Here is a 71,060-nt window from a genome sequence, read left to right as displayed (position 1 = left end):
TCCAATACAAGGGAGTTCGACATTTGCGATCGTACATAGCTTCATATGGTGCCATCTTTATACTTGACTGAAAACTATTATTATATGTGAATTTGACTAACTGTAAATATTTCTCCCAATTGCCTTCAAATTTCAAAATACAACACCAGGGCATATCTTCAAGAATCTGAATCACACGTTCAGATTGATCATCAGCCTGAGGATGAAATACGGTACTAAAATTTAATTGCGTACCCAGAGCTTCTTGTAACTTGTTACAGAATCGGGATGTGAATCATGGATCTCTATTAGAAATAATGGAGACTAGCACTCCATGTAATCTGATAATTTCTGAAACATACAATTCTGCTAATCTGTCTAGAGAGAAATCCATACGTACCGGAATAAAATGTACAGACTTCGTCAAACGATCAACAATTACCCAAATGGTATCTTTCATTTTCAGAGATAGGGCTAGCCCCGATACGAAATCCATTGTAACTCTATCCCATTTCCATTCTGGTATCGTCACTAGTTGTAACATTCTCAAAGGTACCTGATGTTCAACTTTAACTTGCTGACATATCAAACATCTAGATACAAATTCAAAAATATCACGTTTCATTCCTAGCCACCAGTACATCTGTTTCAAATCATTTTACATTTATTACTTCCCTGATGAACAAACATAGTATCATTATGAGTTTCGTGTAAAATTTTCTGTACAAGCTCTGAATTCTTCGGTACATAAACTTTGCTCTGAATAACAAAAAATCATCGGGTCCTATTTGAAATTCTTAATCAGAAGTAGACTCACACTTTACTCGTTTAGCTTACAACTCATTATCATTTTTCTAAGCTTCGTAGATCTGCTGTAGAAACATTGATTTAGCTTTTAACTCAGCTAAGATTGAGCCATCATCAGACAATGATAATCGGGTATTCATTGTTCTTAAGACAAATAGAGACTTTCTACTCAGAGCATCAACAACTACATTTGCCTTCTCCAGATGATAATCAATAACTAAGTCATAATCTTTCAACAATTCAAGCCATCTACGTTGTCTTAGATTTAAATCTTTCTGTGACATCAGATACTTTAAGCTTTTATGATTGGTGAATATATGACACTTTTCACCCAACAAATAGTGTTGCCAAATTTTTAGCGCAAATACAATAGCTGCCAATTCAAAGTCATGTATCAGGTAATTCTTTTCATGTGGTTTTAGCTGTCTGGAAGCATAGGCTATTACTTTACCTTCTTGCATCAAAACACAGCCTAAACCGTTCAATGATGCATCACTATAAATCACAAATTTCTTACCCGATTCAGGCTGAACCAAAACTAGTGCTTCAATCAACAGGGAGTTTAATTGGTTAAAACTTTGCTGACATTTATCAGTCCATTCAAATTTCACATTTTTTATAATAGTCTTGTCATCGGTGTAGCTATAATTGAAAACCCTCTTACATATCTCTGATAGTAACCAACTAATCCCAGAAAACTTCTGACTTTAGATACATTTTTCGGTGGTTTCCAGTTAACAATAGCTGAAATTTTATTAGGATCAACTCTGATGCCTTCAGCTGATACTATATGTCCTAGAAAACCAACTTCTTGAAGCCAAAATTCACATTTTCTAAATTTAGCATACAATTGTTTATCTCGCAAAGTTTGAAAAACAATTCTCAAATGACTAGCATGTTCATTTTCGTATCGAGAATATACCAGAATATCATCAATAAATACCACCACAAATCTATCCAAATATAGTCTAAAAATTCTATTCATCAAATCCATAAATACCGCAGAAGCATTAGCTAAACCAAACGACATCACAAGGAATTCATAATATTCGTACCTGGTTCTGAATGCTATTTTTGGCACATCCGAGTCTTTCACTCGAATTGATAATAACCAGAATGGAGATCAATCTTTGAAAATATTGTGGCACCTTTTAATTGATCAAATAAGTCATCAATACGAGGCAGTGGATACTTATTTTTAATTATGACTTTGTTGAGCTGTCGGTAGTCAATACATAATCTCAAGGATCTATCTTTTTTCTTAACAAACAGAACTGGTGCACCCCAAGGTGAAAAACTAGGTTGAGCAAAACCCTTTGCAGTCAGCTCTTACAACTGTGCTTTCAACTCTTTTAACTCTGTAGGAGCCATTCTATATGGTGCTATCGATATCGGTGTTGTTCTCGGTACAAGATCTATAGTAATTTTGACCTCTCTGACCGGCGGTAATCCGAGTAACTCTTCTAGAAGTACATCAGGATACTCACAGACCACCGGCATTGATTTAATCTTTGACTTAGATACTTTTGTATCCAACACATAAGCAAGATAAGCATCATAACCTTTTCTCACATATTTCTGTGCTGATATAGCTGATATTACATTAGATAACCCGTCAATTTTATCTGATTCAATATAGAGCATTTCACCATTCTAACATTTTAGCACAATATGCTTTTGTTTACAATTTACCACGGAATCATGCTGAGTTAACCAATCCATACCCAGAATCACATCAAATTCATCAAACGGTAATAACATCAAATCAGCCGAGAAACAGTAACTCCATATCATTAACGAACAGTTCTTGCAAAATTTATCAACTACACATATTGGCCTAGGGGGTTCGATACTTTAACAACGAATTCAATGGACTTAATAGGTAAATTTTTACTAGACACTAAATTTGTGCAAATATATGAATGAGTTGAACCGGGATCAATTAAAGAAGATACATCAGTATCAATAAGAGAGAAAGTATAAGTAATAACATCTGGCGTAGAGGCATCTTCACGTGTACGAATAGCATATGCCCTAGCTGGTGCTCATGCTTCAGATCTTACAGTGGAGTCTTTTGTCAACCACGACTACCACTCACATTGCCCTGATTACGAGGTGGTCTACCTCTTATAGCTATATTGCTCAGCCTCGAAGTTTGAATAGTATCTGTTTTGGGTTTCTCCGGGCAGTCTCTAATATAGTGGTCAAAGGAACCACATCTAAAACAAGCTCCACTTTTTGTTCTACACTTATCAAAATGTAGTTTATTACAATGCTTGCACCTGGGTTTGGTATTTCTAACACTACCTATACTTGTTACAGATGTAGCCTGAGATCTTGGACTGGAGCGTCGGGTACCTTTATCTCTATCGGAGTATCCCGTGGAGGTAGTAAAATGATCATAATATTTCTTTGATTTCTTTGATGTCAGCTGGTGTGACTTTCCCGTAAATCTTTTACTTGAAGGTCTGGCTTCAATCTCAGCTTGTCTTTTCTCTTTGCTAAATTCTTCAGCTTTATAAGCTCGATCAACCAGTACAAAAAATTCTTTTAATTCAAGAATCTCGACAAACAATTTTATGTCTTCATTTAAACCCTCTTCAAATTGCTTACACATTGTAGTTTCAGTTGGGATACATTCTTTAGCATATTCGCTCAGTCGAACAAATTCCTGTTCATATTTAGATATTGCCATATGCCCCTGTTTAAGCTCTAAAAATTCTTTACGTTTCTAATCAAGGAATCTCTGGTTGATATATTTCTTTCTGAACTCAATTTGGAAAAATTCCCAAGTAACCATTTCTTTCGGCACAATATAAATTAATGTGTTCCACCACTGGTAAGCTGAATCTCGGAAACATAAAAATCATTAAAAACGAGACAATAATACATGCCTAATTAAGCCAAATAAGTTTGCTAGAACTCAACTTCCATGGCTAGGGTTTTCATGTTTTAATTTTTAGGAAAGATGATGAAAATGATGATATTTTATTAGTTAATTCATTTATCATCTTTTATTCCATCATCTTTCCAATTTAACCCTTTTCTTTATTAAATTTTCCAATAATGAATAACCATCCTTATCTACTAACTCCACTAATTATTCTATTCGCCATATATGACATCCAATTTTGAATTCCATAGCTATTTGGTACCTTTACTAGCTAGAATTCAATTTTTGCATTCTATGCAATTTGGTCCTTTTTATCAAATTAAACATGAAATCAGTAAAATTTTCTTAACAAAATTTTCATACGATATTTCTATCATGCTGCAAACTATAAAATAATATTAAAATAAAATTTCTTTCAGCCTCAGATTTGTGGTCCCGAAACTACTGTTTCGATTTTACTAAAAACGGGTTGTTACAAGAAGAACCTTAGGACTTTGAAGATGATCGGGATTGTAACTTGCCTCTTGATTTGTTAAGGATGGTAAAACAAGATAAAAAATAGATCCTACCTTACAAAGAGTTAGTGGAAATTGTGAGCTTAGGGGATGAGCATGAAAATAAAGAGGTGAAAATTGGAACTTGTATCATTGCAGAAACAAGATGAGACCTCGTTGAGTTACTCCAAAAATTCAAAGATGTCTTTGCATGGTTTTATCAAGACATACCTGGTCTAAGTACTGATGTCGTGGTTCTGGCTTCTTATAAGGGAAGAATGCAAGTCGTTTCAGTAAAAACTTCGAATGATGAGGCCCGACATGCTGTTGAAAATAATAAAAAAGAGGTTAAGAAACAATTTGACGTTGGTTTCCTATAAGTGGTCAAATATTCGGAGTTGGTAGCCAATATAGTCTCCGACCTTAAAAAAGATGGGAAAGTGCAAATGTGTGTCGATTATCAATATTTAAACAAAGCCAGCCCAAATGAAAATTTCCCATTGCCCTACATCAATACCTTAGTGGACAACACAGTAGGTCATTCACTGCTTTATTTCATAAACGGTTTCTCCGAATATAACCAAATAAAGATGCATCATAAGGATGTGGAGAACACCACATCCATAACAATGTGAGGAACATTTTGTTATAAAGTAATTTGAACTGAAAATGAGCATGTAAAAGTCTTGAGGAAACTATTTTTAAAGTTGAAGAAATTCCAACTAAAGTTGAATCCAGAAAAATGCACTTTTGGGGCCACGTTAGGTGAATTGCTAGGATTTGTAGTCGGCGAGAAAAAGATCGAGATTGACTCAGATAAAGTCAAGGCTATACAGGAGTTACCACTGTCGCGTACCCAAAAGGAGGTTCGGGGTTTCTTAGGGAGATTAAATTACATTGCCTGATTCATTTCACGACTAACTGAGAAATGTGACCCCATATTTCGTCTTCTTAAGAAACATGACCCAAGTGTATGGGATGAGGAATGTCAGAACACCTTTGACAATGTCAAACATTACTTGTTCAACACCCCAGTGTCGATGCCACCTAACCTAGATAAACCACTGATATTGTACTTGGCAGCATTTAGAAATTCTATGGGATGTATACTAGGCCAACATGATGAGTTAGGGAAGAAAGAAAGAGCAATCTATTACCCCAGCAAGAAGTTTGCTGAATGTAAGACATGATATTTGCCAATCGAAAAGTTGTGCTGCGCCTTAATCTGGATTACCTGGAGGCTGAGACAATACATGCTGTACCATTTGACTTGGCTCAACTCGAAAATGGGTCCTTTAAAGTACATGATTGTAACACCCCCAACTTGTATCCCTTGCCGAAACCGGGTTACAGAGCATTACTGAAGTTTACAGATTAAACAGATAGAAGTTTCAAACATTTCATATCATCAAAACAAGTCATCAAAGCATCATTTTAATCCAAATTATAAACATACCAAATCCAAATCAATTTGCCTAGTTCATGAGCACTTAAACATAGAATTAAATTCACATGCACCTATCTAGATTTAGTTCAATTTACCATACCATAATATAACTTCAAAAACAAACACATATTTATACGTATAAAACCAACCAAAATTAAACTTATAACCTCATTTACAATCAAACCACAAAATAACTATTATTTAGACACCTTAGGTACATGCCGACACAAAGGATAAACATCACCACATTTGAGTTCGAGATCGTTGTTGGATGCTGAATTGGTGATCAAAAGTTAAGTACCTAACCTGCGCACGGGAAACAAAACTGTACACTGAGTAAAACTCAGTGGTATTTCTATAATCCGAATATTTAAAAATAAAACAATATAGTATGTATAATAAAATGTTAAGCACAATTGAGTATTTAAAAGCCATACAATACTCAACTTTTATCACTTGCTATAGAAATAGCTTTTCACAATTTAACTCACATTTCATTTATACAATTGCTTTATTCATTCCATACTCAATTCACCATTTCATTTTCATTTCTCATACCATACCATTTCAATATCAATTATAGAACTTATTTATTCATTTACCCCTATTAACACGACTCGAACTCGGACTAATACACAGATCCAACCAACACACTAGTTTGGCACCTAGTGCCTCATCGGATAATTCAAAGTAATAATTTGACTCTCAGTGTCTCATCGGCTAAATCGAACTCATCGAATTAATTCGAAGTAGTAAATTGACACCCAGTGTCTCATCGAATCGAAGAAATCTCTAAACTATTCCAATCCTATGGCATGGCATCTATATCTGACTCAGCCCGATACAATTAATAGGGTTTAATTTCACTTTCCAAATACAACCAATATTCAATTATCATATTTGCACATATATATTCATTTCAATTCAAATAATCAATTCAATCCATTCAATCAACTTTTAATTCAATTCAATGTCAAAGTGCCAAATACTCACCTTAACCACTTATCATAAGCATTAAATTACTATACAACAATTAATAACTAGATTCGGATTGTAGAAATACAAACCAGTAATTCCGAGCTATTCGACGTCGACTTTATCTTTCCCCTTTTTAGTAGAGGATTCCGGTACGATGTTAGCTACGGAATTAAAACAATTAAAATTCATCAATGCAACATAATTCAATTTCATATTGCACATTTCAATTTTTTGCTCAATATTTGCCTAATTTTCAATTTAGTCCCTAAACTGAGACTAACTTTATTTCTTTACAATTAATCCTATATTTTCACACAAATTTCACTTTAAACTAAATTTAACTCCCTATTTTTACTTAAATCCCTAAATTTTTAATTTTTCACAATTTATTCCCTATAACTCAAAATTTACAATTTATTTTACAATTTAATCTTTTTTTCATTTCTAGCTTAAAAATCTATCAATTTAATCCCTAATACTGAAATTATTCAACATTAACAACATCTAAAAACTCAATAATTTCTAAAATTTTGAAATGGGTCGGGTAGTATTTAATACCGAGATTTCAAAAACATAAAAATTACAATAAAAAGGAACTAAATTGAGTAACCAACTGAACTTTGAACCCAAGAAGTCCCTAGCCTTGCATTTTTCTTTCTCTTTTTCTTTTTTCTTTCTTTCCTTTCTGTTTTAGTTTAGCTTTGGCTTTCTTTTCTTTCTTTTTTTTATTTGTTTTATTATTATAATATAATATATATACTTATTAATTAAGTAAACATATTTTATTATAATATATATTAAATTTATAAATATCTTACCTTATGTCGCCTCATTAAAGAACAATGGTATAATTGTTTCTTTAGTCTCTTAAATTTTTCCTTAATCTATAATTCAACTTTCACCCTATATGCAATTTAGTCCTTATACCTAATTACTTTTAATTCAAGAAAATTCACTTAACTCAAACCTAATTAACTACACAACGAGCCCAATTTATAGGAACGGAGTCCTGGGGATGCATTTTTTTTAGTTTGGTTCTTTTTAATTAAGTAACTACCGAAACATTAAAATTTCTTCACGAAATTTTAATACCACCTTAATGAAACTCCGTAAATATTTATAAAAATATTTACGGCTCAGTTTATAAAAATAAGGTCCTGGTACCTCATCTTTTAAAACCACTTAAACTTAACAAAACACTTATATAACATAAATTATCAATTCAAAAACTTTTTTAAAAAAATCACATTTGACTCGTAAATATTAAATAATATTTATGAACTTACTCATCGAATTTGGTGGCCCCAAAACTACTGTTTCTGACACCACTAAAAAATGAGCTGTTATAATGATGGAATCGACTGCGTTGACTCGATGGCAAATTTTGCTCTCCAAATTTGATATAATCTATGTAAACCAGAAGGTAGTTAAGGGGAGTGCAATAGTGGATTTCCTAGATAGCAAAGCTTTAGAAATTACAAGCATTTGGATTTCGATTTCTAGAATGAAGATTTGATGTATGTTGCAACCACTGAAGGTGTTCTAAAAGAATATCTCTGGAAACTAAATTTTGATAGCGCCTCAATCGCCATGGGTAACGGAATTGGGACAGTCCTGGTATCTCTAGACAGAGATCATTATCCTTTCACCAGTAAACTTGATTTTGGCAGAATACAAGGCATGCATCATAGGAATCCGTGCAGCTTTAGAACGCAGGATTAAGGTACTAGAGGTATATGGGGACTCTACACTAGTAATCTATCAACTCAAAGGTGAATGAGAGACGAGAGATCTGAAGTTGATTGATTATCAAAAGCTGGTTATCGAGTTAATTAAGGAGTTTGATGACAATATCTTCTGCTACCTCCTACAAGATGAAAATCAAATGGTCGATACCTTGGCTACCTTAGCTTCCATGATCAAAGTAAACAAACAAGAGGATGTAAAACCTATTCGGATAAGCATTCATGAGTCCCCGACCCATTATTACAACATCGAGAAAGAAGAAAATGATGATCATCCTTAGTACCATGACATATGGAAATACGTAAAGAACCGTGAATACCATGAGCAGGCAACTGAGAATGATAAAAGGACGCTAAGAAGGATATCCAACGAGTATGTCCTAGATTGAGAGACCCTGTACAAAAAAAAAGGATCAGGTGCTACTAAAAATGTGTGGACGCTGTTGAGGCCAAGAAAATTTTGGAAAAAGTCCATGAGGGTGTTTGTGGAACACATACTAATGGTTTTACAATAGCTAGACAGATCATCAGATTTAGATATTATTGGTCCACCATGGAAGGGGATTGTATCAATTATGCCAAGAGATGTCATAAATGTCAAATTTACAAAGATAAAATTCATGTGCCTCCCTCACCTCTTCATGAAATGACTTTTCCATGGTATTTCTCTATGTGGGGCATAGATGTCATTGGGCCGATCTTGCCAAAATCTTTCAATGGGCATCAATTCATCTTTGTGGTGATCCATTACTTCACCAAATGGGTAGAAGCCACTTCTTATGCTAATGTCAGAAAGTTGTCAGTTAGAAAATTCTTGAAGAAAGAGATCATATGTTGACATGGAATGCAGAAATGATCATATCTAACAATATATTGAATTTGAACAATAGCACAATATCGAAAGTCTGCAGTCAATTCAAGATCAAACATCACAAATTGTCACCATTGTAACAGCCCATTTCAATGAAATCGGAACAGTGATTTCGGGACCACAAATCTAAAGTCAAAAGAAAATTTATTTTAATATTATTTTATGGTATACAGTATGATAGAAATATTGTAAAAAAAAAATTTTAAGAAATTTTACCGTTTACATGCCTAGCTTGATAAAAAGATGCAAATTGCATAAAGTGAAAAAGTTAAATTCTAGTAGCTAAAGGTATCAAATAGCTATGAGATTTAAAATTGGAGGTCCTTATATAGAAAATAAGCCATTTAAAGGAGTTAATAGAGAAAGGTGATTATTCATCATTGGAATTTAGTAAATTATTAAGATTAATTTTGGAAAGTAAATGATAAAATGATGATAAATAAATAAAACAAAACAAATTTTCATCGTTTTCATCATCTTTCCTAAAATAAAAGATGGAAACCCCAGCCATGGAAGCTTGAAGATAGACAAGCTTATTTTGCTTAATTAGGTGAGTATTCTTGTCCCGTTTTTAATGATTTTTATGTTTTCGAGATCATAATAGCTTAATCTAGCTATCTCAGGGATTAATGAGTATTAGGGTTTTTCCATGGATGATTATAGCTAATTTTTAAGTTTTATGGTAGAAAATGAAAGGTTGTTGTTAGATAAACAACTCTTGTAGAGAGAATTTTGATGAAATTATGATTTAGGGACTAAATTGAAAAGATAAAAATTTTATGGAAAAATTCTGAATTTTGTGAAAAATATGGGTTGCTATTGACATGTATAAAAATCGATTAGGCTTGAAATAAGGATTAAATTGTATAAATTTCATTTTCCAAGCCTAAGGACTAAATCATAATTAATTAAAAGTACAGGGGTAAAATAGTATTTTTCCAAAGATGTATATTGGATTGAATTGAATATTAATTGTATTAAATTGAGTTAAATTCATTCGTATAGATATGGATAGACCTAGTACGAAATTGGATCGAGAAAAAGAAAAAGTATCAGATTAGTAGCTTACAAATCTACGTATACTTGTCGAGGTAAGTTCGTGTAACTAAATTGTATATTTGTATGTTTGAATTGAATATTGTTATGTGTGTGAAATGTGTAATTGCCATGTAAAATACTGATCACATATCCGACAAGTACAGAGTCCCGTTTGAACCTTAGAAATTCGATGGATACAAATGACATGTCATTAAGGGTTCCCAATTGGTTGTTGTCCTGCATGTGTTGCAGATACACCACAACTCTTATGAGTTTCCCATTATTTAGCTCTTATGAGCATCCCGATATTTAGCTCTCACAAGCTTCCTGATATTTGGCTCTCTTGAGCTTTCCAATAAATGGCTCGCAAGAGCTTCCCGCTATACAGCTCACATGAGTTTCCCGTTATATGGCTCGATAGAGCTTCCCATTTACATGCTTGTATAAACATTCCTGAATATGAATTGACGGATTACAATTTTGTACACTTTGTGTATATTTTCTGTGTATCCAACGATATTTTAAATGGTTCAACGGGCACAGTTCTATTTCGAGATTATATGAGAATGACATGAACTGTTACTAGAATTCATGTGAAATACATGGAAATGATCTTAGATGATATATTGAAACATGAAATGGGATGATACACGTACATGAAACTTGCTTGGTGATTATGTTCACCCATGTTTATGAAATATTACATGAGATTCACGTGGCTAACATGTTGAGGATACGTGTATAGGCTTTTGGCCAAATTGGTTTGGATATATTATGAATGCTTACCTTAAATGTGAATAAATGGTAAGTTAAATTCCATGTTATACGAACTTACTCAGCTTAAATGCTTACTCTGTTTTATTTTCCATGTTTTATAGTAATTTAGAGAATTTTTAATGTTTTCTGAAAAATTCTTTGAGTATCCGATTTAGTCTCGACTTGTTTCTAAAATGTATTTTGGGCCTTGAGGAATCACATAAAGGACATTATGCTTGATTACGATTGGTTTCTGATATGAATGCTATATGATATGAAATATCTATTTATTTGTTCTGTAAATTCTGGTAATGCTCTGTAACCCTTTTCCGATGATGGATACGGGTTAGGGGTGTTACAACCATATCGCCCAAAAATGATTGGTGTAGTAGAGGCAGCCAATAAGAACATTAAGAAGATCGTGGGGAAAATGACAAAGACTTATGAAGATTGGCATAAAAAGTTACCATTTTCCCTCTATGCTTATTGAACGTCTATCAGGATCTCCACCGGGGCTACGTCTTTCTCATTAGTTTATGGAATGGAGGCGGTTTTGCCCATTAAAGTCGAGATTCTTTCTATCAAGGTTTTATCAGAGTTAAAGTTGAACTTGATCAGTTAAACTTGATCGAAGAGAAGAGGCTGAAAGCTATCTATCATTGTCAGATGTACCAAAAACGAATGGTACGAGCTTATGACAAAAAGGTCCTCTCCAGAGAATTCCAAGAGAGGGTCCTGGTGTTGAAAATGGATACCGAATTAGGAAGAACCTTATGTGGTGAGGAAAGCCTTTTTTAGAGGACCGTTGATTTAGACCGAGATGGATGGTAGAGATTTGCCCAACCCTGTGATTTCAAATTCAATCAAGAGTTATTTCACCTAAAAAAAAGAAAAAAAATGGGAAGCCAAGGTGAAAACCCGCAAAATGTGTCTTTAGACCAAAGGAGTTTTGAGTTGAAAACCCGAAAAATGTGGCACAAATTTTGACCAAAGAATAGGCATAAAATAGTCATTTCCCCGCAGAGGCAACAATGAGGAGAAATTTTACATCTTAGAGCATCAACGAAGTACTCTAGACCTTCTAGACACATATCAGGCTCAGAATGGTCCTCAAGAAGTTTGTGCGGACAAGCTCATACTGCGATATCTAGGGCACCCAGTCTCATTTTTGCTCGCTTTGTGTTTTAGCAATGTTTCCTATTTTGATTAATCTTTTCATTTAGAGCCTTGCTCCAAATAAATTTCAGTCCTGTCCATTGTTACGACATTGTTTGAGCATCTTTGCATTTAAATAATGATTAATGGACTAACAATATTAAACTAAAAGGATTTCTACATGTTGCTCTAAAAGATCTCTAAAAAGTATAAGGACCTGAAACAAGACCACTAGTAAGAACTAACCAAATTTGAAGGTTGGAAAGATCACGGAACGAATAGTTCAAATTGTGATTACCTCTTCGGGTTTCTTGTCAAAGATACCAGATCTGAACAAGAAGGCATTATAACATATTAGTGATAGAACCTTGACGAACAACGAGCAATGTCAACCTAAGCACTAAAAAGGGGATCATTCTAAAAAATGTCATTCTAAATTCATACAAATATCATTCATATAAATCTAGTTAGGAGCATTTGATTCATTCTGATCATAACATTCTAATCGCTTGGCATAAAATATAGGCCTATAAAATGGATTCTACAAATCATGCTCCTTAGAGAACGGTGTAACAGATCAGTGAAACCATAAATCCTATACCATTGAAGTTATAGTAGGTCGGATTGAACCTACCATAGCGAATCTTATCTCCCTGAAGTTGCAGTGGAGCAAGATGAAGCTACAAATTCTATATCCTTGAAGTTGTAGAGGATTGAATTAAAGCTACAATTCCTATACCCCTAAAGTTGTAGTGGGTCAAAATAAAACTACGAGGACAAATCTTCGGATTAAAGCTACAATTCCTATACCCCTGAAGTTGCATTGGGTCAGAATAAAACTACAAGGGCGAATCTTATCTCCCTAAAGTTGCAGTGGAGCAGGTTGAAGCTACAAATCCTATACCCCTGAAGTCGCAGTGGGTCAAATTGAATCTACCATAGCGAATCTTGTCACCCTAAAGTTGCAATGGAGTAGATTGAAGCTACAAATCTTATACCCCTGAAGTTACAGTGGGTCGGATTGAATCTACCATAAGGAATCTTATCTCCCTAAAGTTACAGTGGAGTAGATTGAAGCTACAAATCCTATACCCCTGAAATTGCTGTGGGTCGGATTGAATCTACCATAGCGAATCTTATCTCCTTGAAATTGCAGTGAAACAGATTGAAGCTACAAATCTTATACCCCTGAAGTTGCAATGGGTTGGATTGATTCTACTATAACGAATATTATCTCCCTAAAGTTGCAGCAGAGCAGATTGAAGCTACAAATCCTATACCCCTGAAGTTGCAGTGGGTCGAATTAAATCTACCATGGTGAATCTTATCTCCCTAAAATTGTAGTGGAGCGGATTGAAACTACAAATCCTATACCTCTGAAGTTTCAGTGGGTCAGATTGAATCTACTATAGCGAATCTTATCTCCCTAAAGTTGCAGTGGAACAGATTGAAGCTACAAACCCTATACCCCTGAAGTTGCGGTGGGTTGGATTGAAACTACAATAACAAATCTTATCTTCTTAAAGTTGCAATGGAGCAACATGAAACTATAACACTAAATCTTGTCTTCCTAAAGTTATAGCGAAGCAGATACAATAAAGTAACCAATGGATTGAAAGAATGAACTACTTGGAAAAGAGGAGCATTAAAAAGTCAATATTCGACAGGACCAGACAAAATTGGTCCACCTTAAAGTCTTTGCTTCATTCCCGTTACATGACAATGAGCAAAGAGGGGAAGTTGTAGAGACCCAATTTCGTCCGACCCAACAAAAAATAAACAAATAAAAATAAATAAAAATTCCATTAATATCAACGTCCATTTTAAAATATAATATCCCAAATACAAAAAAAACCCTAAAAGCCCAATAACCCAAAACTTAAACAAAAATAAAACCTTAATCCCCCTAAGACTTCATCAGCTGTTGTCGCTCCTCTCCACGTCAGCAAGCACGTCGCCTAAGGTCTGCCCCTGCCATCGTTTCACCGAAATGGCAAAGGCGCGGCTCCTCCTCATCGTTGACCACCACCACCACCTGCAAGAGGAAAAAAACACAGAAGCAGAAATATAAAATAAAAAAAGATAAAATACTATAATCAATTCGGCTATAAAAGCCATAACAAACACATGTAATTTTTTCAACAAGCAATCGAATAGGAAAAAAAAAGAAGAAATCGAGAATACAAAAAAAAAAAGGAACAAAGTTTAAAAGAAAAAGGTAGCCTTTTTATTTGTCTTTATTTTGAAGTAAAAAATAAAAAAGAAATAAGCAAAGATTTTTTTTACCTATTAAATGTCATTGCAAGTCCCTTTCCCCCAACTCGAGAAGCCTCAAAAACCCTAGGGTTCCGTTGAGTGCCTCGTCGGAAAAAGGAGAAACCGAAAAGTTTCTTTTCCTTCGGCCGAACATCAGTTACTTTTCTGAGAATTTAAACCCCAAATCTACATTCCACTTGAAAAGGGATCAAAATAGGCTATTTTGGGGAACTCCGGCCACCGGAGGCGGCAGTCTCCTTCGCCAATGACCGATGGCCATGGCGGAGACCCACCATCCCATGGCCGGACATAGGGTGACTTGAGAGAAAAAATAGAATGAAAGAAAAAAAATTTAAATAGGTTTGAAATGAATTTTTTTAATAAATTTTACTTTATATAGGCTACCAAAACGACGCTGTTTTGGACTTGGCTTCAGAAGTTCCAAAACGACGTTGTTTTGATCTTGACCCGACGACCCAATCCGGATCCTCTAGGATCCGCGTATTTTCATGGGAGAGGTCTAATTGTCACCCTAGTCCTTTCGCCTTTGAGCCTTTTGCAATGTGGTACCAATTTTGATTTTTTTCTTTTTAGAAATTATACCATTTAATTTAGATTCGTTTTCAATTTGGTCCTCAGACTGCTGACCTTCTGGGGAGTGACGCATGTATTGGGTTATATTAATTGCCTTCTGAGTCCCTAAACTTTTATATTCCATTTTAATTCAATCCTTTATATTATATTTCCTTATAATTTAGGCGCTAAATTTTGTTATATTTTTAATTTAGTCCTTTATTTTCCTTTTTTCTTATTTATTTCGCAATTCATACTTTAAGTTCTGTTTAAATTTCAATTTAATCCCTCATTTATTTAATTTTGCGTCTTTATTTACTATTTCTTTTATTTTCACACTGAAAATTTATGTTATTTATATTTCCTTCTGTTATGATGCATTTTTGTTTGTTATTATTATTATTTATTATTTATATTAGTATTATAGAAATAGTCATGATATGATTATTGCTATTAGCACTATGAATTGATGTCTTATTACTATTATAATTGTATTAATATTATTTACTAGCATAGCATTTTTATTTTATCTTTTTATTTTATTTATTTATTTATTTATCATTCTAATATCATCATTTCATTTTTTTATCCACTATTATTTTACTTTATTTTGCTAGTCTCCATGCCATGTATCATGTTAAAATATATTTATCCATTTTTAAATTATGCCCAAATGAATTAATTGTATATCACTTTAAATGTTACATTCGTTTTACCTAACGCATAGGAAGTATTTAAAACCGAGGCAATGTTCATTATTTATGGGATTCGAGGAGTCGTGCTCCTAATTTACGGAGTATGGCTTCTTCCTAGAATCGAAGTAATCGAATATCCTATTTAAAAAAAAGATTTAGGTAATGATCGAATGGCGATTATTCTGGTTTTTGAGGGTTCGACGCATCGTATCCTAATTTACAGTGCATGATCTTTTCTTCTCGATTAACTCAAAAAAAGCCTTTTCCATAAAATTTAATTTAGTTACGCGATGTTTTAATCAAATAACATGCAAAGAGGGATCGTACCAAATAAAAAGGATCGGTGGCGACTCCATTCTCGATTTAAAATAAAAATCAATTTCCAAAAAGGTTTCGACATTGAATGTATTGTGCAAATGCTTGCAAGCTACGAATTTCAGTCATCATAAGATCCTGGATTCCCGAATGTTGCACCTGCCATAAACTTGAATGGTCAAAATCACATAGATATATAAGGCTTTAAAATAATTTTCAAGGGGACTTACCTTAACAACAACATCGATCTTATCACCTCTCAATCTTGCTTGATGAACCTAATTTAGATATGAACATATGTTAAGGTATATCCATTCGGTTCTTGTAAGCATTATCCTATTTTCGGAACCCAAGTACCTCACAAAATTGTTAAACTTTATGATAACATTAAAACAACAATGTGCCATATCCTATTGTATGTTGGCAAGCACGAAGCTTATTTAATGAAAATGTTCAGCCTTCAAAGATTTTATATGTTTAAATACATAAACCTATACCCTTCCCAGCATGCTCATATAAAACTTTAAGCCGGGTAAAGAACTGAAAAAGTAATACCCGTGCGATTGATGCAAAACCGAGAGGATTTACATGAAAATTCTAAAAAAATTCACCGATGCTTCGACCAAACTCCTCTAAAACAAGTTGAACAGCATCAAATGTCTTAACATATATAGAAAAGAACATGAAACAAAGAAGCACATTTCTATTAAATTATGACACCCTCCCCTTATAGAATTCTTTAATGAAGTAATTCAATAACTCATACTATACAAAAGATCCTATCCAAAGCCAATTTAATGCGTTCGGGTCATGACCAATGTCAAATTATAAAACAGAGAGAAATATAATCTGCAAACCTTAAAAATTGAAATCATCAACGAGCTCAAAGCATTCCGGCAAAGGATCCTCAGGAAGAAACCTGCAATACAGTTGGTAGGTTACCCTACGCACACAAGTTGCAAAATCAATACAAATATCCATTGAACACAAAAAAAAAAAATCAAGCACACAAATAAACAATCAAAAAACAATAGAATTCACCTCCAATACAAAAAATAACCTTATATCTAGCCTTGATAAATTACCTGCAAATAATCATTTTTTACGTCTGCAATATGGGCCAATTTACCAAAAAAAGCCAATTTTTTTATAAAATTACCGAAATAGGCCGGTTTTTTAATTATTTACCGGAATGGGCCATTTCCCCCGAAATCGTGCCACGTCGGAGCGATGTCAGGGGACGGGGCAGAAGGTCGCGTCCACGTCAGCAAGTCGCGCTGACGTGGACGTTACCTTCTGCCCTGTAGCACGGTACCGGGAACGCGATTTTTGACACTGATTTTGACGACTGGGTTTTATGGCTTTTAGGGTTTAGGGTGTAGGCTTTTTATGAGTTAGGGGTCCGGGAAAATTTTTTTTTGAGTTGACGTTTCTGGTTAAATAGTGGGAAATCGCATCTACTAGGATGCTATTTAAGAAGAAATTGTGAAATAATGGCCTCGTGGACGCGATTTCGCTACAGTGGTCATGTGAGAAATAATTTTTTTTGACGTTTTCTGAGGAAATAGTATAAAATCGCTGATACCAGGATGCTATATGAGAAGAAATTGTGAAATCGCGCCCTCGTGGATGCGATTTCGCTACAGTTGGTCATGTAGGAAATAATTTTTTTTTGACGTTTCTGAGCAAACAGTGTCAAATCGCGCCCTCGTGGACGCGATTTCGCTACAGTAGCAAGTTTGGGCTGAGGCTATAAATTAGGCAGAAATTTTTCTTAGAATGCATAACTCACAGCAGAAACATTTTAGAGAGGCTAAGAAAGTTAGAGTTTCAAAATGAGTGAACATATTAGTGCTGTTATTTACTACGATGGTGAGGTTTGCCACACCGAGAATGGTGTTGTTTTTTTGTCGAAGAATACGGTGCGACTGTCATTTAGCCAAAACATAGATTTGACAGAACTCCGTAAAAGAATTAGGCGTAAAATCTTCGGAACCACACCAATGAAAGTTCAGTCAATGACGTATCGATTTTGTTCTTCTGTTGAGCCGGTGACATATGACTCGTTCGACATAAAAGGTGCTCGTAGATTGGAGGCAATGGTGCAGACTCATCTTGCTAGCGGAGCAACTTATATTGAGTTATATGTACAATTTACGTCACCAAATGATGTATTTCCGTCCAATGTTCGAGATGTACACACGACCCCTGGCCGACACTCGGTTAGCGTGTTACAAAATATGGAACAGCCCATGTTCGGTAGCGGTGTCGAATGCACATCCCCCCAAGACACTCTGTCGGTGGATGGGACATGTACGTCGGTGGCTCGACGATTGACGCTGGAAATACGAGCTGGAGAACCGTATCAAGTTCTACTAGATGGCAATCTACATCCAATTGGGGGCGTTATCAAATGCCCAGAAGAAGGGATGACGTACTACCTACGACAATAACCGGTGAGGGGACGTCGTACGTTGCAGATGATTGTGGGTTAGAAGGTGAGTCCGATGTGGATCCACCTCGAGAGCCCGGGCTGGATGGTGCAGAGGTGGGATTATTTTCTGAACCGGAGCCTATTCCAATAGAAGGTGAAGATGGTGATATGAGTGCAGATGATGATGAAAATCCACGATTCAGAGCATATTCACCTCCAGCCCACATGCATAATGTCGATCTATCAGTAGATGATGTGTTAGAGTTTCCAGATCTACCACACCGGGTGCGCGATCGTACAAGTTCGGGAGTAGATCTTGGTGAACTTGAAGTTGGTAATCAGTTTACCAATAAGGATAGTTTTATTGGTGCTTTGAAACAGCATAGCATAAAAAACGGCGTTAATTACCACATCGTTAAATCAAAATCTGAAAAGTTTGAGGCGAAGTGTGCGGTGCAAGACGGCACATGTTCATGGAAAATCGTCGCCTCGTTAAGGAAGAGGACAGGGTTGTGGGAGATCAAAAAGTATAAAGGTCCACATACATGTGCTGCAGGTACAGTATTGAATGTGTATGAATAATTTTTTGATTTTCCAATGTTGCATTACTTAATGTACTCCCTCCCTATGCAGGTGTTTCAGAAGATCATCCGAAAATGGATTCAGCTATGTTGGCTAGCTTGATACTGCCCACGATAAAAGCAGATCCTCGGATTTCAGTGCCGGTGATAATTGCCAATATCCGTAGCCAAATGGGGTACACGCCCTCTTACCGCAAGGCTTAGATAGCTAAGCAAAAGGCATTGGAGAAGATGCATAGTGGGTGGGACGCCTCTTATAATGAAATATGGCAATGGTGTCAGGTGCTAGAGAGATACGTCCCAGGTGCCATCACAGACCTTCAAACGGATCATGCGTACTACAACGGCCGATTGCTACGTGGGTGCCAAGTGTTCAAACGCCTATTTTGGACCTTTAAGCAATGTCGAGACGCATTTTCGTACTGCAAGCCGTTGGTACAAATTGACGGTACCTTCATGTTCGGTAGGTACACTCATCGGTTACTGGTTGCAATGGCACAGGACGGCGGTGGGAGAACTCTTCCAATTGCATATGCAATAACACCGGGGGAGTCGTCTGATAACTGGGATTTCTTTCTCTCTAGGTTAAGGAGGCATGTGTGCCCCCAACCTGATATCTGTGTTATTTCAGATCGGGGCGCCGGTATACTAGCTGCATTTGATCGAGAGGGAAGCTTGTGGCAGCGTACACACCATAGATATTGCCTGAGACACGTTGCTTCGAACTACTACAGCCAATATCCATCTAAGACGGAACGACGACAAGTGACCAACATGGGTATTTACTATATAACTGTATTATTTCGTTTGTCAAATTGAATTAGTTTTATTCGTAAAAGGGGTATAAAATATTCGCTATGTTTTTATATTGGTAGGGTATGAAATGAATAAAGATTGTTTCCACGAGATGTTGGTAATCTTGCAATCCCAAAACAGAGAAGGGGCGGACTACCTTTGCAACATACGTTTTGAACAGTGGGCACAAGCATACGATAGAGGCCTACGATATGGCCATATGACGTCGAACCTGGCAGAATGCATAAATTCTGTTCTTAAAGGAACGCGCTATCTACCGATAATAGCGGTTGTGCGAGAGACATATTTCCGTTTGGCGGCGCTATTTCCAAAGCGAGCAGCAACTTATGCAGGCCAGATGCAGGGTGGGCATGTATGGTGCAGTAAGGTAGTTCAAGAAATTAATAAGGCGAAGGCGAGGGCAAATATCATGCACGCTGTGTGTCACGATCGAGACAATTTATGGTTTCGCGTGACAGAGTTCGACATACTGCACCAAGGCGTTGTTGGCGGCCAATATCGTGTACACTTGCGAAACAGGACCTGTGACTGTGGGAAGTTCGATGCACTTTGTTATCCATGCGCTCATGTTATTGCAGCCTGTCAGAATCTCCGTCTGGATCCGCTGAGTTATGTGGACGAAGTGTACAAATTAGAAAACATGTACAACGTATGGAGACACATTTTCCCACCGGTCCCAGATGAACGAAAGTGGCCACCCGTATCTGTTGCTCCTTTTAAGCTGTTACCGGATAGAGAATTGCGTCGCAAGCCGAAGGGTCGACCTTTCTCCACTAGAATACAGAACAATATGGATATCCGAGAAACAGCCAGTCAACGGAAGTTGTGCGGATGGTGTAGGAACCCGGGTCATACAAGTTGATCATGCCCTAATCGCAATAGTTGAATGTAATTATAGAAGAAATTGCTTTTTATTCAATTATGTATTGATAATTGTATTAAATTTTGGTAAAATTATCAAATTACTACAATTTCTTAAATGTTAGTACCAGTCAAAACATTTTACGAAATCCAACATTATGTAAAACTACAATTTAATTAGGGTTTTTAATTAAATAGGGTTAGGGTTTTTAATTTAGTTAAATTAGGTTAGGTTAGGGTTTTTAATTTAATTAAATAGGTTAGGGTTTGAGTTTTTAATTAAATTAGGTTAGGTTAGGGTTTTTAATTAAATTAGGTTAGGTTAGGGTTTTTAATTAAATTAGGTTAGGGTTAGGGTTTTTAATTTAGTTAAATTAGGTTAGGTTAGGGTTTTTAATTTAATTAAATAGGTTAGGGTTTGGGTTTTTAATTAAATTAGGTTAGGTTAGGGTTTTTAATTTAATTAAATAGGTTAGGGTTTGGGTTTTTAATTAAATTAGGTTAGGTTAGGGTTTTTAATTAAATTAGGTTAGGTTAGGGTTTTTAATTTAGTTAATTTAGGTTAGGTTAGGGTTTTTAATTTAATTAAATAGGTTAGGATTTGGGTTTTTAATTAAATTAGGTTAGGTTAGGGTTTTTAATTAAATTAGGTTAGGGTTAGGGTTTTTAATTATTTAAATTAAGTTAGATTAGGGTTTTTAATTTAATTAATTAGGTTAGGGTTTGGGTTTTTAATTAAATTAGGTTAGGTTAGTGTTTTTAATTAAATTAGGTTAGGTTAGGGTTTTTAATTAAATTAGGTTAGGGTTAGGGTTTTTAATTTAGTTAAATTAGGTTAGGTTAGGGTTTTTAATTTATTTAAATAGGTTTGGGTTTGGGTTTTTAATTAAATTAGGTTAGGTTAGGGTTTTTAATTTAATTAAATTAAGTTAGGTTAGGGTTTTTAATTTAATTAATTAGGTTAGGGTTTGGGTTTTTAATTAAATTAGGTTAGGGTTTTAATTAAATTAGGTTAGGGTTAGGGTTTTTAATTATTTAAATTAAGTTAGGTTAGGGTTTTTAATTTAATTAATTAGGTTAGGGTTTGGGTTTTTAATTAAATTAGGTTAGGGTTTTTAATTAAATTAGGTTAGTGTTAGGGTTTTTAATTATTTAAATTAAGTTAGGTTAGGGTTTTTAATTTAATTAATTAGGTTTGGGTTTGGGTTTTTAATTAAATTAGGTAAGGGTTTTTAATTAAGTAGGGTTAGGGATTTTAATCAAATAATGTCAAAATAACTCGGAAAAAATTCTATGTGTATTACATCGTCATAAACTTCTAATTCATTACATCAAATGATTAATTTTAATACGGTAATCAATGTCTATGACCGGGGATTCAGTTCCACATGGCGGCCGTCGACGGTTACGCGCTGGATTCCTCCTTTCTCTAGCTTCTAGCGGCGATTGTTGTTCCTCCGGTGGGGATTCTGGTTCTTCCGGTTCGGCATCTGGTTGTCGGACTTGGGACGATGATCCACCTTCAAAGAATAGTGTATGTGGTGGTGTTTGCATCATGAACGACGACGGAGTTTGAAAGCCATGCGTTGCTGGCGATTGGTAAAAAGGAGAGCTCCCCGATGGCCCCCTTGCGACCCCTCCTGCGCCGATGGCCTAGTTATCGGTGGTCCGCTCGGCATTACAGGAAATGGAGCTGATTCGGGCATTTGGCTCCAACCTGCCATAGGATTCGGAAAAGGATACATGTACGGGTTAGGGTACATATAAGGGCTAGGAAACATACCTGGCATCATAGGGAAAGGTTGGGGCATGGGTATCATCTGTTGAATTGCTGCGCCGGGTGACTGCGTTGGTGCTCTCGTTGGGGATGGTGATTGCATGGTCGCTGATGATGAACCGGGTGAATGTCTGGGCCTCGTTGAGGGGCTGCCCTCGTAGTTTTGTCCCCTTGGATTTTGAGGCCCGCGCCTTTCCCTTCCGACACGTATTGGCCGCCGCCTCTCCTCCGGCGTAAGTAAATACGGCTTCCCATGGGCCCTAAACCATGGCATGTATTCTGGAACGTACGCTAACTCGGGAACGATGATTGGTTCCCGAGTAGGTAGATATTCATTCCGATTTTCCCACATTTCTGTGTACACTGACCAGTACAACGGCCAATCCGTACATAATAGCCGAAGGTCGATTTTGTGGTGCTCGTCAAACTCCTCAGGGTCCGCAGGGATCGGTTGTCTACATCCAAACTGTCGTAGGACTCTGTCTGTCTGGCGGGGCTCCACGGTTGCATAGTTGATCAACATCACTTTCACGTGCCAAACATTCGGATTTTGTAAAAACTCTTCCGGGATTACTGCCCGGACTGCCGTATCCTCGTATGGTGTCCATTGAAACTACATGAACATGATAGAAATATTACATATATACATAATACTAAATACTAAATATCAATCCACTAGCGAATGTATGGAAATTTCTATTTGCAATAATACTTACTTCTGCTTCCGAGCGTTGCTCCAATAGAAGCCGTATATCTTCAAGTTCAGTCGGTATTCCACGATAACTTGCCAGATGGTTCCACCTAATTAAATAAATTTTTAGCATTCTTTTATTCTTACAAAATCTACATATCAATTTCAAAATGTAATATAAAATTTACCTCGTTACGAGTGGGAATGTATATGGGTGGTTCACTCGATGACGTAGAAATGGAAAGCGAAACCGTGCCCATGATTGCAGTAGTGACAGGCAACCTCCGATTTTTGCTCTCCTCGGTTTGGTCGCCCCGCACATCTCCCGATATAATGTTGCCAAGACGGTAGACCCCCAACTAAATTCACCGGCTGCTCTAAAATCAACGAGTTTTAGCAGCCACCTTAGATGTACACGGCTCCGTGATGTGTCGGCCATGAGATAGCCTCCAATTATTTGAAGAATGTATGATCGAGCATATCGGATTCTTTCAATCTTGGTTGAATTTTCATTTAGACCGGGGAAGGTGGCACGTAACCAGCCCATCTCCACCTTACCTCCATCCATTTTATCTGGAACGGCGCCCAAAAGCTCGTAGCACACCACCTCCCAATTGCTAGATTGGACAGACCCGGTCACTGGGTGCCCATCCACCGGCAATCCCAAATGCAGATGGACATCTTCTAGAGTGATAGTGCACTCTCAACATGGAAGATGAAATATGTGCGTCTCAGGTCTCCACCTTTCGATCAACGCACTGATCAGTTTCGACTCCAACTTGCATCCCCGGCCTACCGTCGCCACGTGCCAAAATCCCGCTTCCCGCAGGTAGTTCTCTACTAACGGTGATGGAGCATGCATATTCCGAATATTGCATTCCCATACCCGATCTTCAGCCTTTTATAACAAAAAATATATTAATAAATATCTAAAAATACATAAATAAAAATATCTTAAAAAAATTTAAAATATAAATTTAATACTGACCATGTTCATTTGCTCCACCGATATGTGATTCCTATCAAGACGAATCAATGATCCGGGCATTGTTGAAAATATTAAAAATTTTAAAATTATTTTAAAAAAAATAAAAAATTTTAAAATTTTCTTTAAAAAATGAAATTTAATGGAAAAAGAAATTTAATATGGATTTGGAGATTTTTTGAAGGAAATTGAGAGGATTTTGGAAGGAATTTGAGAATTTGAGAGTTTGAGAGAATTCTGGAAGGAAATTGAGAGAAATTTTGAAGGGAATTGAGAGAATTTTTGAAAGGAATTTGTTTGTGAAAATAAAAGGGGTGGGGGGTTTATATAGTAAAAAAAACAATTTTACCGTTGGGGGGGCAACGGTCAATTTTTTGACCGTTGGGCACTATTCACGCTTGCGTCCACATCGCCCCGACGTGGCGCGATTTCGGGGGAAATGGCCCATTCCTGTAAAATAATTAAAAAACTGGCCTATTTCGGTAATTTTATAAAAAATTTGGCTTTTTTTGGTAAATTAGCCTACAATATGCATGTTTAAATGTTTAAATGTTTAAATGTTTGGAAATCAACTAGTAGAAATCGTAAAATTCCAGGTTGCTTACCTGCAAAATAAAAGCAAAATGACAAATTAATATAATTCCAAAATAAGCAACAAGCCAGTTGCGAAATTTTTATAGATTAAGAAACATATAAGGAAAATTCAATGGGAAACAAGAAATAAATCTTGAAATAAATCAAAATTTTTCTAAATCTTGATTTTTTTTAATCTAGAAAAAATAACATTATCGGATTAATGAAAACTCGAGGGAAACAAAAAGAAAAAACCCTGATAAAATCAAAAAAAAATTATTTCTACAAATTCTTTAGTTCATCTAAAAAAAAGTTGGCAGAGTAATAGTTAGGGGAAAACAAGGTCCAGAAAAAAAAACAAATTTATTTTTTAAATCTTCACATTTCTTTGTTAATCTGAGAAAAAGTCATACCCAAATTACCCAAATTAAGCCAAATTCGAGGAAACAAAAAATCCTCCAAAAAAAAGCAAATATTTTGAAGAGGGATGAAGATGAAGAACGAATAATATGAAAATTTTAACATACCTTTAATCACTATGAACAATCTGAAGCGAGTGAGCTTATGCAAATCGTTGATTTCAACCCAGGTTTCAATTTGGGGAAATAATTGGGGAAAGTAAGGGGACATTTTGGACTAGCCATGGTTTCATTTTCATTCCATCTTGAATGGAATCGAATGGAATCGCAATTCTTAACCCACGTGACAGAATGGCTATTACGAGCCTTTCAGTAATACAATCGGTTTCCATTACGAGCCGATTCGCCAACACCCCAACCAAACAAAGTAATAAGTTGGGCCTGCCAAATAGACAAATAAAAGTTATGGGATTACACCCAACCAAACATGATGTGAGGTGTTAGGGTTGTAAGAATAAAAAATTTACGACCTTTTCGTTGAACCAACAAGGACCCTAACTAATTTTGTAGTTAATTTTCAGATGCATGCGGAAAAATAAGCAAAAATAAACTTCAATCTTGCTTTAATGCTTTCAGTATTGCAATTTAAAAGTAAACACGAGATCAATGTAACACACCTAACCCTTATCCATCGCCAGAACAGGGTTATAGAGTATTTCTAAAATAAACAGATTAAATATAAACATTTCATATTATTATTTAACATTCATGTTGGATATTATTCATAAAGTCCCTTATGAGAGCCCTCGAGGCTCAAATTTCACTTTAGAATCGAATCGGGACTAAATAAAAAACTTAGAGAATTTTTCGCGAAATTTTAAAAATTTTCCAAGGTGCAAGGGACACATGCCTGTGTGGTCAGACCGTGTGAGTGGCACACCCATGTCTTAGGCCGTGTGGTATTTGAAGTAGGGCACACGGCCGTGTCCCTAGCCTGTGTAACTCTCAGACTTGCAATACATTTAAATGCATGGGTCACATGGCCAAGCCACACGCCCGTGTGTCAGGCAGTGTGATCAATTCTGAGCATTCTGTTTTAAAATTTTAAGATACAGGGGACACACGGCTGAGACACATGCCCGTGTGGACAAAATAGGGCTATTTCCAAGCCTTATTCTTCACCCAATTTCACATTCCACCTGTATAAACATTTAAACATATTCAAGAGCCAATTCAAGATATTTAAACCTAGCCAAATTCAAGTCTTATGCATGACATATTAATACCTATGATCAAATGTCCAACTTACCAAGATAGCCTAATATTTATAAACATGTTTTACCAAATACACTGTCATAAACTAATATCCAATATACTTATATGATTTTCCTCATTCACCCCTTTAAACATACTCATCAAGCATATTAAGACTATTTACATAACAAAATATATCATTTAATAGCCATTCCAATGGTTAATTTCAACCAACATTAAATTTCCATCAATGGTAACATTTAACTTATACATGTCATTATTACCAGAATCAGTTTAGTATTTAAATATATACCGAAAAGTCTGGGAGATAGTGTGATGTAGCTCCGACCAGCTTCCAACCTTTACAAGCCTCCGAGTACTATAAAATAGAGGAAATAAGACAGAGTAAGCACCTAATGATTAGTAAGTTCGTATAACGGGAAATTAACTTACCATTTATTTACTTATATAATAAACATGCATAATACATCCAAAATAATTTGACAATTAGCCTAACACATATAACCTCAACAAACATGTTAGTCATGTATTTCATGTGAATAACAAGAACAAGGATGAGCTCATCAGGTATCGAGTTTCTAAGTATTTCATGCATATACAGATAATAGTTTCATTTTGATTTCACATGTTCTCATGTCAGAATTTCACCCGTTGAATCATTTGAAATCTCAATGGATACTTGGGTAGTACACCTGAAGTGTACAATACTATAAATCTGTCAATTCATATCCAGGAGTGCTTTTATGAGCACTTAAACATAAAGCTCTCTCTCAAACACTATAACGGGAAGCTCATTGAGTCTTGTAACGAGAAGCTTATCCGGGCAATATAACGAGAAGCTCACAAAGAGCCTATAACGGGTAGCTCCAAAGTGCAATTAATGGGTAGCTACGAAGAGCAATTAACGGGAATCACCGGATAGCCATATAACGGGAAGTTCAAGCGAGCACTAACAGGAAGCTCACAAAGAGCCTTTAATGAGGCAACTCATGAAGAGCCATATAACGGGAAGCTCATAAGAGTTGCGGTGTGCCCACAACATATGTAGGGTCATAACCGATCGAGATGCTCCGAAGAGCATTTAACGGGAAGCTCGTAAGAAGACTATAACGGAAAGCTTGAGAGGGCTTGTAACGGGACACTCTTTCGAGCTATGGTACGTTCACAACATATGCAAGAGCCTACCATTTCGGAAAACAGAACCCTGTATCCATCAAATTTCATTATCCAAACTGGACTTATTTATTTATCAGGGATTTTCAGTTATGAGATCAATTACAAACACATATATGACATTTACACAATTTACATATTCAACACTCAATATAAGCATATAAATATACACAATTAAGTTACATGAACTTACCTCGACAATTGTTCGTGACTTGTAAACTTCTAATCCGATACTTTTTTTTTCACGATCTAACTCCGTTTTTGATCTATCCGGATCTATACGAGTAAATTTAACATCAATTTAATACAATTTACATTCAATTCAATCCAAGTCATAACTTAGGCAAAATTATTGTTTTACCCCTATACTTTTAATTAATGACGATTTCGCCCCTAAGCTTTGAAAATGAAATTCATGCAATTTAAATCCTTATCCCAATCCTAGATATTTTCATATATACCAATAAAAGCCCAAGAATTCGATGAAATTTTAGAATTTTCCATGAATTCAACAACTTTTCAATTTAATCCCTAAATCATGATTTCATCCAAAATCCTTTAATAAAATACCTTTAAATATCCATCAACATCTCAATTTCATCATCTAATAACTAAAATCATATAAAATTATCAATGGTATCTTCCAAAACTTTCAATAAAATAAAAAAACTAAAAAAATGGTTAGTTAGATCTAATTATAAAAGTTCCAAAACATAAAAAATTCAAGGCAAGAGCAAGAATTAAACTTACATGAAGCAAATATTGAAAAACCAGCTTAAACCCTCTTCAATGGTTGTTTTAGAACTGAAAAATGATGATGAAAATGTCTAGAATTTGAATTTCCCTTTTATTTCACTTAAATTTGGCAATATTTACAATTTTGCCCTTATTTCACATCAATTCCTTGATTTTTCTATGCTTATGCCGCCTCAACCACCCCATATGGGTTCAATTACCCTTTTATTCCTCATTTATTTACTATTTAGGCTATTTAATCATTATTTCTTTAATTAGCAAGTTTTGCCTATTTTTTAATTTAGTCATTTTTAAATAATTAACTACCAAAACATTAAAATTTTCTAACGAAACTTTAATACTACCTTTATGACACCCCGTAAATATTTATAAAAATATTTACGGCTTGGTTTATAAGACCGAGATCTCGATACCTCTTTTCTAAATCACTTAACCTAATAAAGTCTTATAAAACACAAATTACTAATTCAAAAATATTTTAAAAACCACATTTGGCTCGTAAATATTAAATAATAAAAATTTAAGAGCTTATTTGTCGGATTTGGTGGTCTCGAACCACTATTTCTGACATCACTGAAAATCGGGCTATTACAATTAAAGTATCAAAGCAGAAAACAACATTAACAAAAATCAGTAGAAAAGGAGCATGCATCACTAAAAACAAAATCATATTTGTTTCACATTGCAAGGCAGTGAACATGAGAGGCAATAAACAAGCAAGTAGAAGCAGGAAACTAAAGCTATCTTCTCACAATTAATTACACAATGTAAAAGCCAAAAGGGGTTGAAGATGAGACTGAAGAGAATAAAATTGCAGATTGACAATGTAGGTTAACTTACCTGAACCAGATAACAAAATATGCGAAGACCCTCGGGATCCTTACTACTCTGAACATGAACGAGGGAACCCATCTTTGAAGTAGTGAAAGAGATATGCTCATTCCCCATCACAACCTTGAGCTCGAGCTCCTGCCCTCCAGCATGGTCAGGCTCCGCCCAGTTGTTATCATCTTCCTTCATTATCCACCAAAACCAACAGATTTTAATTAAATCAGAAACCATAAACTGAATTTTTTTTGAAAAACTTAAACCCCAATTGAGCATTACAAGCAGAAATTACTATTAATCACACAAGTAACCAATCATCAACTAAAAGAATTAAATCTTTTAACCTTTCATAGAGGAAGTAAATGCCGTTAAGTTTTGATTTATAAGTTATCAAGAAGCAGCAAACCTAGCTGAAAAAAAAGAGGAAGCAATTTGAAAAGCTTAAAGTAATATAGAAAGGAAAAATGGTTACAAAAATTGCAGGCATAATATACCCTAAACCTTGATTTAAACAGAATATTAAGCAAACAATAGAAACAATCCAACAGTCCAATGCAAAATAAAAGGACTAATTTTTTTTTGTGCATCTATAAAACCTAGGCAAAATTTAAGTCCAGAAAGAAAACTAAAAAAAAAGGCAAAGGCAACACAAAGGAAAAGAAAATGGTTAAAAGAAGAAAGAAAGAGATCGGAAAATATGGACATCACATATATAATATATAATATATAATAAAGGTAATTATATGTTATAAATATGTGTAAATACTCTAGTAATTAAGTTCTAATCAAATTCTAATTAATGATGGGCTAATTAGGAATTAGGACTAATAAGCCAAAGTTATAAATATTAGGGTTATGGTCCCCAAATTACACACAATATATTTTTTTCTAATATCTCATCCTTAGAAAAGAGAGAGAAAATATTCTCTGAATTTCTTATGTGCTAATTTAAAAAATTAAATCCCCAAGATCCGAAAAAACTTTAATGAATTCATGGATTCAGGTACGCTTCTGCATCTAGTTTTGTTCTTGATGATTTGACATGACAAATCCTAATTTACAGTTCTAATTTTATATTAGATATTATTTATGGTTCTAACAAGTGGTATCGAAGCCTCGTCATGTTGAATCATTGAGAATGAATTGATTTTCTATTATTTTGGATTGATTCATTTTTCAAATTTTATAAATATGATATTTCAATTATATAATGTTGAATCTTTGAAATTCTAGATAATTTTTTTTAGGTTTTGATTAATTATGATTCAATCTTTTTAGGATTTTTTTTTAATTTGATTTTCATTCAATGTTGAATTTTTCGATTAATATAAATTTATCATGGCTTTTCACTTTCGGTCAGAAAACCTAAACTATATAGGTGTTGGTTTTAAAGGGAAAATCTACTAAATTTTTTTTTTGAATCTTGAAGGAATCAGGGTAAGTTTTAATGGAATTGAAGCCTGATAATTGAATCAGTATTACTTTGGGGTTTTTTTAATGCAATACGCGTGTATATATATATGAAGGTTTTGCTTGTGTTATATATTCTTTGTAATAAAACAAATGAAAATCATATTTGGTTTTGAAGTGCATTGAATGCAGGCTATTTTTTTAGTCGATTATTATATATTTTAAAGAAATCGCATGCATGTATATTTTGAGTATTATTCTTCAATTGCAATAATATGTGTTCAACTATTAGAATCAATTTTTTAATTTTGATTATCTATGGTAATATCTTTGAAATCTATGTTTCGAGTATTAGGAATAATAGATTTGGGTTTTGTTATATTGTTATATGGTGGCTATGAAATTTCATAAGTAGTTGCGCATATGAAGGCTTTTATACAATTTGGGATTCTTTTTATATTTGGTGGTTATGGATTTTTTTTAAAAGTATTTGTGCGTATAAAGAAGTTTTATGATAATGTCTTTAGTCATGAATATAAATTTGAGTTTACATGAAATATGTAAGGCCAGTCAGTATTATTTTCTATTATTATAATTGTGTATATATATTATATGCATATCAATGATTTTGAGGATTAATGTATGATTATAGTTTGTGTGAATATGTGTTTATAACCATTATTCAATAAGATATTTTTTACAGTTTAATTGGTGCAATTAAGTTTTGATGGATATAGTTGAAGTTGTTATTATTATTATTATTATTATTATTATTATTATTATTATTATTTTGCTATGGTTATATATTCAATTTTATGGGTGCTTTGGTGCAATTTCATGTCACCTATATACATATTTAAATAATTTAGTTTTAAGTTTGATTCTATAATATTAGGTTTTGGCATCTTATGGTTCCAAATATTTAGTTAAATTATGTTGATATGGTCTACAATATGAACTATGGGATATGCCAACTATTATGATTTTGTTTTTGAGATTTATTGGCTTAAAAATATTTTTCAAGCATTCATGTGAATATATGTTTAATCATAAATACAACTTTGGATTTACATGGTAAATTCAAGGTAAGTTTTCTATTTGATTTTGAATACATGTATATGTGTGAATTATTTTGGTGTTTTTGTCCATGCCAAAATTATGAATACATGTGCTTGTTAATTATTTGGCTCTGACCCACTACATATTCTGTTTGGTTTTGATATATATGATTTTGGAACAAAAAAAAACCAGTCAAAGAGTAAGGTTTTCGGTTTTTTATTGCATTATTAAGACAATCTTATTTTGGGTTATTTCGAAATCTATAAAGCAATAAAAATAATAGTTTTGACATTTGAATATTGGGTAAATTTTAAATTTGAATATTGGTATGTTTATATATATTTTAAAATAACTTAATTGAAGCAATAAGTCACCAAAGTGATTTTTTTTTGTATAAATTATTTTGTTTTAAAATATAAAAGGTTGTGTGCATGTGACTTAAGTTATGTTAATATTGATCGGCCCAAATGAAGGTTTATAATATTACATGTGCAACTATGGTAATAAACATGTGACAATTATTCGGTTTTACATGTGAGCAATAAATTGGCCCAAAGGAAGATTTATGGTTCGACATGTTCTTATTGTTAATGTTTGATTATTACAGTAATATATCACTTACAAGTTGATATTTTTTCCAAAGATAAAATATTAATGGAATGTTCGATATCTTGAGATGATGTTTACCTTTATTCAAATTATTTTAGTTTAAATTTGAAGTCTTATGTGAGGTTGACTATGGTTTATGATTTATTCAACTATTATTGTATTTGCCAACATCATTGTATGTTGTTTTGGGATAAATATATATACATATATATATTATATTTTAATTTGATTGAAAGATGAAATTAAGAGAAATATTTTGAAACAAATAAATTTAGATTTTGGCTTTAAGTTTTAATTAAGTAAGTCTAATATTTTAAATAGATTAGTTGAAACAAAATGTCGCCAAAGTGACTTCTTTTGTGTAGATTAGTTTATTTAAAATATCAAGATGATTATATGTTTTTGTGATTCATGCATTTATTAATTTACCCAAAGGTAAGTTAATATTTGGCAGAATTTCAACGACATTTGTGGTGATAAATGTGTGACAATTATAATGTACTTTATGTGAGCAATATGTTAGTCCAAAGATTAATTCATTGTTAGACATAATTTATTGTTAATGTTTAATTGCTACAACAAGAGTACCGCTTACTGTTAATATTACTATCCAAAGACTTCATATTAATGTTGTGTTTGGTATCTTAAGATGGGATTAGTCATTATCCTGAATTTATTGTTTACTTATGAATACTGATGTGAGCTTATTTTTATTTATTTTTTGTTCTATATTAAGCTAATTCATCTTCTATTGCCACAATATCTGCTAATATAAATTCTATACCTATACTTAATGGGACTAATTTCAATGAATGGAAAAGACACTTATAGGGCTTGGTTGTATGAACATAGACATTGCACTAAGGGAAGAACAACCCGCACCTCTCACTGCGGAAAACACCCCTTATGTTAAAAGGGATTTTGAGAGGTGGGATCGTTCAAATTGCACGAGTCTAATGATCATGAAGCATAACATTTTAGAAGCCTTTAGGGGCATAGAATCTGAAAAGATTACTCAGGCCAAAATTTTCTTGACGAAATTGAGAAACGTTTTGCTAAAAACGATAAGGTTGAAATGACATCATTTCTGACTTCTTTGATGTTTATAAAGTATAAAGGTCAAGGAATATTTTTGAGATGAGAATTGCAACGTTTTGAGGATATTGAGCTTGGAGGGAGAAATAAGGTTAGAGACATTGCTTTTAAGGAGGAATTGAATTCTAACTCAATTCCTACTATCACTTTAAATTACATTTAGGTTCTCATACCTATCATTGATTAAGAAGTGAATCCAGAACTTCAATAAGATAATGTTGAGCAACTCCCTATTCAAGATGAGGTAATTGTTCCAGAAGAACAAACTCAACAACCTCAAGAACGAATGTCATTAAAAAGGTCCACTAGAGAAAGGGTTATAATGGCTTTAGTGGAATATATTTACCTTAAGCTGCATCAGATGAATATTAAGTTAATGGTTTCTCAATGGTAACATTGATCGTACATTTATATGGTGCAACTAGAAAATTTTGTGTCAGATGATGCAAAGTTAATGATTTGCAAAATAAATAACTTCATCTATGGGCTTAAGCATACTTCTCGTCAATAGTATTACAAATTTTACCAAATGATTATCTCATTTGGTTTAGAGATTAATTTTGTCGATAATTGTATATATCATAAGTTTAGTGGGAGTAAGATTCTATATTTGGTTTTATATGTTAATGACATACTGCTTGTCAATAATAAGTATAGTCTCAATCAATACCCTAAGAATGATTTTGAGATTCCAAAAATGCATAATATTTTTTTACATTTTAGCAGTGGGAAGTCTAATGTATATTCAGGTTTGTATACATTGGAATATTGTGTACAATGTTGGGATGTTAGGCAAATATTTTAAGCAACCTGGTTTGGACCATTGGATAACATCCAAGAGGGTTATAAGGTATTTTCAGGGGTTTTTTTACAAAATTATTATAATAAAAAATAAAAAATAACCAAAATATTATAACTTTTTTTTATTTACCAAAATATTATAATTTTTTTTATTTACCAAAATATACCAAAAACAAAAAACATAAAACATAAAAAAAACCTGACAACAGCCTGATCAGGCCAATCACATTGGCGGCACCAAAGGTGCCAAAGAGATTGGCAGCACCAATGGTGCCAAAGGACTAAAATGTAACTATTTGCAGTTTCAAGGACCTGACATGCAAATTTACCGTTTTTAATTTTGAAAGTGAATTACCGGGGCGCACTAAAATTGAAATGTGGCTAATTGCCTTCTAAGCCCTCCTTATTTATTATTTTCTTTTTATTCCCCTTCAACTCACTTTTTTATTTAATAAACAAGCCCTCAACCTATTTTTGTAGTTAAATAAGCTCTTAATCTATGATTTTTACTCATAAAAGCCCTTTATTTTATTATTAAAGTAAATATATTTTACCTAAAGTAAAGCTATTTAAAAAAGTATAAACTAATTCGCATTTTATGTATTATTTTGGTAATTTGATGAGAATAGTTTATTTAAAAATTTTACTAAATTTGATGAGAATAGTTTATAATTATAATTTATTTTTTCTATTTGGGTTATATTTATGGGTGATCAGCTTTATTATTACTTCTGGTTTTTCAATAAGGCATGTCTGGTATTTCTATTATTATTTTTAATTAAATCTAATATTAGTTAAGTGATAATTAAGATACTTAGAATTCTAATTAAGTAATAACTCTATTTTAATTTAATAAACTATTCTCATTTAACAACTCTATTTTAATTTAATAAACTATTCTGTAAACTATTTTACAGCAGCAGCAGCAATTCACTTTCAAATTTTAAAATGATAATTTGCACGTCAGGTCCTTGAAACTGCAGATAGTTACATTTTAGTCCTTTGGTACCATTGGTGCCGCCAATCACTTTGGCACCTTTGGTGCCGCCAATGTGATTGGCCTGATCAGGGTGCTTTTTGCAGGTTTTTTTTTCTGTTTTTTGTTTTTTTTGTATATTTTGGTAAATAAAAAAATTATAATATTTTGGTAAATAAAAAAAAGTTATAATATTTTGGTTATTTTTTATTTTTTATAATAATTTTGTAAAAAACCCTATTTTCAGAGAACAAAAAATTACATGCTCACATATCCGAGGTCTAATCAATTAGAGATCATCAAGTATACAGACTCCGATTTTGATGGAATATGGATACAAGCTTTTGTCACTAAGGTGCAAATTGTGAAAACAAATTGCAGTCTTTTATTCCAATAGCAACAGGAGCACATCAAAGTCAAAACACATGGACTTTAAGTTCTTGGTTATTAAAGTAAAAGTTCAGAGTGGTTAGGTGCCTATAAAGCATGTTAGGACAAACTCCATGATTACGGATCTGCTTACTAAGGGACTACACCCAAGATTTTTCCTGAGCACGTTGCTCATATGGTTGTAATATCATTTAAGGATATTTGGTTTTAGTGGGAGTTTGTACTTTTAAATGCTTTTATGTTATAGACACATTTTCAGTTATTTCAGTTTACAGATATTAAGTTTATTTTTTGCAGAAATAAAATTTATTTAGTTTAATCACACTCTGGTTTTAGTAAGGTTTGATCTCACTAAGATTTGAGGAGGACAAATTGGAAATAGACATGTTTAGATCATATTGCATGTAATTTCCATGCTATACATCTATACTTGATCTATGTCATTTGGTTGTGTTAATATACGTGATCATGGTTGGATTTAGTTACGATATATGTAACGAAAGTCGCCTTGGTTCTATGTTAACATAATTAATGGACGAGATTGTTCGGAGTACCTTTTGAATATGATAGTAAAATTTTGAGCTCATAAAGATATATAATGACATGTAATTGTAGAGTAATTAGTGTGTATATATATATATATGGTCCAAGTGGGAGATTGTTAGAAAATATTGACATCACATATATAATAAGGGTAATTACATATTATTTATTACCATGATAGGTTAACCTAAATTAAAAGTGATCTAATTTGGTTAAAGTTTTATTAAGTTTTAATTATTAAATAAAATATGTGTAAATACTCTAATAATTAAATTTTAATTTTATATTAGATATTATTTACAGTTCTAACCATCCTTACTTTCGGCGATGATGCGGCGGCATTCCTTGAGAACCGCAGGGATGAGGAAGACCTCCTTGCGGATCATAGTGTCGTTTTTGTAGTTGGAATTGTTAGCATAACAGAGCTTACCGTCTGGCTTGAATTCCAAATCAAAAACTCGTGGCCGAATTTTCCTTTGTGCCCCACGTAGTAACGGAGGTAAAGCTCTCGGCCGTCCTCGGCCGCCATTGTTTCCCACAGATTCTCGACCAAACAGTAGAGTAACGAACTCCTATCGAAGGGAAAATGGATGGGTATTGCCAAATTTACAGGTCTTGGGCATGGGCATGAATGATCCGACCCACCCAGTTCACAGGACGATCTGTGGTGAATCAGGGGTATGGGCAAGAGTGGGTTTATTCATGGCCTCACTCAAAATTGAAGCCCGTGGAGAAAGAAAGAGAAATTGGACAATAAGGATAAGCCTTGACCCAGCAGCAACTGAGAAGTATGGTTCTAGACTAGTCTACCTGTTCTTTACTCTGTTTTTCCATCCAATTTATGGTAAGCTCCTGCTGACTGCTGACTCAACAACTATACAATTAACCTGACCTGGTATTCTGTCTTTTCAGCCACCATCTCTCCCATCAACACCCTCCTCAATTTGCATATGAAACAGATGTGAGTTCACCACTGGCTTTCCCAAATCAGAGGCATGAAATTTGAACGAAATACATCACCTGGTCTGCATGCACAAGTACTGCCCAATAAAAAGCTCCCCTTTTCAGCCAAAACCTGTGGGCAGTTGAAGACATAAGTCTTGTCGGCTTTGACATTGGCTAAAGTCCAAACTGATCCTGAGATTTGCGCACCAATTGTACTAAACAAATTCATGAAGTAAAAATATACTGTTTTTTAGTAGAAACATGGAGTAAAGTCCATTGGAGTGTGAGTTATGGTGCAAGTTATACCAGGTAGAGAAGGGTCTATGTTGTATTCAACAAACAAAAATGACCTGAGACCACCGACTTGCTTGCGGCTCTTCACTCCTAGGCCAATTTTTTCCAGTTGAACTAGTAGAGAAGAAACCGAGGGTTAGTGACGTAATTTCAACATCATCTTCATATTCAAACAAGGTAGACGCAGCAGCATAGAATTGATACAAATTCAATGTTAACTACATCAGTATATCATACCAGCATAAGTTAAAAAATATATAAATATTTTAATTCTTCCACTAGTTTCCACATGAACAAATGCCTCATGTCTGACGTTTAGAAATATGGTGGTATACTAAAAACATCTTCGAGCTCCATAATTGCGTGTGTGTGTGTCACAGCCCCCAAATGTATAGCAACTTTGTTTTCGGTACCCATTCAGGTTTAACATCATAGCGTTTTCGCGTGGGTCCCGCGTTCACCTTTGTCCTTTTCACGCCCTCATGCTTAAAGTTCTTCTGTGGCTTCTCTTGCTATTTTCTTCTTTCCTGCGCATTTATGAACAACACGCAACATATAATGTTTAAGATCACAGCTCCATATCAATATACATTGCAACTGTACATAACCTGATAGTTACGTCTAGCATATAAATAGGAAGAACAGGCTGCTACAACTGATCATTCGCTATTTACTAGCAAAGATATATCAAGTATGGAAGGAGAGGGAGAATGCTCGGATAACCCATTTACTAGTGTAATGACACTTACCAAGATGAGGGTACCTCATGTGCCTCAACGCTATGTTCTTCCTCCATCGCAACGTCCGACCCTTGCACTTGACCTCACCACAACCCTTCCCATTGTAGACCTTTCCACCTTACACCATGCTTCTCAAAGATCTCTAACACTTGATACGATACAAGGCGCCTGTAAGGAACTTGGGTTCTTTCAGGTATCATTCAGGGTTAACAAGTTTAGTTTACTGTAGCCCCAAGTCTACATTAGTGTAACTGTATTTTTTTCAGCATATATAAGATAGATGTTATGAATGTTATTTTGTGTGTTTATCGGTTTAGCATTCCAACTGAATCACACAATATGTATGTGGGTGTATGAGTTTAAATTGAAAAGTTACAGTTATACCATATATACCATATATGTTCTACTTGACACCCCAGACAACAAAGCACAACATCAATATGGGGGATGCTTGCTTACTGAAAAAGCTTCAATACAATTTAATATTACATATAATAGCAAGACATCATAATTCATGCATGCTTATATAATATTGTCCACATAAAAGCACGCACATTTTTTTTTCAGGTGGTTAACCATGGCATCCCTCTCCCCGTCATCCATGACGCCCTTGCTGCTGCAACAGAGTTTTTCAACTTGTCTCTCGAGGAGAAAATGACTCTATTATCAGATAATGTGCATAACCCTGTAAGGTATGGTACCAGTTTGAATCATGCAAGCGATAAAGTTCACTATTGGAGAGACTTCATCAAGCATTACTCCCACCCTATTTCTGATTGGATCCATCTATGGCCTTCAAATCCTCCAAGTTACAAGTAAGCAAGCCATCATTATCTTGGATCTCTTAAATTATTTGTTAGAAGTAATTACCTTCCATCTTAAGGGCAAAATTGGAAACAACACAAGAGGAGCAATTCTGATTGGTACTTCATAAGCATAAGTCTTAAATGTGGCTAAAATTGGCATCTTCTAGGTCTAAGAACTATAATGCATGCCTTCCAAATCTTCCAGAAGGAAGAAACAACAAAAGAGGAAATAGAAAAGACAAATTATAGCTTCTCCTTTTGTCTTTTTTTCTTTTCTGTTGAAGCAACACATGGTTTCCGTTTTTTATGCATTTCCAATCATTCTCAAACTATTGTGATGCATTGACTTTAAACTATTTTTTCCATAAGGGATAAAATGGGAAACTACGCAAAGGCAGTACAAGTGCTACACAAGCAACTGATGGAAGCCATCTTAGAAACTTTAGGATTGAACTTTGGCAACTTACAGAAGGAAATTGAAGAAGGCAATCAACTAATGGCCATCAATTGCTATCCAGCTTGTCCTGAACCAGACCTCACATTAGGTATGCCACCACACTCAGATTACGGAACGCTAACTGTCCTGCTTCAGAGTGGCCCAGGGCTACAGCTACTGGACAACAAGAAGAAATGGCTCTCTGTTCCATTTGTTGAAGGCGCCTTACTAGTCCAATTGGGAGATCAAATAGAAGTGATGAGCAATGGACAGTACAAGAGTGTTGTTCATCAAGTGACTCTTAGCGCGGAGAACAAGCGGCTGTCCATAGCAAGTCTTCACAGTCTACCTATAAACAAGAAAATAGGACCAGCACCAGAGCTTGTGGATGAGCAACATCCTGTCTCCTACAACGAGTTCAGTTTCAGAGATTTTCTTGATTACATCTCAAGCAACGACATTGCAGACAAAAGATTCATTGATTCAATTAAGAAGTCTGTATGAAGGAAAAGCAACAGAGTTTGTGCTCATACATTAGATTTTTTAAAAGGCAAAACGCTACAAATGCTTTTAGCTTTAATCAAATATGTTATCGGGTATTTATGCATATGGTTAGGAGAACATAATACTATTAAGAATAAACTAGCAAAGTGTTTGTGTCCCCACCTCCCTCAACTTGAGTAGCAGAAATCTTTATCTCAAAGCAATAAATTATCCAGGTTTTTGCATCAATATTGGAGTCAGCAGCCACACAGGAGCCATTCAACGAACAAATATTTTATATAAAGTACTCGAATAGGTTTGTTCTTCCATTCCAAGCACAATAGTAGAAAGGTAAGAATGATTCTGCTCTTTTTTGGTATTTGTGTTGCCTCCTGAATTCTAAACACTTGGTAAGTAATAACACGACTCAATTGCAACCTTCAAAGCTTTGCTTGGTAGGAAGGATAGAAACTGAGTATGGATGCAAAAACTTTGAATCTAATGGTTAGATCCCATAACTTCTTTCATCGGATTAAACACTTTTTCTGTTCTTACCCTTCTCTACACTTTTTTCACCAAGCAAAAGCCCAAGGCATTCTAGCAAAGCTGTCCAGATATAAATGTAATTAATAATTTAGTGCTTAGCATATCAAATCATCTCATTTACACTTGGATTTATTTCACAGCATTTTTAGCAATCATTGTTCAATAATCTATCCTAATCTATAATTGGAGTTCAATTGCCACTCTTATCTTAGTCCCAAATTTAAAAAAAAAAAAACCTACTATTTCTATCTCCAATTTTCATCATATTCAGTTTTTTTTTCTCCATTGGTTGGAATCCAATCAGCTCGTTTACTTACTAAATTACTTTCTGAATCCATCTCCACTATTCCTTTTCCACAAACTCCTAATTAAGGAGATAATCGCATAATGTGAAGCACAAACGAGCCTAAAACAAACACTAGGGAGATTGGATTTTTCTCATGTATAATCCAAATTTTACCACAACTTAACAAATTAATCTGAACCACTTACAAAACATGTTGAATCAATAATAAAAAATTGAGGTCTAAAATTCAAATCACTTACTCATACATCAAACGCGCTCAAAATCACCCCCATTTTTCCCCCTTATGATTCCGGCGAAGCTCTCTGTTTACTCCGTTTCCTCCTTTGTCCGTACAGTCGGAGGAAAACATTTTTTTTAACAGCTGTTTTCTAAGCTCATACGTTTTTTTTATTTTTAAATTAAAATTATTATTTTACGTTCCATGGATTTCATAACACGATGACACGTGTTATCGGTCAAGTACTTGAGGTCGTGTGTATACACGTTAGTCATCGAAAATAGCTGGTTTAGATTTGGTGTGGGGCCCACCGCAGAATTTCGCTCATAAATAAAGCGCCACGTGTCGAATGGTGATGTGGCATGATCCACGTTGAGGAAAATGAGGAGATCAATATTTGATGTTTTTTCCAGATAAATTTCACGTAATTATGAAAAACTAACTTACAAATAACATGACGTAATATTTACGTGTCATTGCCGTCAGCTTCCTTTCTGAAATTTGCTACCGTGGCTCCAAACTTTTACAATTTTGCATCTACCTCCTTTTTTCAAACGAGGGGACCAATGCCAATAATAAAAAATATTAAATTATTCCCTTTGTTTTTTTTAAGTATAGTCTACAAAGTTGTCTCACTTTATTCATCAATAAAATATAAAATTATTTATATAGTGATGAATTAGAAAATTTGATTTATTTAAATGAACTGAAATTTTGTTAATTGAATTAGCCAAACAAAAAAAAATAAACTAAAATAATTTCGATTAATTCAGCCAATTTTCGATTAATCAAATAAAATTACACCAAAATCCAAAATATTTTATAGAGACATAACATTTCAGGCTGATAAAGAAAAATATATACAAATTTACATAAAATTATGTTACACTCAAAGCACCATTTTGTTGTTATCCTAAGGCTCAGTTTGGATGAGCGGCATGTTTACCTGTGACTAGTGTAAAAATAACGGTAGTGGTGCGATTAGATACTGTAGCGTGAAACAAAAAATAAATTAAACGCACTGCACCGCACCCAATCATCCATTCAAACCCCACCTAATTGAGGGACAAAAAATAATAGATTGACCCTTTTTCATAGTGTCATTAGTATATACAAATTAATAACGTTGTTAACAACCATTATTAAGATAATCACATGATTTTTTTTGGTTGATTTCTCATAGTAAAAATTCATTTCATTACTTTAAAACCAAATGTTATTAATTTTGACCTGTAGATGTGCTAAGTTAAGTCTAATTAAATCAAAAGGATTAAATCCAAAATTTCTATATAATAGAGGGACTAAAACCTCAATTAGACCAATATTTTTTACATTAACATTAACCAACCCAACTTGGCACATCATATGCTAACTTCAGCTGCATCATGACTTACTCGCTCATAAATTCCACTTGTAAGTATGGTAGAAGTGTTAGTATAGTGCATCAGGACTTACTTTCTATGTCAAGTGGTAGTATTCTTATTCACCAATATCATATAAATGTTTGGGTTTCAACCTTATTAAAGTCAAAATGTTAAAATATTCTGACAAATTTCGAGAATTTATTGAGGCTCCCTACGAAGTAGGGAGACAAAATCTGAGATAAACAGGCACATAAATACCTTGGGCACAAAACAAGACCCGAGAAGAAGATAATACCTTCGTGATTCAAGACCAGCTCCCTTCAATTGAATTATTTTTAGTAAAAAAATAAAATAAGATGGGACTATTACATTAAAGCATAACTTAGCATCATTGATTGAAAAAACTCTTAAAAAATGATTCATTCCTCATTAGCAACCTTCAAATTCTTTAAACCTTGTAATAAAAATGGATTCGTTTAACCAGAAAATGCCCTTCACAGTTTTTTAGTTGCTTCCACTGTAAAAAAAATAAGGAGATAAAGGTTTTTGGTTACCTGGTTTCTCAAGTCCAGTTAGCATAGAAGATGATGAATCAATGTTTTATAGAGCTGGCCTGAGTGACACAGGGAAATTAGCATGAGCAAATAAATTTGCCTCAGAAAATAGAGCAAAATTGCAATGATTGAAACTAAAAGGAAAAACTTTTTTACACGATTCCTACCCATTTAAATTAGAGGATACTACGTATTTAAGCATGCTTGAAACCACGTCCTACGATCATGATCATTTATTAGCTCATCCATGCAGGAGATCCAGTGCAATTCAGACAAAGCACAAAAAAGTGAAAAACAAAGCCTTAAATGGGAAACATGCAACGAAAGAAATCCCACATTCATCCCAAATTCAGACAGTCCTTTTAAGTTGATAGAGGGTTTCACTTCTGGTAAAAGTGCGTAATGGACGAGTATTTATACATATAGTATGTGAAGAGGAAGAAATGCCAGCTTGTTTACTAGTCAGGGCTAATATTGTTGTGTTTCCATGTCACCAATTCAACGTAATGAATCTAAAAAGTCTAGTATCGGACAGCTTTGAAACGACAAAGATGTTGGATGTTTTCAACTGTAATATGAAGCTGTCAATTTGCAGTGTGTGATCAAAGCCACACGGTTGGGAAAAGAAAAACAAGAGATTTGGGTAACACGGTAATCAAAGGAAATCACATGGCTAGCTGGGAGAAGGAAAGGTGATGAAGATTAAAGGAAGAGCACATGGTTCATGCGTCTGCCCACCCCTGGTTTTATGTCCCACTTGTTCTTTAAGGTGTCTTAATGGCTGACGTTAGTCCATAAAAAGGTGATGGTGGGAGGAATTCTCATTCATGTTCCAACTTTAAATATTTGATTAATCATCATAATGTTACATCATCATACTGCTAAACCTTGACCAACCCTCACGTTTCTACACATGATGTTTATGTCATCAAATTCAGATGCAAGCTTGAAATATACTCCCCACACAACCAACTTGACCCTGCCTGGGATGTTTTAAGAAGCCCAAAATTCATGCCCTAACATCAACATTTTGGTCCAAGGCCTCCCCCGAATAAAACCTTGCAACTCTGACCTAGACCTCTAACAAATTTATAGGCCCGGGTCTAGTCCGGATTATAGATGCTAAACTCGGGCTCGACCAGTATTAAATTTTTTTTATTTTTATATAATTTTTTTTAAAAATATAATACATAAAAAATATTAAAAACATTAAAATAAATATTTATATTTAAATAATACTAAGATAGGTGCAACTTAACAAGCAAATGCATCTAAAATAGTAGTAAAATTAACAATACAACAATAGTTATACAATATTCAAATAATAACAATAAAATAGTAGCAATATAATAATGAAATGGCAACAAAACAGTGGGGAAACAACAGTAAAATAATAATTTTTTTAGCAAAAAAACTTACCCGAGGCCCGACTCTTTTTCTAAACAAGCCTTATTTTTTTCCCAAACTCATTTTTCGAACCTATATTTTTGTTTAAATCCTCTCACTTTTCAAGCAGGTCTTTACGCTGGACCGAGTGCTTAACCCATAAACAGTACCTACTTCTACCGCCTTTATATCACATGTACCAAGATATGAATAACACTAGAAAAAAGAACATGTATAGCAAGAATTAGAACATATCCGGTTGGACTGCCAGTCTGCATGCAGAAACAATTTTAGTGAGCAACAAGATGGAAAACCAGTTGATAGGAACCAATTACAAGATAGAGGTAAGTTTTTGTCTATGATACATAAGCACCATCGGGTGACTTTGTTAGTAAACAGTGTTATACTTTGACTTCTAAATGCCAACATTTGCAGTAAGCATTCTCATTTTGTTATCAACAAATACACAGAGTCTAAAAATATCTAGTATATCTGTTAGTCATGTCAAAAGCATAAACTCTTACTTATTAATATATGATGATGCAAATAAAAGTTTTTCAATGTACAATCAATGACATCATACATGAATAGGAAAAGATATTCGATAAAAATCACATAAAAATCTCGAGAACATAGGATATGTATCATTTACATTTGAATTCTAATTTTAAGTTTATATGTTCTTCGGTACTAGAATCTCTAATAAGCAGAAGTTTAAACAGATCATGACTACTTTTTTGAGAAGTCAAGATTAAGTTATGGAAGATAAAATGCAGTTTTCACCATCGAATTGACATACACCTTTATTTTTATTTTCACTATGAGTCATCACTTTAAATCAAAACGCTGCCGTTTAGGGCAAAACACTCTTTTTCCGACCTATCCATCACTGTGGCCCCAATTTAAATGTACCACGTAACTTAATTGCATATTGAACAAAAAGTTCGTTATTTTAAACCACAAATAATAACACGGCGCCCCCCCCCAAAAAAAAAGAAAAAAAAGGGGGGAAAAATGGCGGAGGAAGAGGAAGTGAAGATGGAAGTGGAGGCGGTGCAATCTGTTTATGGTGATGATTGCGTCATCATTGAATCGTATCCGCCGTACCTTCACCTCCACATCAAGCCTCGCACTTGCGATGTTTCTTCCCTGCAGGTAATAATCGATGAATAACAACATAATGGTTCGTAAACTTAGGGATTTAATTTCCGATTTCTTCATTATTTAATTTAAATACAAAGAAAGGATCAATTTTATGAGATAGATATTGGATTTAATTCAATCCTTTTCTTTATCATTCCTTTGCAGTTTGTGGAAGCAGTTATTGGAATTCGAGCTAACTCCCAGGTATTTTTAGAACTAGGAATATGATTAACTATATTAGAGAAATTTTGATTTGAAGTTATATTTGCCGGATTCTTGTTACTGACTTTCTGTTTTGATGGCAGTATCCTAAGGAGCCTCCTCTTGTTTATCTTATAGATTCCAAGGGTCTTGATGAACAAAGGCAAACACTTCTTTTAAGTAACATAAGAGACAAAGCCTGTGAGCTCCCTTCTTGTTTTATGCTTGTAGCACTTTGTGAGGTAACCACAGTATTGTAATGTGGATTTTTAATTTTAATTTTATTGTTGTTTTCAAAATGTCTGAGAAATTCGAATGAGGTATATTGGTGACTAGAGCATGGGAAAATTTTAGTTGGTATATATCAAAACTTCATAAACCTTTTAATTATGACTTATTTTTTTATAGCTATAATGATTTTCTAGTTTTGTACTTCGTATCAAGCTTCCGAGTGGTACAAGTCTTAACCTGATTATGCACTTCTGCCTTCTGTAGAATAGTTATAGGAACATCTAGACTGGTGAAATGGATAATTGTGGTTTTGTGACTTTTTCTAACTTGGAAATTTAAATGGCTATCTTTATAGTTTATTGGGTTGTGGAATTTTTGCCAAAATTTGATTCAAAACATATTTCTAGGAAGCGGTTGAGAGGCTTTCCGCAATGAACCACCCTGATGGCGATTGTCCATTGTGTTTATATCCTTTGGTGTCAGAAGATGACCAGACAGAAAGGTTGCCTTTTATGAAGTTGATGTCTTGTTTTCATTGTTTTCATAGGTAGAGTACACTTTCTACTTCTATAATTTTTACTCATTTCTAACATTATGTTTAGGTTCGTGTTCCTGCTTTATTTTCATTGTTCTTTTATGTTTTCATGTTTATTTTCCTATATTCCAGTGAGTGCATTATTAGATGGTGGAATTGGCTTCAAATTGAGATCAAGACTAATGCTAAGAATGTCTCTAGTGCAACTTTACATTTAAGGAACAGAGGAGATAGACAAGGTATGTTTAAGTCACTGTGCAAATTAGAAAACCATCTTCGATCTAAATTTTCTGCATGTTTTTGAGTGTTGTACAAGTTCCATTTGTTGAAGAATTGTGAACATGCAGTGGCAGATCTGTATATACTGTTATCATATTTGGATCGTTTGCTCAACAGCAAAACATGCCTAAATACTTAAAATTAAAATGGATCAGGATATTATCTCCACTATGGTTGAACGAAATTACTTTGCTCAAGGAAAAAAGATAGTCTGGTGATTAAATTCAAAAGATTTATGTTTGTTAGGATAATTTCCAACTTCTCTTGCAACGACCGTGTTATTTCGTTTCTATGTTTTGATTTTCAGAAATGATTTTCCCTTCCTATATGAATGTAAGACAGGTTTATAGCAAATAATGTGTTAAAAATGGTATCTTTCTTACTTATTTACTTATTCAGAGATAAAATGAAATGCAGTTACTATGTGAATTTGTTAGGGCACTAAGTTGTACATTTGTATTGTGGTGAGGTGCAAATGAACACTAACCATGATTGCGGTAAATATACTGCTAAAGGTTCCATGTTATTTATCACACTTTTTGGTTCTAATCTAAGATCTTTCATTATTAATTTTCTTTATGATTTGCTTGAACTCCTATTTTTAGATAGGAATGGAGCTGTAGAAGAAAGCATGGGGAATTGCCCTGTTTGTCGTAAAGTTTTCCATGCCAAGGATTTTGAACATGTGCTTGACCTGGTTGGCTCTCATTCTTCTCAACTGGTATGTCATCTGATCTTTAATAGATTCTGTGAAAGCTTACATCCATCTTGTATTGTCCGTGATACTTGATCCAGTGGAAATTCATGCATGTGCTTGATTTTATACTTCCTTATTTAATCAATTAATTTTAATTTTATTGGAAGTTTAATGAATCTGACATCTCATTTTGCTTGGGTTTCAGAATGCGGAGAAAACCGAAATTAAAGTTGATGAAATTCTTCTTCATTCAGACTTAGAGAATATGAGGCAGAAATTCGAGGCTATATCAAAGCTACAGCAAGAAAACTGTGGGTTGATTGGATTAAAGTCAGAGCAAGTGGTGTTGCCTAGCATAAATCCTCAGAATACAGTCGCATCGTCTGAGCAGACATCGGCCAAGGAAACAACTGGGCAATCACAAAATGGTGCAGCAGCAAATTCTAGTAGTTCGTCGACTAGGCCTACCACCAGGAGGCAAAGACCACAAAATTCTCGAAAACATGTAAAACAATGGGTTAGAAAAGACATTGGTGGTGGTGCAGATTAAAGCCGATTTTCGTCCAAGAGTTGATAAAAGACTTGCGCGTTTGTTCATGTTTGTATGAAGTAACAATTTTAGCACGAGGCGAAGAAAGAGAGTAAGAAATTAGACAAATGCAAACAAGAGTTATTGAGTCCAAGTCAAGGTTGTACTTTTTGAGACGGTGCAACCCACAAAGCTTAAACCGTGTTTGAAAAAGGTGTAATCTGGGTCAGGTCTAAGTCCAGTGGATTATTTATGTGGTTGACCCACTCTCTATTAAGAGCTTAGGGTCATAATTGATTTAACTAAATTGATTCGGTTCGTTATTTTTAATTAAAAATCTATATCTATTTCATCATAGGAGTAAAATAATTACTATAGAGGAGTTGTATTATGTACGAGAAATAGGTAAATTCATCTCAATCAAATAGTAATTGGTAATTTTTGTTAAAATTTTATCTATTTATATTTCTCAAAGCTGGTGTGGTTGGCGAAATAATTAGACATTTACACATGACATGTCACATGTATATCATGCTAAACCAATTTGCTCTTTATTTAACATATATGGATTAATTTACCTATTTTTTGAGTAAATGAAATAAAATACAATCTGACTCAAAGTCTTCCACAATACTTTCACCTAACAGCTTATAAAATCAAAGTGATTGTTATGCTGAGTTGATGAATCGATTTTTTTCTTTATAAAAAAACTGACATAAAAGCAGTTCAACAATGCTGAAAAACATCATTTTTTTTATGGTGGCAACTCAGCCAAAATTGATATTAAAAAAATCTCTTTTATTTCTAAATTTCCAAATTACATTTCATCCCCAATCTTCACGAACATTATATGTTTAAATCCTTTAAAATATATAATGTGGGCTCAAAAACATCAATCTAGTCCTTCAAATTAAGCTGCAAAAGTAACTAATGACTTTGAGAAAGTAGGAAAGGCAGAAGCATCTAGGATATGAGAGCAACATCAAGTTCATACTTACAACCGTGACTACCGCTCACTTCCAATCAAAAAATTAGCAGATTTCAGTAATCATCATCGCTTTTTTTTTTTAAAAAAAAATTGATATATAATTATAATAATAAGCAAACCAAAAGGTTAAAGCAATACAAGGTTTTGTACTTTTGTTTGATCCACGTGTTTTTTGGTGGTAATAAACTCTCTGTTAACTTTCTTACCACTGCTGCTTTTCTTTTTCAACAATATCAGGCCGCACACACGGGGTTGATTCATTTTTTCACATTTATACCCGAAAAGTTAGGGTTAAAAAACAAACATAATACAGGTGTTTTCCCCCATATTTAGAAAAATAAGATGATTCCAGAGAAAGAAAAAAACGTTTGCTGGTGACGTTTTCAGTTGACATGTCAAACTACAGAATGTATTTTCTTTTAAAATATTAGATGTTAATGATTTTATCCTTGAGTCTCGGTTCGATTCCTCTTTTACTCATATTTGTATTTTTTATTTTACGTTTTTTTTAAATTTTTCATTAATAAATATATTATTTCTAAGTTCTTTTAAATTCATCTTTTTAATTAATAATTATTTTATTTATATAAATTAAATAATAAATATGTAATTATATTTTTTATATTAATCATTATGTTAAATATACTTTATTTTTAACTAATTTGTTTGATATATTCTTTTATGTATATATTTTTATATATTAAATATTTATTTTTTTCCACTTATATTTTGAGTATGGTGATTTCTAATATTATAAATCAAATAATTATTTCAAATATATATTATAAAAATCAAAATTAATTTTTATTATATATACAAATAAAAGAGTTATTAATTAAAAAACTTGAAAACAATATATTTATTAACTAAAAATATTAATTTAAAATTTTAAAAAACTAAAACAACATGAAATAAAAAAATAGAAATATGAGTAAGAGAATAGACTCAAGAACAGCACCACTAATATTCAATCATCTAACCAAAGGAGCTGATGTATTGAAAGAAAAATACATTACGTAGGAAGTGTTTTCCGACATGTCAACTGAAAACGCTTCCTTCTGTTTCTCTCTCCAAAATAAGTGTATTTTCTTAAATTTAAGAAATATGTTTTAAAACCTACATTATTTTCTAGTCTAGACCAATTGTTTTCCATTATTATTTTTAACTAAAGCATTCATATAAATCTAAAAAAGTATGGAACAAAAGTTAGAAGGAAATTTGTTCATATTTAGTTATAGATGAAAGCATGGATGAAAAATAATAGTAAATTAAAGCGAAAAGTAAACCATTGCTTCATTGACTTAATTTTTGGTTTTGAACACAAAGAAGCTAGCAATGCAAAATTTGTTCATATTTGGTTTTGACTTAATAGCAATGCACTTCTACTATTCCCACTAGGCTGGAAATGGCAACATTCATGTGAAAAACCCGTATTCGATTTTCTTAATTTCATTATTTTTAATATATATATATTTCTAATCTCTCTTAATTTCGATTTTGAGTAAATTAGTTTTTTTTTAAATCAGAGCAGTTGATTGAGTTTTAGCTCAATTGGCATGGGCATTATTGCCAATGTAGGAGGACATAGGTTCGAATGCGCTGAAACGCATTATCCTCCTATTTATGGGTCAGGGAGGGACTAAAGGTAGTTCTAGACATCGTGTCAAAAAGAAAAGATATGACCAGAACCTATAATAAGATTCAATTTGATCTTCATTTACCAGAGACGTCTTTTTATTTTTATTTTTTTAATCTTTTACTTGTATACTTGCATTGGCTCATGCATGTGTCACGAACTGCGAACCAAAGTGTCGAAACCATTTTTATTTGAAAACGAATCAGGATCTACTTTTAAAAATGAAAATGGGAGTCGCCACCGATCCTTATTGAGATGTGATTGGCTCACCTTAAAAATAATTTTGGTCTGCGAAATTTGAAAAAAACAAGTTCGGGAGTTGGTTACGCATGAGGAAGGGTTAACACCCTCGCGACGCCCAAAAGTGGTACCGAATCGATTATTTAGCGTCTTAGTGTCGAAAATTTGAAAAGATTTTAAAATACAATCCTTTTTACTTGAATAAATTGAATTAAATAATAAGACACTCTTATTTCAAAGAAATAAAATGTCACACCCAATAGGTTAGGGCGCAACATTTTTAATCTTTAAAATTAAGTGTATTTTTTTAACTTTTAAAACTCATGCATTTAAATTTGAGAAGGATATTCAGTTATTTGGGTCAAGTGGGAAATCCAAACCCAGTAAGTTAGTGTTCAATTTCCCAAAATTTCTAAATACCGAATATTGCCTTTATTGTTCCTTTTAGAGAAAAAAAATCTTCATCTCAAGAAAACAACATGTCATATCCAATGCGTTAGGACACAGCGTATCGAATTCCTGAGAATGTGTTTTGATTAAAGAATATCCTCGATTATTTAGACTCAACGAGGAAAATTGGAACCCAATACGTTAGGGCTCAATCCTCTCGAAGATCCCAAATACCGAGTATTACGTTATTTTAAAAATTTACGAAATAAGATGATTTTAATACTTTAATGAAACATAATTTTAAAAAAATATAGTGTGATTGAACGGCAATGTACCACGCAAAAGAATAATTCGAAAATAAAATATACATTAATGAATATTGAATAATCAATAAATAAATACAAACAAACATAGCAACAATAATCTCAATTATATGTTATGCAAATCAATATCAACATTCAAAAATCAAATGAATTAATAACCAATTTTAAAAGATGCACTAAAATATATGAAAAAACGAGGAGAAGTTATAATCAATAAATTATGCGTGCAAAAGTTTTAAAATAACAATATATATATATATAAAAGTATGAAATGTGTTCAAACTGAAGTAAAAAAAAAAGAAAAAAAATATATTATATAAAATAAATCATACATAATGAATTTTAAAATTAATGTATAATAAATCTAAAATGATAATATAACAAACTTATAATACAAATAGAAATACATAATAATATTAAATATATGACAATTATGCAAAATTTAAAGTAAAAATATAAAAAACTTAGAATCATAATGCATATATAATAAAGTAATGTATGTATAAAAAAATAACAAACGAATATACCAAAATATAGTACTAAATATAATAATAACAATAATAAGAATAAGTATAATAACGCTAATGATAATAATAATAAGATTAATAATAATAAGGACTAATTTGAAAATGAAACGAAATCCTAGGGGAGAATTTGAAACAACTATGAAAACGACCGAATTGAAAACAGTTTAACACCAGAGGGACTATCTCGACAATTAGAGGCGCAAATCCCCTCTGGCATTTGGGTCCAATCTACAAAAACGGCATCGTTCAATCATGGATCTAATTGGAATCGAAATAAAATATACTGTATAAATTAAAAACAAAGAAAAAACTGAATTGAAATGACAAAGATATGTGGAAGGACTTATTTCGAAATTAGACCATTGAAAGTAAAAAACACGCGGATCCTGAGAAAATGGGTCGGGTCACGCGCGGGTAGCCCTACACGGCGTCGTTTTGGAACTGAGGGCCTTAACCCAAAACGGCGCCGTTCTCCTTTAATACTTAAATCCAAATTTTTCTTAAAAAAAAAACATTTCTATTTCATTTCATTTTTTTTAAAACGAACAGAAGGGGGGCAATCTCTGTTAGGTTTTTCGCCTTTAACCCCTGAGTGCCACTGCTCTTTTGCCCCAGCCGCCGCAGCCATGTCGCCACTGAAGCTCCACCGCAGATGGCGGTCTGAGGAGATCGGACCCACGGTAAGTACCTCCTTTCTTTTTATTATTTTTAAAATACGAAATAGAGATAAAAATGAAGAAAAAAAAAGAAAACTCGAAGTGAGAAAAAAAACAAACCACCTTCAAAAATCTATTTGATTCCCTCTTTTGTATTTTCAATGGTTTTTTTATACAATATTCGTAACCCTACAATCGGTTTACAATCGGCTTTTTATACCGAAAAAATTAATTATAATAAATAAAAATCCTATATCTTGCTTGTTGTGTTGTGGTTCGTGGTTTGATTTTGTTGCAGGTAGGTACTGGATTAGAGTACGTGGGTTGTGCGAGGGCGACGTGCGCGACATGCAGGGCTGCTGTGCGTTGGTGCGTGGAGACGGTTGCTGCGGCGCTGAGGCAGGGAAGAAGGCTGCTGCTAGGGTTCTTTCTGCTTCTGTTTTGTATTTTGGGCTTAGTAGGTATAATTGGGCCACATACATGTAAAGATGGATTGTTCCTTGTTTTATTTTTTTTATATCTATTTATTTGGGCCCGGGCCTAAAATTGGGTATTACACAAAGCTTATGACGAATGCACACAAATCATCTCGTGGAGGTCAACTGATCAAATGGGGTTTATTTAATCCACTTGAGCTGGCATAATTCGTGGAACACATGAAAAAAATCATTTACTTGAAGCCTTAGTAGCCCAGTGAAACACTCCAGTAAAATTAGAGTTACCAGAGTAATTATTGTAAATCCTAAGGCATAAAGATGTATAGAGCTTAAATTTCTTAGGACTCTAATTTTGTAGATAGACACTAAATTCAGTTGGTGATGTAATTTAATTTGTACCGATGGATCTGAGAGAGCTCAACTATAAATAGAGGACATCCTTTCATTTGTAATCATCTCATTGTACTTCACATATTCTTGAGTTAAAGAATATATTTGAAGGCATTTACTCAAATACCTTATGTGCATTGCTTTTTTATGGTTTTTCAGTTCTTTCGTTGCTCTTTCGCTTTGAGTTGCTTCTGTTATATTTCGGTGCTTTAGAGAATTTTCGTCAGAATTCTCATGTTTCAAGAGTTAGGCTGACTTAGATGAATTTGAAGCAAAAAAAAACACAAAAAAACGCACGATTTATTAAACTAAAGTTCTAGCTCCATGAAATATGCAAGGAGGAATTGCTAATTGATTGATGTGATAATTAATATTTTTCCCGGTCTAATTAATTTATCCAAAACTTTGATCATTTACAAAGTCACATGACTACGTGATATGTTCTTAGGGTGCTACACTCTGTTTTTGAATTTAGGGGATAAATTTTGGCAACATAAAAAAAATTCCTCCTTAATAGTTTAGGAGAATAGTTTAGGAGAAATTATTTTATGAACTCTGAACCCTAAACACTGACACTAAACTCTAAACTCCAAACCTTAAACATTAAACATTGATCTCAAATCCTAAGCTTTGAACCACGAACCCTAAATCCCGAACCTTGAACCATGAACTCAAACCTAAACCATAAACCCAAACCTTAAACCTCAAATCCTAAACACTAAATCCCAAACTTTGAACCTTGAACTCGAACCCCAAGTTCAAGGTTTAGGGTTCGGTTACGGGGTTCAAACTTTAGTGTTTAAGAGTTATGGTTTGGGATTCATGGTTTGGGGTTGATGTTTAAGGTTTAATGTTCAATGTTTGATTTTGGGGTTTAAAGTTTAGTGTTTATGGTTTGAGGTTTGAGTTTTATGGTTTGGGGTTCAAGGTTAAAAATTACCAAAATTATGTGTTAATGACATGGAAAAAATTATTGAAATGTTATTAAATAATCAAAAGGAGACCATGGATGATGCGGTGGGAAGAATCCATAAAATAATTTCTCATAGTTTAGAATTTTAAAAAATAATGTAATTTTTTGAGACGTATAAAACAAAATTGTCTCTCCTTTTTCCCATTGGAAACTTTAACGAAAAAAAAATATTAGAAGCAATGACGAAATAATATATATTGAGAGATCAAAATAAAAAAAATAGTGAGGGATCTTGATATTAAGTTCTGAAGGGTGTAAATTAAAAATTTTAGGGGTTTAATTGACTTAATGAGAAATTCTAAAAACTTTGAGAGATTTAATTAATTTTTTTATAAATAGTATAGATATAATGAAGATGAAACATGATGATGAAGGTTAGAAATAGTTTCTTCCTTATTCTTTTCCTTGGTCAAAAGATACCATCAATATTTATTAAAATATAACGGTTAATAATTCAATCATTGTAGTTATTAGTATTTTTGTCCAAGTTTTTTTACTTTTAAATATATTTATTAAGTTTATAATGATTTATTTTTAAAATTTATATTATTATGTAAATATATTATATCAAATATTATAAATATTTATTTTTAAATTTTTTATATATCGATAAAATATAAAATTATTCTGCAGCTTTAAAACTTGTGGCCAACATTTATCCCTTAATGAGTTTACAGAATGTGAAGGATTAGTTACTGAACTTGTTTCGATAAAATACCTTGAGAAATAAAAAAATTATTTTATATATTATTTTCAAATTATAAGAAAATACATAGAGAATTTAAATTATATTTAAAAAACACCTAATTAAATTAAATTAAATTATTTTAATGTCATGAAAATTGAGGAACTTGGCAACATCATATCTTTTAGACAAATCATACGAATTGGGGTCCAATTATGTTATTTTAATGGACCATCTAGTCAAACTTTTAATTAATCTATTTACTCAATATAATTATTTATTAATTTCAAACTTTTATATTTTCAACAATAAAAAATTATTTAAACATAAAAGCTGTAGTGCACAAAATAACTTTCTAGACCCCCCACACACATATATATATATATATATATATAACGGTCCAGAAAGTTAATATATCATTTGGTATTTAAGTTTGATCTTAAAGTTTAATTTGGTACCTACATTAAACAATATTATGTTGTCTAATAAATATTTAACACGTATGTTTTAGTTAAAAAAAACATAGATACTTAATCGGGACAATAACAAATAAATCAAGTACCATACTGAATATTGAAACTAAACTCATATACTTAATTGAGAAAAAAACTTCAAGCATCAATTTGAAAAAAAAAATTCAGGTACTATATTAAACATCGAAGCCAAATCTAGATATCAGCTTAAACATTAAAATCAAACTCAAATACTAAATATAATAATATTAACTTGAAAAACAAACAAAATACTAACAAAGTCTGCTAATGAAACATTGGCAAAATAAAGGTCCAGGGTTCGAACATGTTTGTTATGGATGAACTTTTGTTTTGTGTTGTGTTTTTTAATGGTTAGATTTTACTCTATAGTTTCTTCAACTTATATATTTTTTATTCTATTATACTTCTGTTGTATCTTATTTATAATAGTTAAAATTTCGAGTTTTGGGTCTCTCATTTTGTAAATTATTTGTATATTTTCAATTTAGATTTTATTCTAAACTTTTTAGCAATTTTCATGTCCATTTTATAGTTTATGTTTCGGGTTTGTGATTGTCTCTCATTAATGTAGTCTCAAATATTTGAACGTACATTCTCTCCTTACGAATACTAGATGCCTTATTGTTACACCCAACAAATTTCTATAAATTTTTTAAAAATTTTGATATATTGTAGTTTATTATAATTATTGGAAAAGGAAATGGAAAAAGTAGATTTTTCTTCCTCTGATTTTTTGGCATTATAGCTCATAATGACCCAATGATTCAAGCCCTAACAAAAATCAAGCAAAGTGAACATTTAATGCACAAAATATTCAAGTTTGGGGGAAAAGGGTTGTTGTCAAGAGCTTGAAAATAGGGCAAATTTGGACTGGATTTTTGTCCCCTCGGCTTGCTTATGATGGAGACGAGGGAGGGTGGTCCCCTAGATTCAACCCTAACACATTGTTGGTTAACAACATAAGATATCAGCATCCACCCACCCAAAAATCCTTTGTCCACATCAATTATTTCGTTTTCGATTTAAGTCTTAAATGTGAATTTGAATCTATCTTAGATTACTTTGTAAATATATATATATATATTTCAACTTAATTTTGATGTATTAAAAAACTAAACAATGTCATTAAAATTTTCCTTTTTTTTTATTATGTCGTAGGGACAAAGACAGAGAGTAAGCAGTGATCGTAGCCTTCAAAAATAGTCAATTGAATTCGATCATCAATTAATATACTGGTAAAATTACACTTTGATACATTAAAAAATTTAGGCATAATTTCAAAGTTAACCCTCAATGTTTACATCTCTTGTCAATTTCGCCCTTCTTTTTTTGAACTAAATCTGATCTTCGTCCTTCCAAAAAGAGTTAAATAGATTTTTTAATAGAAATGCAGATTAAATTTTTTTTAATGATATTCGTGTGGTAACCTGCATGATAGCCCACCAAAGGCAAAGGGAGGGGGGCAAGTTGGGGCCTTATCCCCCTAAAATGGAAAATTATTGCTTAGTCCTCCTCGAAATTTATAAAATCTTAAGTTAATATATGGTAAAATTATAGTTGCTCCCCAAAAAGCTATAATTTTTATTTTGTCCTTCTGAAAACTGTAAAGATATAAGCCAATATAATGTGAATTGTAGCTCTCATAAAAATATATAATTTAATCTCGGCCCCCTTAATTTTTTTTTTGTTTCACCCCTGCAGTGCAGTCTAGAGGTGTTCATGGGCCGGGCGGCCCGGCCCGGCCCGACGGCCCGCCCGAAATATGGGAGGGTTTGGGTAAAAATATAGGCCCGAAATATGGGCTTGGGCAAAAAAACGAGGCCCGATTAAAAAACGGGCCGGGCATCGGGCACCACTTTTTTGGCCCGGGCCCGGCCCGGCCCAGCCCGAATAATAAATATTTTTTTAATTTTAAAATACTTTTAAAATACTTTTTTTAAATTTTTTTAATTTTAAAATTTTTTAAAATATTTTTAAAATACTTTTTTAATTTTTTTAATTTTAAAATACTGTTTTTAATTTTTATTTTAATTTTAAAAATAATTTTTTGGTATTTATTTAAAAAATGGGCCGGGCCGGGCCCAGGCCTAGGACTCGGGCCAAAATTTTTTTTGGGCCCGGCCCGGCTCGGCCCATGAACACCTCTAGTGCAGTCCACGTATACTCATGCTGACATGGAATTATTTATCTTATATGCCATGTCAACAAATAATTTAAAAATTATAAAAATATTCAAAAATAAGAAAGTTCAAAGAAATTGAAAAAGTTCCTAAAAATTCAAAAAAAAATAACAAGAGTGCATGTGGATTGCCATGCAGTCTACCATGATTAAAAATTTAACGTTTTAATCAGAATTTCCATTAAAAAACAACAATTCGACTCTTTTTGAAAGGTAAGTGGTCAAATTTGACTCTTTCTTAAAAGGTCAAGGATCAAATTTATCTAAAAAGGCCCAAATTAACAAAATATATAAAAATTGAGGGCTAAATTTGATGTTATGGCAAAAAGTTATGATTCATTTCTAGCCCCTCTTAAGGAATTTTCTGGCAGCTCCCCTGACTAGTTTGGTCTAATCCACTCACACAATAGTTGACATTTAAAGCTCAAACTAATGGCGAAGCTAACGAAAGAAATTGAATGATAAAATATTGATACCATGAGGACTAATTAAGAAATTAAGCCATAACTTAAGATCTTGTAATGCAATTAACCCTACTTATAAAATAAAATCTAACACTCAAGCTAAGAGCAATGCACCAAAAAAGATCAATTTCCATAATTTTAGTGCACCAAAGATGGCTTCTTCAAAATTAGTTTCTCAAAACACACACTTTTGCCTAAGGAATTATTAAGATATTTCAATCACCAAGTAATGTATATACACGTGTCATCTCTCTATTGATTATCCTAATCCAATGTGTTGCTCTTAGACCGAACATACTTAGTTGAATCGAAATTTAGTTGGATCCTTAACTAAATTTTTTTCAGACATATTATTGCCTTGTTTAGATTTTAGAACTTTCGAGAAAAGTTTTTTAAAATTAAATGTGATACCAATTTCCCATTTTAACTAAAATTTCAAACTACTTTTAGGTGATTAAATCTTTTACCATTGCAGTCACAATTGTAATTCTAAACAACATTATTTAAATCGAATCAGATTGGTCGAACGGACTGATTGGATCTTAAATCGATTGGGATATCGATTCGGAGAGAAAGATTAGACCGATTGACTTGCGAACCGTTCAAAACTGGTAGAATCGAACTAAAAACCAGATTGAATTGGCTTTCTCTCTTTTTTTTTATAAATATAAAATTTTTAATTAAACTAGATGAATTGGTTGGACCTATCAAATCGAAAATCGATGGTCTGACTAGTTTGACCACAATCTAATTTTGAAAGCCTTAATTATAAATAGAATTTTTATTTGATACACTAACCATTTGTAGTTCTATATATGGTAAAAGTACCATGGAGGCCCGTTTATTAGGAATTGATTTGCATTTTGCCTCCTCTACTTAAAAAATAGATAAATTAGTTCATGAACATTATATCAAAGAGCAAACTAATCTTTTTGTTAAAAATTCTATCCATTTCTACTGTTAAAAATCAATTCATATACATCAACATGAGGTACATGTGGAGTCTCACTATCTAGATATTCCTTCAGTCACGTCTATTTTAACTGTATGAATGGATGAATTTTTTAACAAAAATGACTAATTTACTCTTTGATCTAACATATAGGGATTGATTTACCCATTTTGTAGTAGATGGAATAAAATATAATCTGACTCCAAGTACAATGGCATTCACGGTACCTTTACCTTCTATATTCACTACTATAAACAAAATTATATGAAATCAGAATAAATATGAAACAAAAACCCATAAACAATTTACATACAAAGTAACTATATTGAATTTAGTCAATCGAGTCTTAGCTTAATTAGCATTGACATTATTACTGGTGCAGGAAGATGTGGGTTTAAGTGCACTGAAGCACATTATCCTCCTATTTAAAGGTTGGGGAGGGGCTATAGGTAGTTCTAGACATTATATCATAAAGAGCAAATATGATAAAAACATATAATGAAATTAATGTTAATATATATATTGAATTTAATTGGTAGCTTATAAGCTAATAGGCATTGGTGGTTGAATATTTTAAGAGGAAATAAATTTCCATCAAGCAATCAAAATCGAGATATATTTAGTATTCCAATTCGAATAAGTATTACCTGATTAACAAATAGGAAAAATATTTTACTTATGAAATAAGTCACTTGTTTTAGAATTTTAATGTAATTAATCTTATTATAGTTAAAATGTCATAGATGTCCTTGTATTACGAGTTAAATTTACATTTTATTCCTCTATTTAAAAAATAGGTAAATTAATTTTTGTACATTTGATCAAAGACTAAACCGGTATTTCTATTAAAAATTCTATTCATTTTCGCTGTTAAAAAACGGTTCCTGTACATCAACATAAGATACACGTGACACGTCACATGCTACTGTCTGGTTATTCCGTCAACCATACTAGTTTTTAACAATACAAATAGATGAAATTTTTAACAAAAATAATTAATTTATTTTTTAATCTAATATAGAGAAACTGATTTACCTACTTTTACCACCTTATTACATGTGTCTTGCCCTTGTCCATTGTAATTTCATGTAATAAGTATATATCTGAGCATTCTGGTACCCAGTCATCTAAATTTTATTGTACTGTGTTCTTTCGTGTAATAATAATGACCTAATCTGAATTTCTAAAGTTCATATATACGTGAGAACGCCATTAATATGTGGATAACGTGCACCGCGTTTAATTGTAACAATGTTCAGATCTAAAAATTATTTTAATCAACCATCCGATCATATTATTTATGGTTTTTTCTAATTATTTAATAGTATTTCAATACCCTAAACCTTAAATTTCAAACTAGAACTCAAAATTCTAAATCTTACTTAAACTTGAACCCGAACTCGAATCTCAAGGGTTCAATATAAAAAAGAATTGCTAAAATTATGTGCCAATAATATAGAAAAAATTGTTGAAATATTATTAAATAATTAAAAAGAGGCCATAAATGATATGATAGAAAAGATCCACAAAATAATGTTATTTTGTATAACTAGAATGTATGTAACCATCCTAACAACAAATACGTCCTTCTCAAATTGTTACTTTATTTTAGCTATAAAATATTTAGTTATTTCGTGTAGGACAACTTGACGTAATCTAGATTTGGTGGTTTCATTTTTTTTTATTGTTTGAGATTTTCAAATATATTGAATTTAATTATGGAATTTAATCGAGTCTAGTGATAGTTAAAAATTTTGCTTAAAAGAAGTGGGAATCAAATATATAAAATTTAGGAGGAACAAAGTGAAATATTGCAATTCTACTTATTAAATCATTTCTTCAATAATAATAAATTTATATTTAATTTCGTGCATCACTTGAACCGATCAAATACTAATTTTCGGTTCAATAAACCGATCCGGTCTTGTTTGATGAAATGAGATGGAGGGTCCCAAATTCAATCCGATGGTTCACCTTCAATCAAGGATACTTTGACTCTCGGCCGAAATCAAGTTCTCACAACACGACAAATCCCACTTTCCGACTGTATTGTTCCCTGACCAGACACGAATGGGTTCGGCTCCCCTCCCTCAGCTCGGCTTCATCGGCTTAGGTTAAAAGAAAAGAAAAAAGCCGCATCAAAGATCTCTTTGTAGCCACGAGCATTGCCGAGACAAAACGAGGTACCAAAACATACATCTTTCATAAATCATGATATTTGTTGCTTTACGATATTTGATTCGAAAAAACATGACAAAAAAATGGTACAGTGTTTTTTTCTTCTTCTTTTTAACATATTAATCTCATGTTTCAAAAATGCATGTGCCTCTTATCACACGTTTCAATTCTCTAAATCCTACCTTATTTATTTTACATTATATCTGCTTTCAACTGTGTTTTTCTTTCCTCTTTAGTTTAATCTTGTGTTAGTTATCATATAAATCATCCCAAATATCACTGTTGTCAACCTTAAGTTAGGGTATATATATGTAACAATTTGAACACATGGTGAAGTTGAAATTTTCCTCTTAAGGGGAGTTCATGGTTGTGCTACGAAATGTGCAATTCAATTTATTGTGAATTTTGGAACATGTCGCATCTTTAATTGTGCTTATGACCAAACATTTTGCGTGTCCAATTAGTTCAAAGTTAGAATATAATTTAAGCTTAGTGATAATTCGGTAAGTTTATTAACTAAAATGAGCACATAACTTAGATGATTCGTATATTTATTTAGTAAGCGTGTGTGATAGTTAGTTTGAAATTGCTAGGCATATTTTGACTCATTTATTTTCTTATATCTTAGAAAAGATTTTGAGTGATAACTTGATAAATTATGTGTGATGAAGATATTCGATCAAGTACTGATATTTGTCAAGAGTCTTAATATGATCTATTTACCATATTTAAAGAGTATTTCATGCATTGTCAAGCACATAATTGGGAGAAATGCAAAGGATTTTATTTTATCATATTAGTGGGAGAATCGCAAGTCTAACACTATTTATATATTGAAAACTCGATTATCGATTTATGTACGAGTTGAGCTTAAATCACATATTATATTGTTAATTCAGTGTGGGTTACTCTTTAAGTAAGGCACTATAGATATAGAAAAAGGTTTTGAACTACGTAACTAGTTATCGTTTCATTGTCTTTCTTTATAGTTTCGATTGTATTTTTAATTACAACTCACAATACAAATGGCATCTTACTTGTGCAAAAAAACTTTCCATCATATACAACCAAAGTTTAAATTATTTAGTACTAAATTTAAAAAAAAAAAGTTTTTCTAGGTTTAGTTCATACTTTCATTTATGATAAAGGATTTATATATGATAAACTCAATTCTATAAATCGTTGGTAAATCTAACGATGACACATCATTAAAATTTCATTAAGAGTACAACAATATAGTGTGGCATTCATATTATTTTATCTTTTTATTGGTTAAAATATGTCATCAATCCCTATACTTCTATAGAATTTAAAATTTAACCTTTATATTTCAAAACTAAAAAAAAAATAATCATTTTAACTTTTCAATCCTAGTCCAGTTATTATCGTTATTGGTAGTATTTTTTAAAATTTGTCAACTTAAAATGTTTATTTCATATAACATGTCACATGAGGGAAACTTAATCAACATGTCAAATTGATAAATTTTGACAAAAATAAACTTACGATTTTAATGGATGGGCTGAGATTTTTAAGTCCAAATAATTGGAGGACTTAATTTCTAACTTTTTAAGTACGGGGACTAACAACATAATTTAACCCTCTTTCTTTTTTCTCGTTTTTTTCAAGTGGATATTAATTAAACACTTGTAGGTGACAAAACCATATATATATATATATATATATTACAAAGTCTTAGGTCCAAAGTGACGTAAAGGCTTAATTTATTAACAAGTAACATATTTAATGCGATGACATATGGCAATTGTGTTATTTACCTCCATTTTTCATTTTATAAATAAAATATAATTTTAAAATTACAATACATTATGTGAATAATATCAATAATTTATAAAATTAATACAATTTTAACAATTAAAAAAATCATTTTTAATGGATCAAAATTTAATTTTATAAAATTTTAAAATAATATTATTTCAAATATGTATTATTAATAGATTTAAAATAATTAATTTTAGTATTAGTTAAAATTAAAACCAAATTTTAAATAATAATAATTAAAACCAAATCTTATTTGACGCATATTATCATCATTAAGGATTATTTTTTAAAAATCAACAGTTATATATAAATTATGAATCACAAGCATTGTATTCACTTATTTAAATGAATAATTTTTTTAAACTATTTTTAAAATTAAAATGATAATTTAAAAAAAATAAATAAGAATAACCAATGGGATAGAGATTTATATATTTCGCGAATGGGTAAATTTCTTTTGAAATCCATCCATGTTTTGTTAAATTATTTAAAGGTGCTCGATATTCTTAAATCAAAATTTAAACCTTTTAAAAATTAAGAAACTTCTTTACTAAAATTACAAAATTAAACCCATCATTATTTATTTATTTAAAATCACCTTTCAATCAAAAATCAAAATTAATTTTATTATAATATTAGCAGAAAGTTTCATATATACTACAATTTAAGAAAAATAAACAATACCCATTATATCATAAAGGATTTCTCACAATAAATTTCCCACTTTGAATTGGTAGCTGCAAAGTGTCATGCAGCCTGTCTGTCTTGGAAACACCATTTCTTTTATGATGCTTTAAATGCTTTCTTCATAAAACCTCCAAACAATCTTACAAATATAACATTTAATATATAAAGTTTCTAGTAGAGTTAAAAACCTCTGATTCTTTTCGATTTAATTATTTTTACAATATAGTCACTCTTGTTAAAATTTTCGTAACGGAAAATTCAGTCAGCAGTCCACGTAATTAAGGATGTGCAAATTTTGGGTAAAACCGATTTAATTGACCAAATCGAATTAATTCGGTTAATCGGTCAGGAATCGATTAATAATTTTTTGGAAGTTCGGTTAACGGTTAATTAACCAAAAATTTATATTTTTTATATGCATTTTACATATGTTAAATTCGGTTAATTTGATTAATTTTTTATATGTTTTAATTTTGTTTTAACTAAAAAATAAAAAAAAAACATATAAATAGATTAACAGTTAAGGGTTTTATATGTTAATTTTTTTTTGAAAAAATTTTAGTTCAATTAACAGTTAAGGGTTTAAAAAGTTCAGTTAATTCAATTAATGTTAGTTCAGGTCGGTTAACCGATTGAACACTCCTACACATAATGTTTAAATTGATGGAAAGCTTCAAAGGTGTGTGAGAAAAAAACATTAAGTGATTGTTGATTGTGTTTTCTTCAGTGGAAAGAGAAATTTTTAACACAATTATTTTAATTAGAATGACTAAATTGAGAACAAAAATTTTAGAGTGACCAAAATAAGACAAATTCTATTTTAGAGTGATTATGGATATAGTTTACCCTAGAGCTAATTGCATCAAATATTCTCAAACTATGACCCTCGTTCTAAGGTTTTTTACCTATATATTATAAAATTAAAAAAATTACTAAAATGACATGTTTAAAAAATTATGTACCAAAATGGTACATTCAAACTGGTGGAGAGTGGTGCAATTTGGCTAGACAAAGTGGTGTTGCCTATTACATTGCCTTCACCAGTTTTTTTTTTTAATTTTTGTTTTTCAGTCAAATTTGTCAGAATACTAGGGTGGTGCCGCCTATGCACCACCCTCCACCAGTTTGAATGTACCATTTTGGTACATAAGTTTTTAAACATGCCATTTAAGTAATTTTTATTTTATTTTATAATATATAGGTAAAAAACCCTCATTCTAGATTAATCCTTAAATTTTAAAACATTCTAATTACATCCTCAAACTATCGATGTTATATTAATAAGGTCTTTCCATTACTTAAATCATTAATTTAACCGTTAAATGAGATGTCAAATCTTATGTGGCATAATTTAAAATGAAAAATTTAAAGAAAAACGAATATTGTAAAAATACTGGTTTTGAGGTTTTCGAAACTTTTATTGGAAAACTATCGTTTACTTTATTTTTGGCTTTTCATTTTAAAATATATGCGGCAATATTTTACTTTTATTTAAAAGTTTGATTTTAAATTATATCACTTAAGACTTTACGCATAATTCAATAGTTAAATTAACGGTTTCAATAATGAAAGGACTTGATTGATATGTAATTAAAATATTTTGAGGTTTGAAAACCAATTATTATAAGGGTCATAGTTTGGGGTGTCGGATGCAATTAATTACTTTTATATATTAATTTATCAAAATTTGGTTATGGCATTTTACAAAAAAAAAATTAATTTTTATATATAAATTATTAAAATATTAATTATGAGATCAATAATTTAATAGCAAAGACAATATTACCTAATTCAACTAATTTTAACAAATTAAAGCCAAATGTTCACTATCCTAATTTATTGTAAAATACCAATATAAAAAGGGGATGACTTTATAAAAATGTCTAATTTTTGGAACTTGTGGTTGTGGAAATCTCAATTTTATAAATGCAATATACCAATAATTTATGTTTTTATAACCACCATTAAACCAATTTTTTTATCATTTTAATTATAATTATTTTTAACAATCTCATTATAAGTTCGGATAACATCTGCTTTTTTTGATATTTCAAAGAAGGAGGCATTCAAACTCACGTCCTCCTGCATCAAGTTAAGAGTGTATTTAGTATTACATCTAAGAAACACTTTTGGAACAAAAACATTCCTAAACAAACTACTTTTTGAGAGAAAAAGTACTTCTCTTAAGTTATAAATTGACCCAAAAGTACTTTTCTCATAACTTAAAAATTTCAAGTTTTCCCCTGAAATAGCATTACTAAACTAAGCCTAACACTCAATCCACTTACTTAAATATGTATTATATGCTACTTATGAAATAAGTTTTGGCCAAAATAAATTTAAAAATATAAATAAATAAATACTGTTCCTGAAACGACAGTTTATTGTCGAATTTTATATATACCCTTTTTCATAATTACAACTTTACCCAATCTATTATTATTATTATTATTACTAATTTATATTTTACTTATAAATTTTACTAACAAATGTTTTAAATTAATATTATTTATAGTATAAATTTTGAAGTAAATTTAATAATTAATAGTTTCTTATCATTTCTGTCAATTGAATCTTAACTCATTGGTATTGTTATCGATATAAGAGAATGTAGGTTTGAATGCGCTGAAGCACTCTTATTTATAAACAATTTTAGGCTTTGTGTCCAACACGAGAATATATCTTTCAGAAGATGGGCAAGTGTGTAGATATTTATTGCTTATTATATATTTTTTAAAAATAAAGTAGATGATATGAGCATAAATGTGTTCCCATGTGTCTGCTATAAGCTATCGATGGGCAATATTGGTAGCTTAAAAAATAAATTTCATATTAAATAATTAAAATAATATTTGTGGTATCCAAATGAAGGGAAATTAGAAGCCCACGTAGTAGTATGTGTTAATTGCAGAGATATACTAAAAGATAAATAAAAAGTGCACCCTTGTCCCTCTAAGCAAATGCACTTTTAGCTGTGTCTATTTAATGTTTTCTTTTTCTCTCTTAAAATATTTAGCAATATATTGAATTCAAAATAAATTTATTATATTCATGAGGGCGAAGTCAGAAAATTTTTGTGGGGTTGAATTAGGTAATTTATAAGAATAAATCAAAATTTTATCATTTTAAGAGGGTTAAATTGTAAAATTTGCATTTTAGGCGCTTCTGATATTAGTGCCAACAAGTGTTGGGTATAGTGTAAAGCACATTGCGTCCTCTCAAAGAAAAAAGTAAGTTCAAACCTTGGAGACGCCATTGTTGAGAGAGTAGCCATAGAACCCCGAAAGGATTAGTATTCATTGACCGTAAAACTGACATTAATGATATCTTAAATATAAAAAAGGGGATAATAAATTATTTGACCCTTCAGCTTTGTTAAAAAATAAACCATTTTAATACTCCATTTGATTTTTTGCCTCTTTAAGTTTTTGGACTTACGCTATTTGTCAAATCACCCAAAAATAGATGGAAAAGTTAACTTCTGTTAACTTTGCTGACGTGACATACATGTGGACTATCACGTGGATGTCACATAAACAATTAATTAACTTTTTTAAAAAAATGAAAGAAATATAAAAAAATTATTTAAAAAAAGTATAAAAATATTTATAAAAGATTAATTAATTTCTAATGTGGCATACATGTGGACTGCCACATTAGCAAACTTAATAGATATTAACTTTGGGGGCGAAGCCAGAACAATTTTTTAGGGGGCAAATGAAATTTTAATTTTTTATATTCTATATCTTTATATTTTTTAAAGGATTAAATCAAATTTTTATAATTTTAAGGGGGCTAAAGTATAATTTTACCTTTACTAATTTAAAATATTAAAAAAATTTAAAGGGCCTAAATGGATCTTTTTCATTTTAGGGGGTCGGGCCTCTGCCAACCCCCCTAGATTCGCTTCTGATTAACTTTTTCATCTATTTTAGAGTGATTTGATAAACAATACAAATTCAAAGGCTAAAAAAGATAAAAATAAAAATAAAAATATGAAAAAACTTTTTTTTATATAAAATTAAAATTATACCTAACTAATATAAAATATCCAACTAAATAAATCAAAATGCACGTAAACAACTCCATTAAAAACAAATTATGTATTGAAATGTCATATGTTTTTTATTTACCAACACAAATGAATATTATTTATTAATAAAATACTCAAATAATAATATATATTTTTTAATATAAATGTCCAAAACTATTCATAGTCTTTCTCTAACCCTTAAAATGCTTCAACGCACTTGAACTCACGTCCTCCTGCATAAGCAACAGTATCGATACCAATCGAATTAGGACTCTAAAAAGTATGCATGAGAATCACACAGGATAATGGTGTTGGAGTAAATTAATTGTAGGTCCACAATATTTCACCCCAACTTGTTGCCTACAAATTGAGATTGTTTTCACGTTTTATCATATGCAAATACCTGAAATAGGAGGATTAATTTGGTGGTAATATTTTTGGCACCATGCCTTGCCTTGTTTTAATTAAGTTCGTTATTAATAATAAATAGGACTTGACCTCACCACATAGCCAATGAAAGGGATTCTATTGCACTGGACCCACCTATTTTCAATTACCTGTGTGGACAAATTACTACGCATATGCAACAGTTCTTTTAGGGTTAATGTAATTTTTAATGTCAAAACTGAGCTTTGTAATTAATATTTCGTATTTTGTATGCTCATTAAAGGGTATATGTTGACTATGTTGACTCATTTAATTTATGAACTTGATAATTCTTTTAATTTGGTCCTTAAATTTGTTAGCCTATATTATTTTGAAATTTAGTATTTATTTTTTCAATTTAATCCATGAACTCAGATTCTTTTAAGATATGATGATTTGACATTTTAAAATTATTTCACATTACCGCCTAAAAATTTTAAAAAATTTAGAGTGTCATGTCATTATATCTCAATGGAATCCAAGTTTAGGAGTCAAATTGAGAAAAGCTGTCAAGTTTTATGACTAATGTGGACAAAAAAAAAGCTTGGGGACCAAGTTAAGAAAAAATTGTTAAGTTTAGCGAATAAATGTTGCTTCACCCCTTGCACGGGTGAAGGGAGGGGATAGGAAAGAGCCTTGGCTCCCCTAAAATGAAAAATTATGCTTCTAACTCTTGAAGTTTTATAAAATTTTAAGTAAATACATGGTAAAATTGGTGAAGTTTTATATCATCAAACCCCTACAAAATCTAAGTTTGAAGACTAAAATAAACCTAATTATCAAGCTCAAGGGCCAAATATGATATTAGCCCATTTACCGGTTTTGTTTAATGAATGAAAATTGGTGAGTGACTCAGAAAGGTTGAGCCAGATTTGAGCTTTGAGCCGGCTTGAAAGGAGAACAAGACATGAAAGCATATAACGTCTACTAACCATTTATTTTCATTTTGGGCAATATTTTAATGGGTTCACTTCTATATACTTTTTTGACCATTTCTCTCAAACAATCCCATCTCCCTCTATCTCTATCTCTCGTCATCGAGCAAAAAGGAAAAAAAAAAAAAAAAGAGGTACCCTACTTTCTCTTTTAATTGATCTCCATAATTCCTTTCACTCTCTCTTTCTCTTTCCTCCTTGTCCATTGGTTCTCCCTATAAAAACCCCCCATCTCCAGTACTCCATGAATGCAGCTAGCTGAGTACCACCAGCAGCATTTTCACTACTTCATAAATCCCCCCTTTCTCTCCTCTTTGGTGCAAAGACATGAGTCTCTCAATGAAACCAGCAACGCCATGCACATTTCCCACCACAACTAGACCAGCCAAGCATGTTTCTGTCCGTTGCTGCACTCTAACTCAAACGGCTGTGAGACCACTCAAAATGTCCTTAGATACTCATCAACAGGCAGTCAAGAGTTGGGAAAATTTGCTCGACCCTCTTGATTATGACCCAATGGCTTCACTTTTCACATCTAGAGCCGTTAAGTTGGGCAACAAATGGAAGGAGTATCTAGGGGTTAAAAACTGGGAAGGTTTACTCGATCCATTAGACGAAAATTTGCGGGGCGAAATACTTCGGTACGGTAGCTTTGTTGAAGCTGCATATAGGTCATTTAACTTCGATTCGTCGTCGTCGTCGTACGGATCTTGCAGGTACCCGAAAAGTACATTATTAGCCCGTTCGGGGTTGCACCAAACCGGTTATCGTTTAACTAGACATTTACGTGCCACGTCAGGGATACGATTGCCACGTTGGGTTGAAATGGCGCCAAACTGGGTGGCAACGAAGTCTAGCTGGATTGGTTACGTGGCAGTCTGTCAGGATAAAGAGGAAATCGCCAGGCTTGGCCGGAGAGACGTGGTGATTGCTTTGAGAGGCACCGCTACTGGTCTTGAATGGCTTGAAAATTTCCGTGCTACTCTTACTCCAGTCCCCAATGCTGACACCGAACCTACACACCACGATGACGGCGACGGCGACGACTCGGAACCCATGGTGGAAACCGGGTTCCTCAGCCTTTACACGTCGGGAACAGACGAGGTACCGAGCTTACAAGAAATGGTCCGTGAAGAAATCTCACGGTTGCTACAAACGTACGGTGACCAGCCTCTGAGTTTAACCATCACAGGACACAGTCTCGGTGCGGCTCTGGCTACTCTGACCGCTTACGACATAAAAACCACCTTTAAACGTGCTCCGATGGTGACCGTCATGTCGTTCGGAGGTCCACGTGTAGGTAACCGGAGCTTTCGTTGCCAACTAGAGAAACAAGGGACGAAAGTGTTGAGAATAGTGAACTCTGATGATCTTATCACAAAAGTACCCGGGTTCGTACTAGAGGAAGAAGACGCTGACGTGCCGAAAGACCAAAACGTCTACGTGGCGGGTTTGCCTAGCTGGATCCAAAAACGGGTCGAAGACACACAGTGGGTATACGCGGAGGTAGGAAGAGAGCTTAAACTCCGCAGCAGAAGCTGCCCGTACCTTAAAAATATCAACGTTGCCACATGTCACGACCTCAAAACATACCTCCATTTAGTCAACTATTCATGAAGCTCCACGCGTCCTTCCAGTCCACAACAGAGAGAAAAAAAAGGGCAGTGTAAATCAGAAGCGAAAACAAGAAAATGGGCTAAAAAACACCTTTTTCCCGTACAGAAAGTTCTGTACGGCCTCTAACAAACCTCCGAGTAAAAACTAAAATCGTAAATAGTTTTACCTTCGTTTTTGCCGCAAATCGGCACATTCTAATTCTTTCGTATAAAAAAGAAAAATCAAATTTCCATAATTCGACATCTTACATGCTTATTGTCTTTTTATTGCCTTATTTGCCCGAAAATCACCACACAAGAATATAGGAAAACAATAAAAATCTGATATTATTCCAGTAAAAAAAAATATTCATATAGTGGGGGTATCACTAAAAAGGCAATT

The 71,060-nt window shown here is 32.7% G+C and overlaps 4 protein-coding genes, 2 long non-coding RNA genes and 1 pseudogene across 6 annotated transcripts in view; 4 read left to right on the top strand and 3 right to left on the bottom strand.

Moving 5' to 3' along the window:
• Positions 1-14,105: 14,105 nt before the first annotated feature.
• Positions 14,106-24,060, bottom strand: LOC121203284 (protein MAINTENANCE OF MERISTEMS-like). Its single transcript, XM_041107985.1, has 3 exons — positions 23,351-24,060; positions 23,194-23,272; positions 14,106-14,198 (listed from the first exon to the last, which is right to left on the bottom strand). Exons 1-3 carry the CDS (start codon positions 23,728-23,730, stop codon positions 14,106-14,108), a joined length of 552 nt encoding a protein of 183 aa, XP_040963919.1. The 5' UTR covers positions 23,731-24,060.
• Positions 24,061-28,949: 4,889 nt separating this feature from the next.
• LOC121203380 (protein mago nashi homolog) lies at positions 28,950-36,609 on the bottom strand (annotated as a pseudogene).
• An 831-nt stretch (positions 36,610-37,440) lies between these two features.
• On the bottom strand, positions 37,441-41,197 carry LOC107942114 (uncharacterized). The gene is made up of 3 exons (XR_005921598.1): positions 40,791-41,197; positions 37,983-39,622; positions 37,441-37,760 (listed from the first exon to the last, which is right to left on the bottom strand). It is a non-coding gene; the product is annotated as an uncharacterized lncRNA (long non-coding RNA).
• On the top strand, positions 37,772-40,587 carry LOC107945568 (2-oxoglutarate-dependent dioxygenase 21, chloroplastic). Its single transcript, XM_016879625.2, has 3 exons — positions 37,772-38,166; positions 38,541-38,788; positions 39,149-40,587. Exons 1-3 carry the CDS (start codon positions 37,927-37,929, stop codon positions 39,717-39,719), a joined length of 1,059 nt encoding a protein of 352 aa, XP_016735114.2. The 5' UTR covers positions 37,772-37,926; the 3' UTR covers positions 39,720-40,587.
• Positions 41,198-45,007: 3,810 nt separating the features above from the next.
• On the top strand, positions 45,008-48,039 carry LOC107945567 (uncharacterized). The gene is made up of 7 exons (XM_016879624.2): positions 45,008-45,227; positions 45,381-45,419; positions 45,521-45,658; positions 46,055-46,194; positions 46,315-46,421; positions 47,067-47,182; positions 47,364-48,039. The coding sequence occupies exons 1-7, from the start codon at positions 45,087-45,089 to the stop codon at positions 47,706-47,708; spliced, it is 1,026 nt and encodes a 341-aa protein (XP_016735113.1). The 5' UTR covers positions 45,008-45,086; the 3' UTR covers positions 47,709-48,039.
• Positions 48,040-51,888: 3,849 nt separating this feature from the next.
• On the top strand, positions 51,889-53,398 carry LOC107945566 (uncharacterized). Its single transcript, XR_001696622.2, has 2 exons — positions 51,889-52,471; positions 52,746-53,398. It is a non-coding gene; the product is annotated as an uncharacterized lncRNA (long non-coding RNA).
• Positions 53,399-69,334: 15,936 nt separating this feature from the next.
• Positions 69,335-71,060, top strand: part of LOC107947484 (phospholipase A(1) DAD1, chloroplastic) — a 2,244-nt gene continuing 518 nt past the window's right edge. The window contains exon 1 of the mRNA XM_016882126.2: positions 69,335-71,060. This exon is cut by the window's right edge and continues 518 nt beyond it. Within this exon, the coding sequence (XP_016737615.1) occupies positions 69,390-70,679 (1,290 nt within the window). The 5' untranslated portion in view covers positions 69,335-69,389 and the 3' untranslated portion in view covers positions 70,680-71,060.

This window comes from Gossypium hirsutum, chromosome D12 (genome assembly GCF_007990345.1).
Source record: "Gossypium hirsutum isolate 1008001.06 chromosome D12, Gossypium_hirsutum_v2.1, whole genome shotgun sequence".
In the NCBI taxonomy this organism is placed as follows: domain Eukaryota; kingdom Viridiplantae; phylum Streptophyta; class Magnoliopsida; order Malvales; family Malvaceae; genus Gossypium; species Gossypium hirsutum.
Note: the sequence above shows the minus strand (reverse complement) of the source record. Positions and strands in the feature narration are given on the sequence as shown.

Bases quoted from the DNA above. Each gene is read 5' to 3' on its own strand.
- LOC121203284 (XM_041107985.1), bottom strand. From the start codon at position 23,730: ATGGATGGAGGTAAGGTGGAGATGGGCTGGTTACGTGCCACCTTCCCC. The intron at 23,273-23,350 runs GTAAATTTTATA...TTATTTAATTAG, and splicing joins ACATTCCCACTCGTAACGAG to GTGGAACCATCTGGCAAGTT. The intron at 14,199-23,193 runs GCAGAAGTAAGT...TTCCTCTTGCAG, and splicing joins TATTGGAGCAACGCTCGGAA to GTGGTGGTGGTGGTCAACGA.
- LOC107945568 (XM_016879625.2), top strand. From the start codon at position 37,927: ATGGAAGGAGAGGGAGAATGCTCGGATAACCCATTTACTAGTGTAATG. The intron at 38,167-38,540 runs GTATCATTCAGG...TTTTTTTTTCAG, and splicing joins AGGAACTTGGGTTCTTTCAG to GTGGTTAACCATGGCATCCC. The intron at 38,789-39,148 runs GTAAGCAAGCCA...TTTTTCCATAAG, and splicing joins TCAAATCCTCCAAGTTACAA to GGATAAAATGGGAAACTACG.
- LOC107945567 (XM_016879624.2), top strand. From the start codon at position 45,087: ATGGCGGAGGAAGAGGAAGTGAAGATGGAAGTGGAGGCGGTGCAATCT. The intron at 45,659-46,054 runs GTAACCACAGTA...ACATATTTCTAG, and splicing joins TGCTTGTAGCACTTTGTGAG to GAAGCGGTTGAGAGGCTTTC. The intron at 46,195-46,314 runs GTAGAGTACACT...CCTATATTCCAG, and splicing joins TGTTTTCATTGTTTTCATAG to TGAGTGCATTATTAGATGGT.